Below are 72,089 nucleotides of genomic sequence, written 5' to 3'. Positions count from 1 at the left end.
TAATACCAAACCTGAGACCCTTCCTATCATGAGATGGGATATCCAACTCCTTCCCATTCCAATCCTGAGACCCTTCCGATAGCAGAGATGTGATATCTCAATGCTTATACCAAACCTGAGACCCTTCCTATGGCATGAGATGTCAAATACAACTCCTTCCGATTACAATCCTGAGACCCTTCCTATAGCATGAGATGTGATATCTCAATGCTTCTAATAATAAACCTGAGATCCTTCCTATAACATGAGATGTGATATCCAACTCCTTCCCATTCCAAACCTGAGACCCTTCCGATTGCATGAGATGTGATATCAAACTCCTTCCCATTCCAATCCTGAGACCCTTCCTATACCATGAGATGTGATATCTCAATGCTTCTAATACCAAACCTGACACCCGTCCTAAAACATGAGATGTGATGTCCAAATCCTTCCCCTTCCAAACCTGAGATCTTTCCTTTAGCATGAGATGTGATATCCAACTCCTTCCCATTCCAATCCTGAGACCCTTTCTATACCATGAGATGTGATCTCTCAATGCTTCTAATACCAAACCTGACACCCGTCCTAAAACATGAGATGTGATGTCCAAATCCTTCCCCTTCCAAACCTGAGATCTTTCCTTTAGCATGAGATGTGATATCCAACTCCTTCCCATTCCAATCCTGAGACCCTTCCTATACCATGAGATGTGATATCTCAATGCTTCTAATACCAAACCTGACACCAGTCCTAAAACATGAGATGTGATGTCCAAATCCTTCCCCTTCCAAACCTGAGATCTTTCCTTTAGCATGAGATGTGATATCCAACTCCTTCCCATTCCAATCCTGAGACCCTTCCTATAGCATGATATGTGATATCACAATTTTTCTAATACCAAACCTGAGATCCTTCCTATAACATGAGATGTGTATCCAAATCCTTCCCTTTCCAAACCTGAGACCCTTCCGATAGCATTAGATGTGATATCTCAATGCTTCTAAAACCAAACATGAGAACCATCCTATAACATGAGATGTGAAATCCAAATCCTTCCCTTTCCAAACCTGAGACCCTCCCTATAGCATGAGATGTGATGTCTAAGTCCTTCCCATTCCTATCCTGAGACCCTTCCGATAGCAGAGATGTGATATCTCAATGCTTGGACCAAACCTGAGACCCTTCCTATGGCATGAGATGTGATATCCAACTCCTTCCCATTTCAATCTTGAGACCCTTCCTATAGCATGAGATGTGATATCTCAATGCTTCTATCAAACCTGAGTCCCTTCCTTTAGCATGAGATGTGATATCCAACTCCTTCCCATTCCAATCCTGAGACCCTTCCTATAGCATGAGATGTGATATTTTAAAGCTTCTAATACCAAACCTGCGACCCGTCCTATAACATGAGATATGATATCCAAATCCTTCCCCTTCCAAACCTGAGACCCTTCCTTTAGCATGAGATGTGATATCTCAATGTTTCTAATAAAAAACCTGAGACTCTTCCTATAGCAAGAGATGTGATATCCAAATCCTTCCCATTCCAATCCTGAGACCCTTCCTATAACATGAGATGTGATATCTCAATGCCTCTAATACCAAACCTGAGATTCTTCCTATAACATGAGATGTGATATCTCAATGCTTCTAATACCAAACCTGAGACCCTCCCTTTAGCATGAGATGTGATATCCGACTCCTTCCCATTCCAATCCTGAGACCCTTCTGATAGCATGAGATGTGATATCTCAATGCCTCTAATACCAAACCAGAGATTCTTCCTGTAACATGAGATGTGATATCTCAATGCTTCTAATACCAAACCTGAGACCCTCCCTTTAGCATGAGATGTGATATCCGACTCCTTCCCATTCCAATCCTGAGACCCTTCTGATAGCATGAGATGTGATATCTCAATGCTTCTAATACCAAACCTGAGACCCTTCCTATAACATAAGATGGGATATCCAGCTCCTTCCCATTCCAATCCTGAGACCCTTCCGATAGCAGAGATGTGATATCTCAATGCTTATACCAAACCTGAGACCCTTCCTGTGGCATGAGATGTCATATCCAACTCCTTCCCATTCCAATCCTGAGACCCTTCCTATAGCATGATATGTGATATCACAATTTTTCTAATACCAAACCTGAGATCCTTCCTATAACATGAGATGTGTATCCAACTCCTTCCCATTCCAAAACCTGAGACCCTTCCTATAGCATGAGATGTGATATCTTAATGCTTCTAAAACCAAACCTGAGAACCATCCAATAACATATGTGAAATCCAAATCCTTCCCTTTCCAAACCTGAGACCCTTCCGATAGCATTAGATGTGATATCTCAATGCTTCTAAAACCAAACATGAGAACCATCCTATAACATGAGATGTGAAATCCAAATCCTTCCCTTTCCAAACCTCAGACCCTTCCTATAGCTTGAGATGTGATATCAAACTCCTTCCCATTCCAATCCTGTGATAGCTGGAGATGTGATATCCAACTCCTTCCCATTCCAATCCTGAGACCCTTCCTATACCATGAGATGTGATATTTCAATGCTTCTAATACCAAACCTGAGACCCGTCCTAAAACATGAGATCTGAGATCCAAATCCTTCCCCCTCCAAACCTGAGAACCTTCCTATAGCTTGAGATGTGATATCAAACTCCTTCCCATTCCAATCCTGAGATAGCTTGAGATGTGATATCCAACTCCTTCCCATTCCTATCCTGAGACCCTTCCGATAGCAGAGATGTGATATCTCAATGCTTGTACCAAACCTGAGACCCTTCCTATGGCATGAGATGTGATATCCAACTCCTTCCCATTCCAATCCTGAGACCCTTCCTATAGCATGAGATGTGATATCTCAATGCTTATACCAAACCTGAGACCCTTCCTATAGCATGAGATGTGATATCCAAATCCTTCCCATTCCAATCCTGAGACCCTTCCTATAGCATGAGATGTGATATCTCAATGCCTCTAATACCAAACCTGAGATCCTATTACCAAACCTGAGACCCGTCCTATAACATGAGATGGGATATCCAACTCCTTCCCATTTCAATCCTGAGAAACTTCTGATAGCAGAGATGTGATATCTCAATACTTAGACCAAACCTGAGACCCTTCCTATAACATGAGATGTGATATCCAACTCCTTCCCGTTCTAAACCTGAGACCCTTTCTATAGCAAGAATCTAATATCCAACTCCTTCCAATTCCAATCCTGAGACCATTCCTATAGCATGAGATGTGATATCTCAATGCTTCTAATACCAAACCTGATATCCTTCCTATGACATGAGATGTGATATCCAATTCCTTCCCATTCCAAACCTGAGACCCTTCCTATAGCATGAGATGTGATATCTCAATGCTTCTAATACCAAACCTGAGATCCTTCCTATAACATGAGATGTGATATCCAAATCCTTCCCCTTCCAAACCAGAGACCCTCCCTTTAGCATGAGATGTGATATCCAACTCCTTCCCATTCCAATCCTGAGACATTTCTGATAGCATGAGATGTGATATCTCAATGCCTCTAATACCAAACCTGAGATCCTACCTCTACATGAAATGTGATATCCAACTCCTTCCCCTTGCAAACCTGAGAGCCTTCCTATAGCATGAGATGTGATATCGAAGTATTTCCCATTCCAATCCTGAGACCCTTCCTATAACATGAGATGTGATATCCAACTCCTTCCCATTCCAACCTGAGACCCTTCCTATAGCATGAGATGGGATATCCAACTACTTCCAAATCCAATCCTGATACCCTTCCGATAGCATGAGATGTGATATCTCAATCCCTCTAATACCAAACCTGAGATCCTTCCTATAACATGAGATGTGATATCAAAATCCTTCCCCTTCCAAACCTGAGACCCTCCCTTTAGCATGAGATGTGATATCCAACTCCTTCCCATTCCAATCCTGAGACCCTTCTGATAGCATGAGATGTGATATTCAATGCCTCTAATACCAAACCTGAGATCCTACCTCTAACATGAAATGTGATATCCAACTCCTTCCCTTTCCAAACGTGAGAGCCTCCCTATAGCATGAGATGGGATATTCAAGTCCTTCCTATTCCAATCCTGAGACCCTTCCTATAGCATGAGATGTGATATCTCAATGCTTCTAATACCAAACCTGAGACCCTTCCTATAACATAAGATGGGATATCCAACTCCTTCCCATTCGAATCCTGAGACCCTTCCGATAGCAGAGATGTGATATCTCAATGCTGATACCAAACCTGAGACCCTTCCTATGGCATGAGATGTCATATACAACTCCTTCCCATTCCAATCCTGAGACCCTTCCTATAGCATGAGATGTGATATCTCAATGCTTATACCAAACCTGAGACCCTTCCTATAGCATGAGATGTGATATCCAACTCCTTCCCATTCCAATCCTGAGACCCTTCCTATAACATGAGATGTGATGTCTCAATGCTTCTAATACCAAACCTGAGATCCTTCCTATGGCATGAGATGTCATATAAAACTCCTTCCCATTCCATTCCTGAGACCCTTCCTATAGCATGAGATGTGATATCCAACTCCTTCCCATTCCAATCCTGAGACCCTTCCTATAGCATGAGATGTGATATCTCAATGCTTCTAATACCAAACCTGAGACCCTTCCTATAACATAAGATGGGATATCCAACTCCTTCCCATTCGAATCCTGAGACCCTTCCGATAGCAGAGATGTGATATCTCAATGCTGATACCAAACCTGAGACCCTTCCTATGGCATGAGATGTCATATACAACTCCTTCCCATTCCAATCCTGAGACCCTTCCTATAGCATGAGATGTGATATCTCAATGCTTATACCAAACCTGAGACCCTTCCTATAGCATGAGATGTGATATCCAACTCCTTCCCATTCCAATAATGAGACCCTTCCTATAACATGAGATGTGATGTCTCAATGCTTCTAATACCAAACCTGAGATCCTTCCTATGGCATGAGATGTCATATAAAACTCCTTCCCATTCCATTCCTGAGACCCTTCCTATAGCATGAGATGTGATATCCAACTCCTTCCCATTCCAATCCTGAGACCCTTCCTATAGCATGAGATGTGATATCCAAATCCTTCCCATTCCAATTGTGAGACCCTTCCTATAGCATGAGATGTGATATCCAAAACCTTCCCTTTCCAAAACTGAGAGCCTACCTATAGCATGAAATGTGATATCCAACTCCTTCCCATTCCAATCCTGAGACCCTTCCTATAGCATGAGATGTGATATCTCAATGCTTATACCAAACCTGAGACCCTTCCTATAGCATGGGATGTGATATCCAAATCCTTCCCATTCCAATCCTGAGACCCTTCCTATAGCATGAGATGTGATATCCAAATCCTTCCCCTTCCAAACCTGAGACCCTCCCTTTAGCATGAGATGTGATATCCAACTCCTTCCCATTCCAATCCTGAGACCCTTCTGATAGCATGAGATGTTATATCTCAATGCCTCTAATACCAAACCTGAGATCCTACCTCTAACATGAAATGTGATATCCAACTCCTTCCCCTTCTAAACCTGGGAGCCTTCCTATAACATGAGATGTGATATCGAAGTGCTTCCCATTCCAATCCTGAGACCCTTCCTATAACATGAGATGTGATATCCAACTCCTTCCCATTCCAATCCTGAGACCCTTCCTATAGCATGAGATGTGATGTCTCAATGCTTCTAATACCAAATCTGAGATCCTTCCTATAACATGAGATGTGATATCCAACTCCTTCCCATTGCAATCTTGAGACCGTTTCTATAGCATGAGATGTGATATCTCAATGCTTATACCAAACCTGAGACCCTTCCTATAGCATGAGATGTGATATCCAAATCCTTCCCATTCCAATCGTGAGACCCTTCCTATAGCATGAGATGTGATATCTAAATGCCTCTAATACCAAACCTGAGATCCTACCTCTAAAATGAAATTTGATATGCAACTCCTTCCCCTTCCAAACCTGATAGCCTTCCTATAGCATGAGATGTGATATCCAAGTCCTTCCCATTCCAATCCTGATACCCTTCCTATAACATGAGATGTGATATCCAATTCCTTCCCATTCCAACCTGAGACCCTTCCTATAGCATGAGATGGGATATCCAACTCCTTCCAAATCCAATCCTGATACCCTTCCGATAGCATGAGATATGATATCCCAATGCTTCTACAAAACCTGAGACCCATACCATGGCATGAGATGTGATATCAAACTCCTTCCCATTCCAATCCTGACACCCTTCCTATAGCTTGAGATGTGATATCCAACTCCTTCCCATTCCAATTCTGAGACCCGTCCTATACCATGGGACTTGATATCTCAATGCTTCTAATACCAAACCTGAGACCGGTGCCATAACATGAGATGTGATATCCAAATCCTTCCCCTTCCAAAATCTAGACCCTTCCTTTATCATGAGATGTGATATCCAAGTCGTTCCCATTCCAATCCTGAGACCCTTCCTATAGCATGAGATGTGATATCTCAATGCTTCTAATACCAAACCTGAGACCCTTGCTATAACATGGGATGTGATATTCAAGTCCTTCCCATTCCAATCCTGAGACCCTTCCGATAGCAGAGATGTGATATCTCAATGCTTATACCAAACCTGAGACCCTTCCTATGGCATGAGATGTCACATACAACTCCTTCCGATTCCAATCCTGAGACCCTTCCTATAGCATGAGATGTGATATCTCAATGCTTCTAATAATAAACCTGAGATCCTTCCTATAACATGAGATGTGATATCCAACTCCTTCCCATTCCAAACCTGAGACCCTTCCGATTGCATGAGATGTGATATCAAACTCCTTCCCATTCCAATCCTGAGATAGCTTGAGATGTGATATCCAACTCCTTCCCATTCCAATCCTGAGACCCTTCCTATACCATGAGATGTGATATCTCAATGCTTCTAATACCAAACCTGACACCCGTCCTAAAACATGAGATGTGAGATCCAAATCCTTCCCCTTCCAAACCTGAGATCTTTCCTTTAGCATGAGATGTGATATCCAACTCCTTCCCATTCCAATCCTGAGACCCTTCCTATAGCATGATATGTGATATCACAATTTTTCTAATACCAAACCTGAGATCCTTCCTATAACATGAGATGTGTATCCAACTCCTTCCCATTCCAAACCTGAGACCCTTCCTATAGCCTGAGATGTGATATCTTAATGCTTCTAAAACCAAACCTGAGAACCATCCAATAACATATGTGAAATCCAAATCCTTCCCTTTCCAAACCTGAGACACTTCCGATAGCATTACATGTGATATCTCAATGCTTCTAAAACCAAACATGAGAACCATCCTATAACATGAGATGTGAAATCCAAATCCTTCCCTTTCCAAACCTGAGACCCTCCCTATAGCATGGAATGTGATATCTAAGTCCTTCCCATTCCTATCCTGAGACCCTTCCGATAGCAGAGATGTGATATCTCAATGCTTGGACCAAACCTGAGACCCTTCCTATGACATGAGATGTGATATCCAACTCCTTCCCATTCCAATCCTGAGACCCTTCCTATAGCATGAGATGTGATATCTCAATGCTTCTATCAAACCTGAGTCCCTTCCTTTAGCATGAGATGTGATATCCAACTCCTTCCCATTCCAATCCTGAGACCCTTCCTATAGCATGAGATGTGATATTTCAAAGCTTCTAATACCAAACCTGGGACCCGTCCTATAACATGAGATATGATATCCAAATCCTTCCCCTTCCAAACCTGAGACCCTTCCTTTAGCATAAGATGTGATATCCAAATCCTTCCCATTCCAATCCTGAAACCCTTCCTATAGCATGAGATGTGATATCTCAATGTTTCTAATAAAAAACTTGAGACTCTTCCTATAGCAAGAGATATGATATCCAAATCCTTCCCATTCCAATCCTGAGACCGTTCCTATAACATGAGATGTGATATCTCAATGCCTCTAATACCAAACCTGAGATTCTTCCTATAACATGAGATGTGATATCTCAATGCTTCTAATACCAAACCTGAGACCCTCCCTTTAGCATGAGATGTGATATCCGACTCCTTCCCATTCCAATCCTGAGACCCTTCTTATAGCATGAGATGTGATATCTCAATGCCTCTAATACCAAACCAGAGATTCTTCCTATAACATGAGATGTGATATCTCAATGCTTTTAATACCAAACCTGAGACCCTCCCTTTAGCATGAGATGTGATATCCGACTCCTTCCCATTCCAATCCTGAGACCCTTCTGATAGCATGAGATGTGATATCTCAATGCTTCTAACACCAAACCTGAGACCCTTCCTATAACATAAGATGGGATATCCAACTCCTTCCCATTCCAATCCTGAGACCCTTCCGATAGCAGAGATGTGATATCTCAATGCTTATACCAAACCTGAGACCCTTCCTGTGGCATGAGATGTCATATCCAACTCCTTCCCATTCCAATCCTGAGACCCTTCCTATAGCATGATATGTGATATCACAATTTTTCTAATACCAAACCTGAGATCCTTCCTATAACATGAGATGTGTATCCAACTCCTTCCCATTCCAAAACCTGAGACCCTTCCTATAGCATGAGATGTGATATCTTAATGCTTCTAAAACCAAACCTGAGAACCATCCAATAACATATGTGAAATCCAAATCCTTCCCTTTCCAAACCTGAGACCCTTCCGATAGCATTAGATGTGATATCTCAATGCTTCTAAAACCAAACATGAGAACCATCCTATAACATGAGATGTGAAATCCAAATCCTTCCCTTTCCAAACCTGAGACCCTTCCTATAGCTTGAGATGTGATATCAAACTCCTTCCCGATCCAATCCTGTGATAGCTTGAGATGTGATATCCAACTCCTTCCCATTCCAATCCTGAGACCCTTCGTATACCATGAGATGTGATATCTCAATGCTTCTAATACCAAACCTGAGACCCGTCCTAAAACATGAGATGTGAGATCCAAATCCTTCCCCTTCCAAACCTGAGAACCTTCCTATAGCTTGAGATGTGATATCAAACTCCTTCCCATTCCAATCCTGAGATAGCTTGAGATGTGATATCCAACTCCTTCCCATTCCTATCCTGAGACCCTTCCGATAGCAGAGATGTGATATCTTATTGCTTGTACCAAACCTGAGACCCTTCCTATGGCATGAGATGTGATATCCAACTCCTTCCCATTCCAATCCTGAGACCCTTCCTATAGCATGAGATGTGATATCTCAATGCTTCTATCAAACCTGAGTCCCTTCCTTTAGCATGAGATGTGATATCCAACTCCTTCCCATTCCAATCCTGAGACCCTTCCTATAGCATGAGATGTGATATCTCAAAGCTTCTAATACCAAACCTGGGACCCGTCCTATAACATGAGATATGATATCCAAATCCTTCCCCTTCCAAACCTGAGACCCTTCCTTTAGCATGAGTTGTGATATCCAAATCCTTCCCATTCCAATCCTGAAACCCTTCCTATAGCATGAGATGTGATATCTCAATGTTTCTAATAAAAAACCTGAGACCCTTCCTATAGCAAGAGATGTGATATCCAAATCCTTCCCATTCCAATCCTGAGACCCTTTTTATAACATGAGATGTGATATCCAACTCCTTCCCATTCCAACCTGAGAACCTTCCTATAGCATGAGTTGTGATATCCAAATCCTTCCCATTCCAATCCTGAAACCCTTCCTATAGCATGAGATGTGATATCTCAATGCTTCTATCAAACCTGAGTCCCTTCCTTTAGCATGAGATGTGATATCCAACTCCTTCCCATTCCAATCCTGAGACCCTTCCTATAGCATGAGATGTGATATCTCAAAGCTTCTAATACCAAACCTGCGACCCGTCCTATAACATGAGATATGATATCCAAATCCTTCCCCTTCCAAACCTGAGACCCTTCCTTTAGCATGAGATGTGATATACAAATCCTTCCCATTCCAATCCTGAAACCCTTCCTATAGCATGAGATGTGATATCTCAATGTTTCTAATAAAAAAACTGAGACCCTTCCTATAGCAAGAGATGTGACATCCCAATCCTTCCCATTCCAATCCTGAGATCCTTCCTATTGGATGAGATGTGATATCCAACTCCTTCCCATTCCAATACTGAGACCCTTCCTATACCATGAGATGTGATATCTCAATGCTTCTACCAAAACTGAGACCCTTCCTTTAGCATGAGATGTGATATCCAACTCCTTCCCATTCCAATCCTGAGACCCTTCCTATAGCATGAGATGTGATATCTCAATGCCTCTAATACCAAACCTGAGATTCTTCCTATAACATGAGATGTGATATCTCAATGCTTCTAATACCAAACCTGAGACCCTCCCTTTAGCATGAGATGTGATATCCGACTCCTTCCCATACCAATCCTGAGACCCTTCTGATAGCATGAGATGTGATATCTCAATGCCTCTAATACCAAACCTGAGATTCTTCCTATAACATGAGATGTGATATCTCAAAGCTTCTAATACCAAACCTGCGACCCGTCCTATAACATGAGATATGATATCCAAATCCTTCCCCTTCCAAACCTGAGACCCTTCCTTTAGCATGAGATGTGATATACAAATCCTTCCCATTCCAATCCTGAAACCCTTCCTATAGCATGAGATGTGATATCTCAATGTTTCTAATAAAAAAACTGAGACCCTTCCTATAGCAAGAGATGTGACATCCAAATCCTTCCCATTCCAATCCTGAGATCCTTCCTATTGGATGAGATGTCATATCCAACTCCTTCCCATTCCAATACTGAGACCCTTCCTATACCATGAGATGTGATATCTCAATGCTTCTACCAAAATTGAGACCCTTCCTTTAGCATGAGATGTGATATCCAACTCCTTCCCATTCCAATCCTGAGACCCTTCCTATAGCATGAGATGTGATATCTCAATGCCTCTAATACCAAACCTGAGATTCTTCCTATAACATGAGATGTGATATCTCAATGCTTCTAATACCAAACCTGAGACCCTCCCTTTAGCATGAGATGTGATATCCGACTCCTTCCCATACCAATCCTGAGACCCTTCTGATAGCATGAGATGTGATATCTCAATGCCTCTAATACCAAACCTGAGATTCTTCCTATAACATGAGATGTGATATCTCAATGCTTCTAATACCAAACCTGAGACCCTCCCTTTAGCATGAGATGTGATATCCAACTCCTTCCCATTCCAATCCTGAGACCCTTCCTATACCATGAGATGTGATATCTCAATGCTTCTAATACCAAACCTGACACCCGTCCTAAAACATGAGATGTGAGATCCAAATCCTTCCCCTTCCAAACCTGAGATCTTTCCTTTAGCATGAGATGTGATATCCAACTCCTTCCCATTCCAATCCTGAGACCCTTCCTATAGCATGATATGTGATATCACAATTTTTCTAATACCAAACCTGAGATCCTTCCTATAACATGAGATGTGTATCCAACTCCTTCCCATTCCAAACCTGAGACCCTTCCTATAGCCTGAGATGTGATATCTTAATGCTTCTAAAACCAAACCTGAGAACCATCCAATAACATATGTGAAATCCAAATCCTTCCCTTTCCAAACCTGAGACACTTCCGTTAGCATTACATGTGATATCTCAATGCTTCTAAAACCAAACATGAGAACCATCCTATAACATGAGATGTGAAATCCAAATCCTTCCCTTTCCAAACCTGAGACCCTCCCTATAGCATGGAATGTGATATCTAAGTCCTTCCCATTCCTATCCTGAGACCCTTCCGATAGCAGAGATGTGATATCTCAATGCTTGGACCAAACCTGAGACCCTTCCTATGACATGAGATATGATATCCAACTCCTTCCCATTCCAATCCTGAGACCCTTCCTATAGCATGAGATGTGATATCTCAATGCTTCTATCAAACCTGAGTCCCTTCCTTTAGCATGAGATGTGATATCCAACTCCTTCCCATTCCAATCCTGAGACCCTTCCTATAGCATGAGATGTGATATTTCAAAGCTTCTAATACCAAACCTGGGACCCGTCCTATAACATGAGATATGATATCCAAATCCTTCCCCTTCCAAACCTGAGACCCTTCCTTTAGCATGAGATGTGATATCCAAATCCTTCCCATTCCAATCCTGAAACCCTTCCTATAGCATGAGATGTGATATCTCAATGTTTCTAATAAAAAACTTGAGACTCTTCCTATAGCAAGAGATGTGATATCCAAATCCTTCCCATTCCAATCCTGAGACCCTTCCTATAACATGAGATGTGATATCTCAATGCCTCTAATACCAAACCTGAGATTCTTCCTATAACATGAGATGTGATATCTCAATGCTTCTAATACCAAACCTGAGACCCTCCCTTTAGCATGAGATGTGATATCCGACTCCTTCCCATTCCAATCCTGAGACCCTTCTGATAGCATGCGATGTGATATCTCAATGCCTCTAATACCAAACCAGAGATTCTTCCTATAACATGAGATGTGATATCTCAATGCTTCTAATACCAAACCTGAGACCCTCCCTTTAGCATGAGATGTGATATCCGACTCCTTCCCATTCCAATCCTGAGACCCTTCTGATAGCATGAGATGTGATATCTCAATGCTTCTAACACCAAACCTGAGACCCTTCCTATAACATAAGATGGGATATCCAACTCCTTCCCATTCCAATCCTGAGACCCTTCCGATAGCAGAGATGTGATATCTCAATGCTTATACCAAACCTGAGACCCTTCCTGTGGCATGAGATGTCATATCCAACTCCTTCCCATTCCAATCCTGAGACCCTTCCTATAGCATGATATGTGATATCACAATTTTTCTAATACCAAACCTGAGATCCTTCCTATAACATGAGATGTGTATCCAACTCCTTCCCATTCCAAAACCTGAGACCCTTCCTATAGCATGAGATGTGATATCTTAATGCTTCTAAAACCAAACCTGAGAACCATCCAATAACATATGTGAAATCCAAATCCTTCCCTTTCCAAACCTGAGACCCTTCCGATAGCATTAGATGTGATATCTCAATGCTTCTAAAACCAAACATGAGATCCATCCTATAACATGAGATGTGAAATCCAAATCCTTCCCTTTCCAAACCTGAGACCCTTCCTATAGCTTGAGATGTGATATCAAACTCCTTCCCATTCCAATCCTGTGATAGCTTGAGATGTGATATCCAACTCCTTCCCATTCCAATCCTGAGACCCTTCCTATACCATGAGATGTGATATCTCAATGCTTCTAATACCAAACCTGAGACCCGTCCTAAAACATGAGATGTGAGATTCAAATCCTTCCCCTTCCAAACCTGAGAACCTTCCTATAGCTTGAGATGTGATATCAAACTCCTTCCCATTCCAATCCTGAGATAGCTTGAGATGTGATATCCAACTCCTTCCCATTCCTATCCTGAGACCCTTCCGATAGCAGAGATGTGATATCTCAATGCTTGTACCAAACCTGAGACCCTTCCTATGGCATGAGATGTGATATCCAACTCCTTCCCATTCCAATCCTGAGACCCTTCCTATAGCATGAGATGTGATATCTCAATGCTTCTATCAAACCTGAGTCCCTTCCTTTAGCATGAGATGTGATATCCAACTCCTTCCCATTCCAATCCTGAGACCCTTCCTATAGCATGAGATGTGATATCTCAAAGCTTCTAATACCAAACCTGGGACCCGTCCTATAACATGAGATATGATATCCAAATCCTTCCCCTTCCAAACCTGAGACCCTTCCTTTAGCATGAGTTGTGATATCCAAATCCTTCCCATTCCAATCCTGAAACCCTTCCTATAGCATGAGATGTGATATCTCAATGTTTCTAATAAAAAACCTGAGACCCTTCCTATAGCAAGAGATGTGATATCCAAATCCTTCCCATTCCAATCCTGAGACCCTTCCTATAACATGAGATGTGATATCCAACTCCTTCCCATTCCAACCTGAGAACCTTCCTATAGCATGAGAAGGGATATCCAACTCCTTCCCATTCCAATCCTGAGACCTTCCTATAGCATGAGATGTGATATCTCAAAGCTTCTAATACCAAACCTGCGACCCGTCCTATAACATGAGATATGATATCCAAATCCTTCCCCTTCCAAACCTGAGACCCTTCCTTTAGCATGAGATGTGATATACAAATCCTTCCCATTCCAATCCTGAAACCCTTCCTATAGCATGAGATGTGATATCTCAATGTTTCTAATAAAAAAACTGAGACCCTTCCTATAGCAAGAGATGTGACATCCAAATCCTTCCCATTCCAATCCTGAGATCCTTCCTATTGGATGAGATGTGATATCCAACTCCTTCCCATTCCAATACTGAGACCCTTCCTATACCATGAGATGTGATATCTCAATGCTTCTACCAAAACTGAGACCCTTCCTTTAGCATGAGATGTGATATCCAACTCCTTCCCATTCCAATCCTGAGACCCTTCCTATAGCATGAGATGTGATATCTCAATGCCTCTAATACCAAACCTGAGATTCTTCCTATAACATGAGATGTGATATCTCAATGCTTCTAATACCAAACCTGAGACCCTCCCTTTAGCATGAGATGTGATATCCGACTCCTTCCCATACCAATCCTGAGACCCTTCTGATAGCATGAGATGTGATATCTCAATGCCTCTAATACCAAACCTGAGATTCTTCCTATAACATGAGATGTGATATCTCAATGCTTCTAATACCAAACCTGAGACCCTCCCTTTAGCATGAGATGTGATATCCAACTCTTTCCCATTCCAATCCTGAGACCCTTCCTATACCATGAGATGTGATATCTCAATGCTTCCAATACCAAACCTGACACCCGTCCTAAAACATGAGATGTGAGATCCAAATCCTTCCCCTTCCAAACCTGAGATCTTTCCTTTAGCATGAGATGTGATATCCAACTCCTTCCCATTCCAATCCTGAGACCCTTCCTATAGCATGATATGTGATATCACAATTTTTCTAATACCAAACCTGAGATCCTTCCTATAACATGAGATGTGTATCCAACTCCTTCCCATTCCAAACCTGAGACCCTTCCTATAGTCTGAGATGTGATATCTTAATGCTTCTAAAACCAAACCTGAGAACCATCCAATAACATATGTGAAATCCAAATCCTTCCCTTTCCAAACCTGAGACACTTCCGATAGCATTACATGTGATATCTCAATGCTTCTAAAACCAAACATGAGAACCATCCTATAACATGAGATGTGAAATCCAAATCCTTCCCTTTCCAAACCTGAGACCCTCCCTATAGCATGGAATGTGATATCTAAGTCCTTCCCATTCCTATCCTGAGACCCTTCCGATAGCAGAGATGTGATATCTCAATGCTTGGACCAAACCTGAGACCCTTCCTATGACATGAGATATGATATCCAACTCCTTCCCATTCCAATCCTGAGACCCTTCCTATAGCATGAGATGTGATATCTCAATGCTTCTATCAAACCTGAGTCCCTTCCTTTAGCATGAGATGTGATATCCAACTCCTTCCCATTCCAATCCTGAGACCCTTCCTATAGCATGAGATGTGATATTTCAAAGCTTCTAATACCAAACCTGGGACCCGTCCTATAACATGAGATATGATATCCAAATCCTTCCCCTTCCAAACCTGAGACCCTTCCTTTAGCATGAGATGTGATATCCAAATCCTTCCCATTCCAATCCTGAAACCCTTCCTATAGCATGAGATGTGATATCTCAATGTTTCTAATAAAAAACTTGAGACTCTTCCTATAGCAAGAGATGTGATATCCAAATCCTTCCCATTCCAATCCTGAGACCCTTCCTATAACATGAGATGTGATATCTCAATGCCTCTAATACCAAACCTGAGATTCTTCCTATAACATGAGATGTGATATCTCAATGCTTCTAATACCAAACCTGAGACCCTCCCTTTAGCATGAGATGTGATATCCGACTCCTTCCCATTCCAATCCTGAGACACTTCTGATAGCATGAGATGTGATATCTCAATGCCTCTAATACCAAACCAGAGATTCTTCCTATAACATGAGATGTGATATCTCAATGCTTCTAATACCAAACCTGAGACCCTCCCTTTAGCATGAGATGTGATATCCGACTCCTTCCCATTCCAATCCTGAGACCCTTCTGATAGCATGAGATGTGATATCTCAATGCTTCTAACACCAAACCTGAGACCCTTCCTATAACATAAGATGGGATATCCAACTCCTTCCCATTCCAATCCTGAGACCCTTCCGATAGCAGAGATGTGATATCTCAATGCTTATACCAAACCTGAGACCCTTCCTGTGGCATGAGATGTCATATCCAACTCCTTCCCATTCCAATCCTGAGACCCTTCCTATAGCATGATATGTGATATCACAATTTTTCTAATACCAAACCTGAGATCCTTCCTATAACATGAGATGTGTATCCAACTCCTTCCCATTCCAAAACCTGAGACCCTTCCTATAGCATGAGATGTGATATCTTAATGCTTCTAAAACCAAACCTGAGAACCATCCAATAACATATGTGAAATCCAAATCCTTCCCTTTCCAAACCTGAGACCCTTCCGATAGCATTAGATGTGATATCTCAATGCTTCTAAAACCAAACATGAGATCCATCCTATAACATGAGATGTGCAATCCAAATCCTTCTCTTTCCAAACCTGAGACCCTTCCTATAGCTTGAGATGTGATATCAAACTCCTTCCCATTCCAATCCTGTGATAGCTTGAGATGTGATATCCAACTCCTTCCCATTCCAATCCTGAGACCCTTCCTATACCATGAGATGTGATATCTCAATGCTTCTAATACCAAACCTGAGACCCGTCCTAAAACATGAGATGTGAGATTCAAATCCTTCCCCTTCCAAACCTGAGAACCTTCCTATAGCTTGAGATGTGATATCAAACTCCTTCCCATTCCAATCCTGAGATAGCTTGAGATGTGATATCCAACTCCTTCCCATTCCTATCCTGAGACCCTTCCGATAGCAGAGATGTGATATCTCAATGCTTGTACCAAACCTGAGACCCTTCCTATGGCATGAGATGTGATATCCAACTCCTTCCCATTCCAATCCTGAGACCCTTCCTATAGCATGAGATGTGATATCTCAATGCTTCTATCAAACCTGAGTCCCTTCCTTTAGCATGAGATGTGATATCCAACTCCTTCCCATTCCAATCCTGAGACCCTTCCTATAGCATGAGATGTGATATCTCAAAGCTTCTAATACCAAACCTGGGACCCGTCCTATAACATGAGATATGATATCCAAATCCTTCCCCTTCCAAACCTGAGACCCTTCCTTTAGCATGAGTTGTGATATCCAAATCCTTCCCATTCCAATCCTGAAACCCTTCCTATAGCATGAGATGTGATATCTCAATGTTTCTAATAAAAAACCTGAGACCCTTCCTATAGCAATAGATGTGATATCCAAATCCTTCCCATTCCAATCCTGAGACCCTTCCTATAACATGAGATGTGATATCCAACTCCTTCCCATTCCAACCTGAGAACCTTCCTATAGCATGAGAAGGGATATCCAACTCCTTCCCATTCCAATCCTGAGACCTTCCTATAGCATGAGATGTGATATCTCAAAGCTTCTAATACCAAACCTGCGACCCGTCCTATAACATGAGATATGATATCCAAATCCTTCCCCTTCCAAACCTGAGACCCTTCCTTTAGCATGAGATGTGATATACAAATCCTTCCCATTCCAATCCTGAAACCCTTCCTATAGCATGAGATGTGATATCTCAATGTTTCTAATAAAAAAACTGAGACCCTTCCTATAGCAAGAGATGTGACATCCAAATCCTTCCCATTCCAATCCTGAGATCCTTCCTATTGGATGAGATGTGATATCCAACTCCTTCCCATTCCAATACTGAGACCCTTCATATACCATGAGATGTGATATCTCAATGCTTCTACCAAAACTGAGACCCTTCCTTTAGCATGAGATGTGATATCCAACTCCTTCCCATTCCAATCCTGAGACCCTTCCTATAGCATGAGATGTGATATCTCAATGCCTCTAATACCAAACCTGAGATTCTTCTATAACATGAGATGTGATATCTCAATGCTTCTAATACCAAACCTGAGACCCTCCCTTTAGCATGAGATGTGATATCCGACTCCTTCCCATACCAATCCTGAGACCCTTCTGATAGCATGAGATGTGATATCTCAATGCCTCTAATACCAAACCTGAGATTCTTCCTATAACATGAGATGTGATATCTCAATGCTTCTAATACCAAACCTGAGACCCTCCCTTTAGCATGAGATGTGATATCCGACTCCTTCCCATTCCAATCCTGAGACCCTTCTGATAGCATGAGATGTGATATCTCAATGCTTCTAATACCAAACCTGAGACCCTTCCTATAACATAAGATGGGATATCCAACTCCTTCCCATTCCAATCCTGAGACCCTTCCGATAGCAGAGATGTGATATCTCAATGCTTATACCAAACCTGAGACCCTTCCTGTGGCATGAGATGTCATATACAACTCCTTCCCATTCCAATCCTGAGACCCTTCCTATAGCATGAGATGTAATATCCAACTCCTTCCCATTCCAATCCTGAGACCCTTCCTGTAGCATGAGATTTGATATCTCAATGCTTCTAACACCAAACCTGAGATCCTTCCGATAGCATGAGATGTGATATCTCAATGCTTCTAATAGCAAACCTGAGATCATTCCTATAACACGAGATGTAATATCCAAATCCTTCCCCTTCCAAACCTGAGACCCTCCCTTTAGCATGAGATGTGATATCCAACTCCTTCCCATTCCAATCCTGAGATCCTTCTGATAGCATGAGATGTGATATCTCAATGCCTCTAATACCAAGCCTGAGATCCTACCTCTAACATAAAATGTGATATCCAACTCCTTCCCCTTCCAAACCTGAGAGCCTTCCTATAGCATGAGGTGTGATATCCAAGTCCTTCCCATTCCAATCCTGAGACCCTTCCTATAGCATGAGATGTGATATCTCAATGCTTCTAATACCAAACCTGGGACCCTTCCTATAACATGAGATGGGATATCCAAGTCCTTCCCATTCCAATCCTGAGACCCTTCCTATAGCATGAGATGTGATATCTCAATGCTTCTAATACCAAACCTGAGACCCTTCCTATAACAAGAGATGTGATATCCATGTCCTTCCCATTCCAATCCTGAGACCCGTCCTATACAATGAGATGTGATATCTCAATGCTTCTAATACCAAACCTGGGACCCTTCCTATAACATGAGATGGGATATCCAACTCCTTCCCATTCCAATCCTGAGACCCTTCCAATAGCAGAGATGTGATATCTCAATGCTTATACCAAACCTGAGACCCTTCCTATGGCATGAAATGTCATATACAACTCCTTCCGATTCCAGACCTGAGACCCTTCCTATAGCATGAGATGTGATATCCAACTCCTTCTCATTCCAATCCTGAGACCCTTCCTATAGCTTGAGATGTGATATCCAACTCCTTCCCATTCCAATCCTGAGACCCTTCCTATAGAATGAGATGTGATATCTCAATGCTTCTAATACCAAACCTGAGATTCTTCCTATAACATGAGATGTGATATCTCAATGCTTCTAATACCAAACCTGAGACCCTCCCTTTAGCATGAGATGTGATATCCGACTCATTCCCATACCAATCCTGAGACCCTTCTGATAGCATGAGATGTGATATCTCAATGCTTCTACCAAAACCGAGACCCTTCCTTTAGCATGAGATGTGATATCCAACTCCTTCCCATTCCAATCCTGAGACCCTTCCTATAGCATGAGATGTGATATCTCAATGCCTCTAATACCAAACCTGAGATTCTTCCTATAACATGAGATGTGATATCTCAATGCTTCTAATACCAAACCTGAGACCCTCCCTTTAGCATGAGATGTGATATCCGACTCCTTCCCATACCAATCCTGAGACCCTTCTGATAGCATGAGATGTGATATCTCAATGCCTCTAATACCAAACCTGAGATTCTTCCTATACCATGAGATGTGATATCTCAATGCTTCTAATACCAAACCTGAGACCCTCCCTTTAGCATGAGATGTGATATCAGACTCCTTCCCATTCCAATCCTGAGACCCTTCTGATAGCATGAGATGTGATATCTCAAAGCTTCTAATACCAAACCTGAGACCATTCCTATAACATAAGATGGGATATCCAACTCCTTCCCATTCCAATCCTGAGACCCTTCCGATAGCAGAGATGTGATATCTCAATGCTTATACCAAACCTGAGACCCTTCCTGTGGCATGAGATGTCATATACAACTCCTTCCCATTCCAATCCTGAGACCCTTCCTATAGCATGAGATGTGATATCCAACTCCTTCCCATTACAATCCTGAGACCCTTCCTATAGCATGAGATTTGATATCTCAATGCTTCTAACACCAAACCTGAGATCCTTCCGATAGCATGAGATGTGATATCTCAATGCTTCTAATACCAAACCTGAGATCATTCCTATAACACGAGATGTAATATCCAAATCCTTCCCCTTCAAAACCTGAGACCCTCCCTTTAGCATGAGATGTGATATCCAACTCCTTCCCATTCCAATCCTGAGATCCTTCTGATAGCATGAGATGTGATATCTCAATGCCTCTAATACCAAACCTGAGATCCTACCTCTAACATGAAATGTGATATCCAACTCCTTCCCCTTCCAAACCTGAGAGCCTTCCTATAGCATGAGATGTGATATCCAAGTCCTTCCCATTCCAATCCTGAGACCCTTCCTATAGCTTGAGATGTGATATCCAACTCCTCCCCATTCCAATTCTGAGACCCTTCCTATAGCATGAGATGTGATATCTCAATGCTTCTAATACCAAATCTGGGACCCTTCGTCCTATAACATGAGATGGGATATCCAAGTCCTTCCCATTCCAATCCTGAGACCCTTCCTATAGCATGAGATGTGATATCGCAATGCTTCTAATACCAAACCTGAGACCCTTCCTATAACAAGAGATGTGATATCCATGTCCTTCCCATTCCAATCCTGAGACCCGTCCTATACCATGAGATGTGATATCTCAATGCTTCTAATACCAAACCTGAGACCCTTCCTATAATGAGATGGGATATCCAACTCCTTCCCATTCCAATCCTGAGACCCTTCCAATAGCAGAGATGTGATATCTCAATGCTTATACCAAACCTGAGACCCTTCCTATGGTATGAAATGTCATATACAACTCCTTCCGATTCCAGACCTGAGACCCTTCCTATAGCATGAGATGTGATATCCAACTCCTTCTCATTCCAATCCTGAGACCCTTCCTATAGCTTGAGATGTGATATCCAACTCCTTCCCATTCCAATCCTGAGACCCTTCTGATAGCATGAGATGTGATATCTCAATGCCTATAATACCAAACCTGAGATCCTTCCGATAGCATGAGATATGATATCTCAATGCTTCTAATACCAAACCTGAGATCCTTCCTATAACATGAAATGTGATATCCAAATCCTTCCAAATCCAATCCTGATACCCTTCCGATAGCATGAGATGTGATATCCCAATGCTTCTACAAAACCTGAGACCCATACATGGCATGAGATGTGATATCAAACTCCTTCCCATTCCAATCCTGAGACACTTCCTATAGCATGAGATGTGATATCTCAATGCTTCTAATACCAAACCTGAGACTCTTCCTATAACATGAGATGGGATATCCAACTCCTTCCCATTCCAATCCTGAGACCCTTCCGATAGCAGAGATGTGATATCTCAATGCTTATACCAAACCTGAGACCCTTCCTATGGCATGAGATGTCATATACAACTCCTTCCCATTCCAATCCTGAGACCCTTCCTATAGCATGAGATGTGATATCCAACTCCTTCCCATTCCAATCCTGAGACCCTTCCTATAGCATGAGATTTGATATCTCAATGCTTCTAACACCAAACCTGAGATCCTTCCGATAGCATGAGATGTGATATCTCAATGCTTCTAATACCAAACCTGAGATCATTCCTATAACACGAGATGTAATATCCAAATCCTTCCCCTTCCAAACCTGAGACCCTCCCTTTAGCATGAGATGTGATATCCAACTCCTTCCCATTCCAATCCTGAGATCCTTCTGATAGCATGAGATGTGATATCTCAATGCCTCTAATACCAAACCTGAGATCCTACCTCTAACATGAAATGTGATATCCAACTCCTTCCCCTTCCAAACCTGAGAGCCTTCCTATAGCATGAGATGTGATATCCAACTCCTTCTCATTCCAATCCTGAGACCCTTCCTATAGCTTGAAATGTGATATCCAACTCCTTCCCATTCCAATCCTGAGACCCTTCTGATAGCATGAGATGTGATATCTCAATGCCTATAATACCAAACCTGAGATCCTTCCGATAGCATGAGATGTGATATCTCAATGCTTCTAATACCAAACCTGAGATCCTTCCTATAACATGAAATGTGATATCCAAATCCTTCCAAATCCAATCCTGATACCCTTCCGATAGCATGAGATGTGATATCCCAATGCTTCTACAAAACCTGAGACCCATACATGGCATGAGATGTGATATCAAACTCCTTCCCATTCCAATCCTGAGACCCTTCTGATAGCATGAGATGTGATATCTCAAAGCTTCTAATACCAAACCTGAGACCATTCCTATAACATAAGATGGGATATCCAACTCCTTCCCATTCCAATCCTGAGACCCTTCCGATAGCAGAGATGTGATATCTCAATGCTTATACCAAACCTGAGACCCTTCCTGTGGCATGAGATGTCATATACAACTCCTTCCCATTCCAATCCTGAGACCCTTCCTATAGCATGAGATGTGATATCCAACTCCTTCCCATTCCAATCCTGAGACCCTTCCTATAGCATGAGATTTGATATCTCAATGCTTCTAACACCAAACCTGAGATCCTCCGATAGCATGAGATGTGATATCTCAATGCTTCTAATACCAAACCTGAGATCATTCCTATAACACGAGATGTAATATCCAAATCCTTCCCCTTCCAAACCTGAGACCCTCCCTTTAGCATGAGATGTGATATCCAACTCCTTCCCATTCCAATCCTGAGATCCTTCTGATAGCATGAGATGTGATATCTCAATGCCTCTAATATCAAACCTGAGATCCTACCTCTAACATGAAATGTGATATCCAACTCCTTCCCCTTCCAAACCTGAGAGCCTTCCTATAGCATGAGATGTGATATCCAAGTCCTTCCCATTCCAATCCTGAGACCCTTCCTATAGCTTGAGATGTGATATCCAACTCCTCCCCATTCCAATTCTGAGACCCTTCCTATAGCATGAGATGTGATATCTCAATGCTTCTAATACCAAACCTGGGACCCTTCGTCCTATAACATGAGATGGGATATCCAAGTCCTTCCCATTCCAATCCTGAGACCCTTCCTATAGCATGAGATGTGATATCGCAATGCTTCTAATACCAAACCTGAGACCCTTCCTATAACAAGAGATGTGATATCCATGTCCTTCCCATTCCAATCCTGAGACCCGTCCTATACCATGAGATGTGATATCTCAATGCTTCTAATACCAAACCTGAGACCCTTCCTATAATGAGATGGGATATCCAACTCCTTCCCATTCCAATCCTGAGACCCTTCCAATAGCAGAGATGTGATATCTCAATGCTTATACCAAACCTGAGACCCTTCCTATGGTATGAAATGTCATATACAACTCCTTCCGATTCCAGACCTGAGACCCTTCCTATAGCATGAGATGTGATATCCAACTCCTTCTCATTCCAATCCTGAGACCCTTCCTATAGCTTGAGATGTGATATCCAACTCCTTCCCATTCCAATCCTGAGACCCTTCTGATAGCATGAGATGTGATATCTCAATGCCTATAATACCAAACCTGAGATCCTTCCGATAGCATGAGATGTGATATCTCAATGCTTCTAATACCAAACCTGAGATCCTTCCTATAACATGAAATGTGATATCCAAATCCTTCCAAATCCAATCCTGATACCCTTCCGATAGCATGAGATGTGATATCCCAATGCTTCTACAAAACCTGAGACCCATACATGGCATGAGATGTGATATCAAACTCCTTCCCATTCCAATCCTGAGACACTTCCTATAGCATGAGATGTGATATCTCAATGCTTCTAATACCAAACCTGAGACTCTTCCTATAACATGAGATGGGATATCCAACTCCTTCCCATTCCAATCCTGAGACCCTTCCGATAGCAGAGATGTGATATCTCAATGCTTATACCAAACCTGAGACCCTTCCTATGGCATGAGATGTCATATACAACTCCTTCCCATTCCAATCCTGAGACCCTTCCTATAGCATGAGATGTGATATCTCAATGCTTATACCAAACCTGAGACCCATACATGGCATGAGATGTGATATCAAACTCCTTCCCATTCCAATCCTGAGACCATTCCTATAGCATGAGATGTGATATCTCAATGCTTCTAATACCAAACCTGAGACTCTTCCTATTACATGAGATGGGATATCCAACTCCTTCCCATTCCAATCCTGAGACCCTTCCGATAGCAGAGATGTGATATCTCAATGCTTATACCAAACCTGAGACCCTTCCTATGGCATGAGATGTCATATACAACTCCTTCCCATTCCAATCCTGAGACCCTTCCTATAGCATGAGATGTGATATCTCAATGCTTATACCAAACCTAAGACCCTTCCTATAGCATGAGATGTGATATCCAACTCCTTCTCATTTCAATCCTGAGATCGTTCCTATAGCATGAGATGTGATGTCTCAATGCTTCTAATACCAAACCTGAGATCCTTCCTATAACATCAGATGTGATATCCAACTCCTTCCCATTCCAATCCTGAGACCCTTCCTATAGCATGAGATGTGATATCTCAATGTTTATACCAAACCTGAGACCCTTCCTATAGCATGAGATGTGATATCCAACTCCTTCCCATTCCAATCCTGAGACCCTTCCTATAGCATGAGATGTGATATCTCAATGCCTCTAATACCAAATCTGAGATCCTTCCTCTAACATGAAATGTGATATCCAACTCCTTCCCTTTCCAAACCTGAGAGCCTACCTATAGCATGAGATGTGATATCCAAGACCTTCCCATTCCAATCCTTAGACCCTTCCTACAGCATACAATATGATATCTCAATGATTCTAATAACAAACCTGAGACCCGTCCTATAACATGAGATGTGATATCCAACTCCTTCCCATTCCAATCCTGAGACACTTCCGATAGCAGAGATGTGATATCTCAATGCTTATTCCAAACCTGAGACCCTTCCTTTAGCATGAGATGTGATATCCAACTCCTTCCCGTTCCAAACCTGAGACCCTTCCTATAGCATATGTGATATCCAACTCCTTCCCATTCCAAACATGAGACCCTTCCTATAGCATGAGATGTGATATCCAACTCCTTCCCATTCCAATCCTGAGACCCTTCCTATAGCATGAGATGTGATATCTCAATGCCTCTAATACCAAACCTGAGATCCTTCCTCTAACATGAAATGTGATATCCAACTCCTTCCCTTTCCAAACCTGAGAGCCTACCGATAGCATGAGATGTGATATCCAAGACCTTCCCATTCCAATCCTTAGACCCTTCCTACAGCATACAATATGATATCTCAATGATTCTAATAACAAACCTGAGACCCTTCCTTTAGCATGAGATGTGATATCCAACTCCTTCCCGTTCCAAACCTGAGACCCTTCCTATAGCATATGTGATATCCAACTCCTTCCCATTCCAAACATTACACCCTTCCTATAGCATGAGATGTGATATCCAACTCCTTCCCATTCCAATCCTGAGACCCTTCCTATAGCATGAGATGTGATATCTCAATGCCTCTAATACCAAACCTGAGATCCTTCCTCTAACATGAAATGTGATATCCAACTCCTTCCCTTTCCAAACCTGAGAGCCTACCGATAGCATGAGATGTGATATCCAAGACCTTCCCATTCCAATCCTTAGACCCTTCCTACAGCATACAATATGATATCTCAATGATTCTAATAACAAACCTGAGACCCGTCCTATAACATGAGATGTGATATCCAACTCCTTCCCATTCCAATCCTGAGACACTTCCGATAGCAGAGATGTGATATCTCAATGCTTATTCCAAACCTGAGACCCTTCGTATAGCATGAGATGTGATATCCAACTCCTTTCCGTTCCAAACCTGAGACCCTTCCTATAGCATATGTGATATCCAACTCCTTCCCATTCCAAACATGAGACCCTTCCTATAGCAAGAATGTAATATCCAACTCCTTCCCATCCCAATCCTGAGACACTTCCGATTGCAGAGATGTGATATCCCAATGCTTCTACCAAACCTGAGACCCATACTATGGCATGAGATGTGATATCAAACTCCTTCCCCTTCCAAACCATAGACCCTTCGTTTATCATGAGATGTGATATCCAACTCCTTCCCATTCCATCCCTGAGACCCTTCCGATATCATGAGATGTGATATCTCAATGCTTCTAATATCAAACTTGAGACCCTCCCTATAGCATGAGATGTGATATCCAACTCCTTCCCATTCCAACCTGAGACCCTTCCTATAGCATGAGATGGGATATCTCAATGCTTCTAATACCAAACCTGAGACTCTTCCTATAACATGAGATGGGATATCCAACTCCTTCCCATTCCAATCCTGAGACCCTTCCGATAGCAGAGATGTGATATCTCAATGCTTATACCAAACCTGAGACCCTTCCTATGGCCTGAGATGTGATATCCAACTGCTTCCCATTCCAATCCTGAGACCCTTCCTATAGCATGAGATGTGATATCTCAATGCTTATACCAAATCTGAGACCCTTCCTATAGCATGAGATGTGATATCCAACTCCTTCCCATTCCAATCCTGAGACCCTTCCTATAGCATGAGATGTGATGTCTCAATGCTTCTAATACCAAACCTGAGATCCTTCCTATAACATGAGATGTGATATCCAACTCCTTCCGATTCCAATCCTGAGACCCTTATGATAGCATGAGATGTGATATCTCAATGCTTCTAATACCAAACCTGAGATCCTTCCTATAACATGAGATGTGATTTCCAAATCCTTCCCCTTCCAAACCTGAGACCCTCCCTTTAGCATGAGATGTGATATCCAACTCCTTCCCATTCCAATCCTGAGACCCTTCTGATAGCATGAGATGTGATATCTCAATGCCTCTAATACCAAACCTGAGATCCTACCTCTAACATGAAATGTGATATCCATCTCCTTCCATTTCCAACCCTGAGACCCTGTCTATAGCATGAGATGTCATATACAATTCCTTCCCATTCCAATCCTGAGACCCTTCCTATAGCATGAGATGTGATATCCAACTCCTTCCCATTCCAATCCTGAGACCCTTCCTATAGCATGAGATGTGATATCCAACTCCTTCCCATTCCAATCCTGAGACCCTTCCTATAGAGTGAGATGTGATATCTCAATGCCTCTAATACCAAACCTGAGATCCTTCCTCTAACATGAAATGTGATATCCAACTCCTTCCCTTTCCAAACCTGAGAGCCTATCTATAGCATGAGATGTGATATCCAAGTCCTTCCCATTCCAATCCTGAGACACTTCCGATAGCAGAGATGTGATATCTCAATGCTTATACCAAACCTGAGACCCTTCCTATAACATGAGATGTGATATCCAACTCCTTCCCGTTCCAAACGTGAGACCCTTCCTTTAGCATGAGATGTGATATCCAGCTCCTTCCCATTCCAATCCTGAGACACTTCCGATAGCATGAGATGTGATATCTCAATGCTTCTAATATCAAAACTGAGACCCTCCCTATAGCATGATATGTGATATCTAAGTCCTTCCCATTCCAATCCTGAGACCCTTTCCATAGCATGAGATGTGATATCTCAATGCTTCTACCAAACCTGAGACCCTTCCTTTAGCATGAGATGTGATAACCAACTCCTTCCCATTCCAATCCTGAGACCCTTCCTATAGCATGAGATGTGATATCTCAATACTTCTAATACCAAACCTGAGATCCTTCCGATAACATGAGATGTGATATCCAAATCCTTCCCCTTCCAAACCTGAGACCCTCCCTTTAGCATGAGATGTGATATCCAACTCCTTCCCATTCCAATCCTGAGACCCTTCTGATAGCATGAGATGTGATATCTCAATGCTTCTATACCAAACCTGAGATCCTTCCGATAGCATGAGATGTGATATCTCAATGCTTCTAATACCAAACCTGAGATCCTTCCTATAACATGAGATGTTATATCCAAATCCTTCCCCTTCCAAACCTGAGAGCCTTCCTATAGCATGAGATGTGATATCCAAGTCCTTCCCATTCCAATCCTGAGACCCTTCCTATAACATGAGATGTGATATCCAACTCCTTCCCATTCCAACCTGAGACCCTTCTGATAGCATGAGATGTGATATCTCAATGCCTCTAATACCAAACCTGAGATCCTACCTCTAACATGAAATGTGATATCCAACTCTTTCCCCTTCCAAACCTGAGAGCCTTCCTATAGCATGAGATGTGATATCCAAGTCCTTCCCATTCCAATCCTGAGACCCTTCCTATAACATGAGATGTGATATCCAACTCCTTCCCATTCCAATCCTGAGACACTTCCGATAGCAGAGATGTGATATCTCAATGCTTATTCCAAACCTGAGACCCTTCCTTTAGCATGAGATGTGATATCCAACTCCTTCCCGTTCCAAACCTGAGACCCTTCCTATAGCATATGTGATATCCAACTCCTTCCCATTCCAAACATGAGACCCTTCCTATAGCATGAGATGTGATATCCAACTCCTTCCCATTCCAATCCTGAGACCCTTCCTATAGCATGAGATGTGATATCTCAATGCCTCTAATACCAAACCTGAGATCCTTCCTCTAACATGAAATGTGATATCCAACTCCTTCCCTTTCCAAACCTGAGAGCCTACCGATAGCATGAGATGTGATATCCAAGACCTTCCCATTCCAATCCTTAGACCCTTCCTACAGCATACAATATGATATCTCAATGATTCTAATAACAAACCTGAGACCCTTCCTTTAGCATGAGATGTGATATCCAACTCCTTCCCGTTCCAAACCTGAGACCCTTCCTATAGCATATGTGATATCCAACTCCTTCCCATTCCAAACATGAGACCCTTCCTATAGCATGAGATGTGATATCCAACTCCTTCCCATTCCAATCCTGAGACCCTTCCTATAGCATGAGATGTGATATCTCAATGCCTCTAATACCAAACCTGAGATCCTTCCTCTAACATGAAATGTGATATCCAACTCCTTCCCTTTCCAAACCTGAGAGCCTACCGATAGCATGAGATGTGATATCCAAGACCTTCCCATTCCAATCCTTAGACCCTTCCTACAGCATACAATATGATATCTCAATGATTCTAATAACAAACCTGAGACCCGTCCTATAACATGAGATGTGATATCCAACTCCTTCCCATTCCAATCCTGAGACACTTCCGATAGCAGAGATGTGATATCTCAATGCTTATTCCAAACCTGAGACCCTTCGTATAGCATGAGATGTGATATCCAACTCCTTTCCGTTCCAAACCTGAGACCCTTCCTATAGCATATGTGATATCCAACTCCTTCCCATTCCAAACATGAGACCCTTCCTATAGCAAGAATGTAATATCCAACTCCTTCCCATCCCAATCCTGAGACACTTCCGATTGCAGAGATGTGATATCCCAATGCTTCTACCAAACCTGAGACCCATACTATGGCATGAGATGTGATATCAAACTCCTTCCCCTTCCAAACCATAGACCCTTCGTTTATCATGAGATGTGATATCCAACTCCTTCCCATTCCATCCCTGAGACCCTTCCGATATCATGAGATGTGATATCTCAATGCTTCTAATATCAAACTTGAGACCCTCCCTATAGCATGAGATGTGATATCCAACTCCTTCCCATTCCAACCTGAGACCCTTCCTATAGCATGAGATGGGATATCTCAATGCTTCTAATACCAAACCTGAGACTCTTCCTATAACATGAGATGGGATATCCAACTACTTCCCATTCCAATCCTGAGACCCTTCCGATAGCAGAGATGTGATATCTCAATGCTTATACCAAACCTGAGACCCTTCCTATGGCCTGAGATGTGATATCCAACTGCTTCCCATTCCAATCCTGAGACCCTTCCTATAGCATGAGATGTGATATCTCAATGCTTATACCAAATCTGAGACCCTTCCTATAGCATGAGATGTGATATCCAACTCCTTCCCATTCCAATCCTGAGACCCTTCCTATAGCATGAGATGTGATGTCTCAATGCTTCTAATACCAAACCTGAGATCCTTCCTATAACATGAGATGTGATATCCAACTCCTTCCGATTCCAATCCTGAGACCCTTATGATAGCATGAGATGTGATATCTCAATGCTTCTAATACCAAACCTGAGATCCTTCCTATAACATGAGATGTGATTTCCAAATCCTTCACCTTCCAAACCTGAGACCCTCCCTTTAGCATGAGATGTGATATCCAACTCCTTCCCATTCCAATCCTGAGACCCTTCTGATAGCATGAGATGTGATATCTCAATGCCTCTAATACCTGTTAGGAAAGATTTCGTTATTGTAGGGAACTTTCCTTCCATGTGGCAACCCCTAAACTTTTTGCTATTGTTTTCAACCTGTTTTCTTGACTTTGCCAGAGAAGTGCAGCCTTCTGCCGTACTCCTCTGGGCTTTCGCTCCTTTCTTACGGGGAAACTGACATGCCCTTAAGACAGTCAGTACCGGGGAACGCTGTTTCCCGTAGTTTCTTTTATCGTGTCGCCATTTAAGTGCAACACGACACAAGAGGGCACTGTAAGCTAAGTTACAGCTCTCTTGGGTCTCTAGCCTTCTACAGACCCTAGACACTCTTGTAGGATGGTTTTTGGATCGGTGCAAGTCATTCAGGGACTGGGCTGGTGGCAGCGATCATTTGGTTTATTTTGAGCTCCTTTTGCCGTTCTGAGCACCTTTTTGCCGCGAACACAAAAGGGTGGCCCGGCTACCCAAAATGGCCGGACCACGAGGCTCCTTTGTCTCGTCCACTGTCCGTCTTGCTCCCTTTACCTTCCCCCGGGTCAGGCGACCCGGGGCCTTCCTTATTTGGGCATGTAGTTTCCCGCGAAACACGGTTGCTTTTGCGGGCTTCTACATGTCGTTTGAGTGCCCCCAGGATGTGGGCTGGGCTGTCTGGTCCCAATACACATCCTGGGTGCCAGAGAGTCTAGGGTGGTGTGAATGCCTGGGACCACTGTGGTCCGTGATTGGTCCACGTATGGTATGTGTGTTGATGAGCGGATCTCCCATTGGCTCCCCTCCGTTTTGGCGCGAAGGGAACCGTGGATAAGAGGGAGCTGGAAACACCACTGCCATGTCGATCTCCTGAGTTCTTACGAACCCAGGGATACAGGAGCCAAGTATCCTGCGAACACGAGGCTGGACCGAGGAATCGCTGGTGACCCCCTGAAGAACTTCTGCTCCTCATTGCTGTCGTCCGGTGAAGCCCTTTCCACCTAAGATCGAACAAGAAGGCCTGTACTGGCGCTTCGACCTATTGGAATAGCAGGACCAGCTATTCCCGGCACCTTCATCAACTCCTGCCGTAAGCCTTCGGAAGTGTCTCTGGGCCATCCAGTTGACTGACCAGCTTACTAAGGAGTCCTGCTCTGTAATCGCCGACAGGTTGGGTGGTATTCTGAGTCCGGGGCACGCTCACACGCTTCGTTTGCTTAGCAACCCTAAGCTAGAGGTGAACGGTGCTCGTTTGGCTTGAATACACCCGGCCGTTCCGTTGCCCTGCCGTGGCGACAAAACTGTGCAGGATTCTTCGATCGGGACGTCTTTTTACTCTGCACGACGACGAGACGTTCCCTGCTCTTCCGAACCTGCCAGAAGCTGCATCTATCGAGGAGAAGCTCGGGCCTGCTTGCTTCGGGGACCGGTGAGTAGATTAGCTAGGATCTGGTCGCCCTCCTGCAGTGCCCCTTGCTTTTCCCCGCTGTAAATACAGCACCCCTTGTCCGTACTCGCGCCCTACTTCTGCCTCACAGTGGAGGCTGCGCTAGAGTCGCGGACCGTGTTCTCCTTCATTAGGGCACCCTACAGAGCTGTCCAACGTCCTCCGAAGAGCTTCACCTTCTGCCCATTGGCACCGGCGTGTGCAGGTACTTTTGAGCGCTAGGCTCCACTCTTCGTAGGGATTGGACTACCATCTAGTTAGGGGCCTCAGAAGGCGGACATATCACCCGCATTGGTTCGCACTGCCTGTTTTCCTTCCCCTGCAGGTGGATAACATATTTCGTGCTGCTAATGCTGGGAAACTTTGTATTCTGTATATATATTGGGTGGATAGTGTATGTGTTGGTTTAATATCGTTGTATATTTCTGCTTTTACTGTGGTTATTAGTTTCAAGGCCTTATAATAAATGTGTATCTATTTTTGATATAAACAACTGTTTGGAGTAGTTTGTAAGCGCTCTTGCTTGGTGTGCTCATTGCGGGCTTTCAGTCACCCTCACCCCTCTTGAGACCTAGTCTTGACCGCCGCGATCGCTACCTTGATTGGTCTGGCTTGTCCAGAGGTTACCCTGTTCCAAGTAATTAGGTTGGCCTTCTGAACTTCTGCGCCACCAGGACAGAGTTCAGAAATCCGTCTTAACAATACCAAACCTGAGATCCTACCTCTAACATGAAATGTGATATCCATCTCCTTCCATTTCCAACCCTGAGACCCTGTCTATAGCATGAGATGTCATATACAATTCCTTCCCATTCCAATCCTGAGACCCTTCCTATAGCATGAGATGTGATATCCAACTCCTTCCCATTCCAATCCTGAGACCCTTCCTATAGCATGAGATGTGATATCCAACTCCTTCCCATTCCAATCCTGAGACCCTTCCTATAGAGTGAGATGTGATATCTCAATGCCTCTAATACCAAACCTGAGATCCTTCCTCTAACATGAAATGTGATATCCAACTCCTTCCCTTTCCAAACCTGAGAGCCTATCTATAGCATGAGATGTGATATCCAAGTCCTTCCCATTCCAATCCTGAGACACTTCCGATAGCAGAGATGTGATATCTCAATGCTTATACCAAACCTGAGACCCTTCCTATAACATGAGATGTGATATCCAACTCCTTCCCGTTCCAAACGTGAGACCCTTCCTTTAGCATGAGATGTGATATCCAGCTCCTTCCCATTCCAATCCTGAGACACTTCCGATAGCATGAGATGTGATATCTCAATGCTTCTAATATCAAAACTGAGACCCTCCCTATAGCATGATATGTGATATCTAAGTCCTTCCCATTCCAATCCTGAGACCCTTTCCATAGCATGAGATGTGATATCTCAATGCTTCTACCAAACCTGAGACCCTTCCTTTAGCATGAGATGTGATAACCAACTCCTTCCCATTCCAATCCTGAGACCCTTCCTATAGCATGAGATGTGATATCTCAATACTTCTAATACCAAACCTGAGATCCTTCCGATAACATGAGATGTGATATCCAAATCCTTCCCCTTCCAAACCTGAGACCCTCCCTTTAGCATGAGATGTGATATCCAACTCCTTCCCATTCCAATCCTGAGACCCTTCTGATAGCATGAGATGTGATATCTCAATGCTTCTATACCAAACCTGAGATCCTTCCGATAGCATGAGATGTGATATCTCAATGCTTCTAATACCAAACCTGAGATCCTTCCTATAACATGAGATGTGATATCCAATTCCTTCCCCTTCCAAACCTGAGAGCCTTCCTATAGCATGAGATGTGATATCCAAGTCCTTCCCATTCCAATCCTGAGACCCTTCCTATAACATGAGATGTGATATCCAACTCCTTCCCATTCCAACCTGAGACCCTTCTGATAGCATGAGATGTGATATCTCAATGCCTCTAATACCAAACCTGAGATCCTACCTCTAACATGAAATGTGATATCCAACTCTTTCCCCTTCCAAACCTGAGAGCCTTCCTATAGCATGAGATGTGATATCCAAGTCCTTCCCATTCCAATCCTGAGACCCTTCCTATAACATGAGATGTGATATCCAACTCCTTCCCATTCCAACCTGAGACCCTTCCTATAGCATGAGATGGGATATCCAACTCCTTCCAAATCCAATCCTGATACCCTTCCGATAGCATGAGATGTGATATCCCAATGCTTCTACCAAACCTGAGACCCATACTATGGCATGAGATGTGATATCAAACTCCTTCCCCTTCCAAACCTTAGACCCTTCCTTTATCATGAGATGTGATATCCAACTCCTTCCCATTCCAATCCTGAGACACTTCCGATAGCATGAGATGTGATATCTCAATGCTTCTAATATCAAAACTGAGACCCTCCCTATAGCATGATATGTGATATCTAAGTCCTTCCCATTCCAATCCTGAGACCCTTCCTATAGCATGAGATGTGATATCTCAATGCTTCTACCAAACCTGAGACCCTTCCTTTAGCATGAGATGTGATAACCAACTCCTTCCCATTCCAATCCTGAGACCCTTCCTATAGCATGAGATGTGATATCTCAATACTTCTAATACCAAACCTGAGATCCTTCCGATAACATGAGATGTGATATCCAAATCCTTCCCCTTCCAAACCTGAGACCCTCCCTTTAGCATGAGATGTGATATCCAACTCCTTCCCATTCCAATCCTGAGACCCTTCTGATAGCATGAGATGTGACATCTCAATGCTTCTATACCAAACCTGAGATCCTTCCGATAGCATGAGATGTGATATCTCAATGCTTCTAATACCAAACCTGAGATCCTTCCTATAACATGAGATGTGATATCCAAATCCTTCCCCTTCCAAACCTGAGACCCTCCCCTTTAGCATGAGATGTGATATCCAACTCCTTCCCATTCCAATCCTGAGACTCTTCTGATAGCATGAGATGTGATATCTCAATGCCTCTAATACCAAACCTGAGATCCTACCTCTAACATGAAATGTTATATCCAACTCTTTCCCCTTCCAAACCTGAGAGCCTTCCCATAGCATGAGATGTGATATCCAAGTCCTTCCCATTCCAATCCTGAGACTCTTCCTATAACATGAGATGTGATATCCAACTCCTTCCCATTCCAACCTGAGACCCTTCCTATAGCATGAGATGGGATATCCAACTCCTTCCAAATCCAATCCTGATACCCTTCCGATAGCATGAGATGTGATATCCCAATGCTTCTACCAAACCTGAGACCCATACTATGGCATGAGATGTGATATCAAACTCCTTCCCCTTCCAAACCTTAGACCCTTCCTTTATCATGAGATGTGATATCCAACTCCTTCCCATTCCATCCCTGAGACCCTTCCGATATCATGAGATGTGATATCTCAATGCTTCTAATATCAAACTTGAGACCCTCCCTATAGCATGAGATGTGATATCCAAGTCCTTCCCATTCCAATCCTGAGACCCTTCCTATAGCATGAGATGTGATATCTCAATGCTTCTAATACCAAACCTGAGACCCTTCCTATAACATGAGATGGGAATATCCAACTCCTTCCCATTCCAATCCTGAGACCCTTCCGATAGCAGAGATGTGATATCTCAATGCTTATACCAAACCTGAGATTCTTCCTATAACATGAGATGTGATATCCAACTCCTTCCCATTCCAATCCTGAGACACTTCCTATACCATGAGATGTGATATCTCACTGCTTATACCAAACCTGAGACCCTTCCTATAGCATGAGATGTGATATCCAACTCCTTCCCATTCCAATCCTGAGACCCTTCCTATAGCATGAGATGTGATATCTCAATGCTTCTAATATCAAACTTGAGACCCTCCCTATAGCATGAGATGTGATATCCAAGTCTTTCCGATTCCAATCCTGAGACACTCCCTATAGCATGAGATGTGATATCCAAGTCCTTCCGATTCCAATCCTGAGACCCGTCCTATAACATGAGATGTGATATCCAAATCTTTCCCCTTCCAAACCTTAGACCCTTCCTTTATCATGAGATGGGATATCCAACTCCTTCCCATTCCAATCCTGAGACCCTTCCGATAGCAGAGATGTGATATCTCAATGCTTATACCAATCCTGAGACCCTTCCTATGGCCTGAGATGTCATATACAACTCCTTCCCAATCCAATCCTGAGACCCTTCCTATATCATGAGATGTGATATCTCAATGCTTATACCAAATATGAGACCCTTCCTATAGCATGAGATGTGATATCCAACTCCTTCCCATTCCAATCCTGAGACCCTTCCTATAGCATGAGATGTGATGTCTCAATGCTTCTAATACCAAACCTGAGATCCTTCCTATAACATGAGATGTGATATCCAACTCCTTCCCATTCCAATCCTGAGACCCTTCCTATAGCATGAGATGTGATGTCTCAATGCTTCTAATACCAAACCTGAGAACCTTCCTACAGCATGCGATGTGATATCTCAATGCTTCTAATACCAAACCTGAGACCAGTCCTATGACATGAGATTGGATATCCAACTCCTTCCCCTTCCAAACCTGAGACCCGTCCTATAGCATGAGATGTGATATCCAACTTCTTCCCATTCCAATCCTGAGACCCTTCCTATAACATGAGATGTGATGTCTCAATGCTTCTAATACCAAACCTGAGATCTTTCCTATAACATGAGATGTAATATCCAACTCCTTCCCATTCCAATCCTGAGACCCTTCCTATAGCATGAGATGTGCTATCGCAATGCTTATACCAAACCTGAGACCCTTCCTAAAGCTTGAGATGTGATATCCAACTCCTTCCCATTCCAATCCTGAGACCGTTCCTATAGCATGATATGTGATATCTCAATGCCTCTAATACCAAACCTGAGATCCTTCCTCTAACATGAAATGTGATATCGAACTCCTTCCCTTTCCAAACCTGAGAGCCTACCTATAGCATGAGATGTGATATCCAAGTCCTTCCCATTCCAATCCTTAGACCCTTCCTACAGCATGCAATATGATATCTCAATGATTCTAATAACAAACCTGAGACCCGTCCTATAACATGAGATGGGATATCCAACACCTTCCCATTCCAATCCTGAGACACTTCTGATAGCAGAGATGTGATATCTCAATGCTTATAACAAACCTGAGACCCTTCCTATAACATGAGATGTGATATCCAACTCCTTCCCGTTTCAAACCTGAGACCCTTCCTATAGCATATGTGATATCCAACTCCTTCCCATTCCAAACATGAGACCCTTCCTATAGCAAGAATGTAATATCCAACTCCTTCCCATTCCAATCCTGAGACCATTCCTATAGCATGAGATGTGATATCTCAATGCTTCTAATACCAAACCTGAGATCCTTTCTATGACATGAGATGTGATATCCAATTCCTCCCCATTCCAAACCTGAGAACCTTCCTACAGCATGCGATGTGATGTGATATCTCAATGCTTCTAATACCAAACCTGAGACCAGATCTATAACATGAGATTGGATATCCAACTCCTTCCCCTTCCAAACCTGAGACCCTTCCTATAGCATGAGATGTGATATCCAACTTCTTCCCATTCCAATCCTGAGACCCTTCCTATAACATGAGATGTGATGTCTCAATGCTTCTAATACCAAACCTGAGATCCTTCCTATAACATGAGATGTGATATCCAAATCCTTCCCCTTCCAAACCTGAGACCCTCCCCTTTAGCATGAGATGTGATATCCAACTCCTTCCCATTCCAATCCTGAGACTCTTCTGATAGCATGAGATGTGATATCTCAATGCCTCTAATACCAAACCTGAGATCCTACCTCTAACATGAAATGTTATATCCAACTCTTTCCCCTTCCAAACCTGAGAGCCTTCCCATAGCATGAGATGTGATATCCAAGTCCTTCCCATTCCAATCCTGAGACTCTTCCTATAACATGAGATGTGATATCCAACTCCTTCCCATTCCAACCTGAGACCCTTCCTATAGCATGAGATGGGATATCCAACTCCTTCCAAATCCAATCCTGATACCCTTCCGATAGCATGAGATGTGATATCCCAATGCTTCTACCAAACCTGAGACCCATACTATGGCATGAGATGTGATATCAAACTCCTTCCCCTTCCAAACCTTAGACCCTTCCTTTATCATGAGATGTGATATCCAACTCCTTCCCATTCCATCCCTGAGACCCTTCCGATATCATGAGATGTGATATCTCAATGCTTCTAATATCAAACTTGAGACCCTCCCTATAGCATGAGATGTGATATCCAAGTCCTTCCCATTCCAATCCTGAGACCCTTCCTATAGCATGAGATGTGATATCTCAATGCTTCTAATACCAAACCTGAGACCCTTCCTATAACATGAGATGGGAATATCCAACTCCTTCCCATTCCAATCCTGAGACCCTTCCGATAGCAGAGATGTGATATCTCAATGCTTATACCAAACCTGAGATCCTTCCTATAACATGAGATGTGATATCCAACTCCTTCCCATTCCAATCCTGAGACACTTCCTATACCATGAGATGTGATATCTCACTGCTTATACCAAACCTGAGACCCTTCCTATAGCATGAGATGTGATATCCAACTCCTTCCCATTCCAATCCTGAGACCCTTCCTATAGCATGAGATGTGATATCTCAATGCTTCTAATATCAAACTTGAGACCCTCCCTATAGCATGAGATGTGATATCCAAGTCTTTCCGATTCCAATCCTGAGACACTCCCTATAGCATGAGATGTGATATCCAAGTCCTTCCGATTCCAATCCTGAGACCCGTCCTATAACATGAGATGTGATATCCAAATCTTTCCCCTTCCAAACCTTAGACCCTTCCTTTATCATGAGATGGGATATCCAACTCCTTCCCATTCCAATCCTGAGACCCTTCCGATAGCAGAGATGTGATATCTCAATGCTTATACCAATCCTGAGACCCTTCCTATGGCCTGAGATGTCATATACAACTCCTTCCCAATCCAATCCTGAGACCCTTCCTATATCATGAGATGTGATATCTCAATGCTTATACCAAATATGAGACCCTTCCTATAGCATGAGATGTGATATCCAACTCCTTCCCATTCCAATCCTGAGACCCTTCCTATAGCATGAGATGTGATGTCTCAATGGTTCTAATACCAAACCTGAGATCCTTCCTATAACATGAGATGTGATATCCAACTCCTTCCCATTCCAATCCTGAGACCCTTCCTATAGCATGAGATGTGATGTCTCAATGCTTCTAATACCAAACCTGAGAACCTTCCTACAGCATGCGATGTGATATCTCAATGCTTCTAATACCAAACCTGAGACCAGTCCTATGACATGAGATTGGATATCCAACTCCTTCCCCTTCCAAACCTGAGACCCGTCCTATAGCATGAGATGTGATATCCAACTTCTTCCCATTCCAATCCTGAGACCCTTCCTATAACATGAGATGTGATGTCTCAATGCTTCTAATACCAAACCTGAGATCTTTCCTATAACATGAGATGTAATATCCAACTCCTTCCCATTCCAATCCTGAGACCCTTCCTATAGCATGAGATGTGCTATCGCAATGCTTATACCAAACCTGAGACCCTTCCTAAAGCTTGAGATGTGATATCCAACTCCTTCCCATTCCAATCCTGAGACCGTTCCTATAGCATGATATGTGATATCTCAATGCCTCTAATACCAAACCTGAGATCCTTCCTCTAACATGAAATGTGATATCGAACTCCTTCCCTTTCCAAACCTGAGAGCCTACCTATAGCATGAGATGTGATATCCAAGTCCTTCCCATTCCAATCCTTAGACCCTTCCTACAGCATGCAATATGATATCTCAATGATTCTAATAACAAACCTGAGACCCGTCCTATAACATGAGATGGGATATCCAACACCTTCCCATTCCAATCCTGAGACACTTCTGATAGCAGAGATGTGATATCTCAATGCTTATAACAAACCTGAGACCCTTCCTATAACATGAGATGTGATATCCAACTCCTTCCCGTTTCAAACCTGAGACCCTTCCTATAGCATATGTGATAAACAACTCCTTCCCATTCCAATCCTGAGACCGTTCCTATAGCATGATATGTGATATCTCAATGCCTCTAATACCAAACCTGAGATCCTTCCTCTAACATGAAATGTGATATCGAACTCCTTCCCTTTCCAAACCTGAGAGCCTACCTATAGCATGAGATGTGATATCCAAGTCCTTCCCATTCCAATCCTTAGACCCTTCCTACAGCATGCAATATGATATCTCAATGATTCTAATAACAAACCTGAGACCCGTCCTATAACATGAGATGGGATATCCAACACCTTCCCATTCCAATCCTGAGACACTTCTGATAGCAGAGATGTGATATCTCAATGCTTATAACAAACCTGAGACCCTTCCTATAACATGATATGTGATATCCAACTCCTTCCCGTTTCAAACCTGAGACCCTTCCTATAGCATATGTGATATCCAACTCCTTCCCATTCCAAACATGAGACCCTTCCTATAGCAAGAATGTAATATCCAACTCCTTCCCATTCCAATCCTGAGACCATTCCTATAGCATGAGATGTGATATCTCAATGCTTCTAATACCAAACCTGAGATCCTTTCTATGACATGAGATGTGATATCCAATTCCTCCCCATTCCAAACCTGAGAACCTTCCTACAGCATGCGATGTGATGTGATATCTCAATGCTTCTAATACCAAACCTGAGACCAGATCTATAACATGAGATTGGATATCCAACTCCTTCCCCTTCCAAACCTGAGACCCTTCCTATAGCATGAGATGTGATATCCAACTTCTTCCCATTCCAATCCTGAGACCCTTCCTATAACATGAGATGTGATGTCTCAATGCTTCTAATACCAAACCTGAGATCCTTCCTATAACATGAGATGTGATATCCAAATCCTTCCCCTTCCAAACCTGAGACCCTCCCCTTTAGCATGAGATGTGATATCCAACTCCTTCCCATTCCAATCCTGAGACTCTTCTGATAGCATGAGATGTGATATCTCAATGCCTCTAATACCAAACCTGAGATCCTACCTCTAACATGAAATGTTATATCCAACTCTTTCCCCTTCCAAACCTGAGAGCCTTCCCATAGCATGAGATGTGATATCCAAGTCCTTCCCATTCCAATCCTGAGACTCTTCCTATAACATGAGATGTGATATCCAACTCCTTCCCATTCCAACCTGAGACCCTTCCTATCGCATGAGATGGGATATCCAACTCCTTCCAAATCCAATCCTGATACCCTTCCGATAGCATGAGATGTGATATCCCAATGCTTCTACCAAACCTGAGACCCATACTATGGCATGAGATGTGATATCAAACTCCTTCCCCTTCCAAACCTTAGACCCTTCCTTTATCATGAGATGTGATATCCAACTCCTTCCCATTCCATCCCTGAGACCCTTCCGATATCATGAGATGTGATATCTCAATGCTTCTAATATCAAACTTGAGACCCTCCCTATAGCATGAGATGTGATATCCAAGTCCTTCCCATTCCAATCCTGAGACCCTTCCTATAGCATGAGATGTGATATCTCAATGCTTCTAATACCAAACCTGAGACCCTTCCTATAACATGAGATGGGAATATCCAACTCCTTCCCATTCCAATCCTGAGACCCTTCCGATAGCAGAGATGTGATATCTCAATGCTTATACCAAACCTGAGATCCTTCCTATAACATGAGATGTGATATCCAACTCCTTCCCATTCCAATCCTGAGACACTTCCTATACCATGAGATGTGATATCTCACTGCTTATACCAAACCTGAGACCCTTCCTATAGCATGAGATGTGATATCCAACTCCTTCCCATTCCAATCCTGAGACCCTTCCTATAGCATGAGATGTGATATCTCAATGCTTCTAATATCAAACTTGAGACCCTCCCTATAGCATGAGATGTGATATCCAAGTCTTTCCGATTCCAATCCTGAGACACTCCCTATAGCATGAGATGTGATATCCAAGTCCTTCCGATTCCAATCCTGAGACCCGTCCTATAACATGAGATGTGATATCCAAATCTTTCCCCTTCCAAACCTTAGACCCTTCCTTTATCATGAGATGGGATATCCAACTCCTTCCCATTCCAATCCTGAGACCCTTCCGATAGCAGAGATGTGATATCTCAATGCTTATACCAATCCTGAGACCCTTCCTATGGCCTGAGATGTCATATACAACTCCTTCCCAATCCAATCCTGAGACCCTTCCTATATCATGAGATGTGATATCTCAATGCTTATACCAAATATGAGACCCTTCCTATAGCATGAGATGTGATATCCAACTCCTTCCCATTCCAATCCTGAGACCCTTCCTATAGCATGAGATGTGATGTCTCAATGGTTCTAATACCAAACCTGAGATCCTTCCTATAACATGAGATGTGATATCCAACTCCTTCCCATTCCAATCCTGAGACCCTTCCTATAGCATGAGATGTGATGTCTCAATGCTTCTAATACCAAACCTGAGAACCTTCCTACAGCATGCGATGTGATATCTCAATGCTTCTAATACCAAACCTGAGACCAGTCCTATGACATGAGATTGGATATCCAACTCCTTCCCCTTCCAAACCTGAGACCCGTCCTATAGCATGAGATGTGATATCCAACTTCTTCCCATTCCAATCCTGAGACCCTTCCTATAACATGAGATGTGATGTCTCAATGCTTCTAATACCAAACCTGAGATCTTTCCTATAACATGAGATGTAATATCCAACTCCTTCCCATTCCAATCCTGAGACCCTTCCTATAGCATGAGATGTGCTATCGCAATGCTTATACCAAACCTGAGACCCTTCCTAAAGCTTGAGATGTGATATCCAACTCCTTCCCATTCCAATCCTGAGACCGTTCCTATAGCATGATATGTGATATCTCAATGCCTCTAATACCAAACCTGAGATCCTTCCTCTAACATGAAATGTGATATCGAACTCCTTCCCTTTCCAAACCTGAGAGCCTACCTATAGCATGAGATGTGATATCCAAGTCCTTCCCATTCCAATCCTTAGACCCTTCCTACAGCATGCAATATGATATCTCAATGATTCTAATAACAAACCTGAGACCCGTCCTATAACATGAGATGGGATATCCAACACCTTCCCATTCCAATCCTGAGACACTTCTGATAGCAGAGATGTGATATCTCAATGCTTATAACAAACCTGAGACCCTTCCTATAACATGAGATGTGATATCCAACTCCTTCCCGTTTCAAACCTGAGACCCTTCCTATAGCATATGTGATATCCAACTCCTTCCCATTCCAAACATGAGACCCTTCCTATAGCAAGAATGTAATATCCAACTCCTTCCCATTCCAATCCTGAGACCATTCCTATAGCATGAGATGTGATATCTCAATGCTTCTAATACCAAACCTGATATCCTTTCTATGACATGAGATGTGATATCCAATTCCTCCCCATTCCAAACCTGAGAACCTTCCTACAGCATGCGATGTGATGTGATATCTCAATGCTTCTAATACCAAACCTGAGACCAGATCTATAACATGAGATTGGATATCCAACTCCTTCCCCTTCCAAACCTGAGACCCTTCCTATAGCATGAGATGTGATATCCAACGTCTTCCCATTCCAATCCTGAGACCCTTCCTATAACATGAGATGTGATGTCTCAATGCTTCTAATACCAAACCTGAGATCTTTCCTATAACATGAGATGTGATATCCAACTCCTTCCCATTCCAATCCTGAGACCCTTCCTATAACATGAAATGTGATATCCAACTCCTTCCCATTCCAACCTGAGACCCTTCCTATAGCATGAGATGGGATATCCAACTCCTTCCAAATCCAATACTGATACCCTTCCAATAGCATGAGATGTGATATCCCAATGCTTCTACCAAACCTGAGAACCATACTATGGCATGAGATGTGATATCAAACTCCTTCCCATTCCAATCCTGAGACTCTTCCTATAGCTTGAGATGTGATATCCGAAATCCTTCCCATTCCAATTCTGAGACCCTTCCTATACCATGAGACTTGATATCTCAATGCTTCTAATACCAAACCTGAGACCCGTCCTATATCATGAGATGTGATATCCAAATCTTTCCCCTTCCAAACCTTAGACCCTTCCTTTATCATGAGATGTGATATCCAACTCCTTCCCATTCCAATCCTGAGACCCTTCCGATATCATGAGATTTGTTATCTCAATGCTTCTAATATCAAAATTGAGACCCGTCCTATAACATGAGATGTGATATCCAAATCTTTCCCCTTCCAAACCTTAGACCCTTCCTTTATCATGAGATGGGATATCCAACTCCTTCCCATTCCAATCCTGAGACCCTTCCGATAGCAGAGATGTGATATCTCAATGCTTATACCAATCCTGAGACCCTTCCTATGGCCTGAGATGTCATATACAACTCCTTCCCAATCCAATCCTGAGACCCTTCCTATGGCATGAGATGTGATATCTCAATGCTTATACCAAATCTGAGACCCTTCCTATAGCATGAGATGTGATATCCAACTCCTTCCCATTCCAATGTTAATGTTAATGTTAATGTTAATGTTAAAGGTCATTTGTACCGCGCACTATCACCACCGAAGCGGTCCCCTGGCGCTCTGGCGGCTCTGGAAAAGGGGAGGAGAGGGGGTGGGTTAGTAGGAATAAGCTGGAAAAGTGCAAGAGAGCAGTGATGTGCTGTTGGCAGCCTCAGCCCGGTGGTTCCGTCGGCTGGGCTTGGGGTGTTTTATGGTCCGTAGTCGTCGTGTGCTGTTGTACAAGTCTATGTGTGGTTTGTTTTGTTGTTGCATTGTTGTGAAGTTTGTGCGGATTGCTGCGTTTAAGGCTTGTGGTTGTGTTTGGTTATAGTTTGAGAGGTGTATGCAGATGGATGGAATTGTTAGCTGGTTGGTTAGTTGGCATTGCTGTCCTTGCAATTGTGGGATTCCATCTAGGTCCGGTACATGCTAACAGTCACATTTCTATCTAGATGCCGCGCAGGCCAGGTTTATAATTCTAAGTGAGGTGCATGCTAAGAATCACATATGCTAACAATCACATTTCTGAAATTCCATCTAGGTGTGGTATTTGCTAACAATCATATTTCTATCTAGATGCAACGCGGGCTAAGTTTGAGAATTCCGTCTAAGTGTGGCACATGCCAACAATCATATTACTGCCTAGATTTTGCGCAAACCTAGCTTGAGAATTCCATCTAGGTGTGGCAAATGCTAACAGTCACATTTCTGAAAATTCCATCTAGGTGTGGCACATGCTAAACAGTCACATTTCTATCTAGATGCCGCGCAAGCCAGGTTTATAATTCTAAGTGAGGTGCATGCTAAGAGTCACATATGCTAACAATCACATTTCTGAAATTCCATCTAGGTGTGGTATTTGCTAGCAATCATATTTTCCATCTAGATGCAACGCGGGCTAAGTTTGAGAATTCCGTCTAAGTGTGGCACATGCCAACAATCATATTACTGCCTAGATTTTGCGCAAACCTAGCTTGAGAATTCCATCTAGGTGTGGCAAATGCTAACAGTCACATTTCTGAAATTCCATCTAAGTGTGGCACATGCTAACAGTCACATTTCTGAAATTCCATCTAAGTGTGGCACATGCTAACAGTCACATTTCTGAAATTCCATCTAAGTGTGGCACATGCTAACAGTCACATTTCTGAAATTCCATCTAAGTGTGGTATATGCTAACAATCACATTTCTGTCTAGATTTGGCGCTTCTGTCTGAGAGTGGACATGCTAACATTCACAGTTCTATAAAGAGTGGACATGCAAGTATTATGGCACTCTATGTTATTGATAGGTAAGATAGAGTGGCAGGGGTTTTCTGGAGTAGAGTGATTGCTCTATTCCCCACCCATGCCACACTCACGGTTTTTGTTGGTGTCTGTTGGCTGCTGGCTTCCTTGGCTTCTCCTGCTGACACCTGCAGACACTTCCTGGAGTCGCCTCTGTTGGAGTCGCCCTTGGCCTCGGGGCCCTTAGCCGCTGGGGGCTGCCGGGCAGAGGGCTGCCCTGGGGGGACCGGTGATGAAGAGTGGATGCACCAATGGGAGGGAGGGAGGGCGGGCTGGGGAACCAGGAACGGGTGCGGGGAGGGAGGGATGCAAAGGCCTGCTACTGGGCACGGGCCCACCAGTCATAGGGCTGGGGGGAAAAAAACACCAGGAGGGTGCTGCTGGGGGCACACTCACCGCGCTCCGAGGGTTTAGAAAGGAGCCGGTGGGGGCCTCGCGAGTCGGTAGACTCGACACGAAACTCGGATGCACCAATGGGAGGGAGGGAGGGCGGGTCGGGAGGCGGGCTGGGGAACCAGGAACGGGTGCGGGGAGGGAGGGATGCAAAGGCCTGCTACTGGGCACGGGCCCACCAGTCATAGGGCTGGGGGGAAAAAAACACCAGGAGGGTGCTGCTGGGGGCACACTCACCGCGCTCCGAGGGTTTAGAAAGGAGCCGGTGGGGGCCTCGCGAGTCGGTAGACTCGACACGAAACTCGGATGCACCAATGGGAGGGAGGGAGGGAGGGTGGGTCGGGAGGCGGGCTGGGGAACCAGGAACGGGTGCGGGGAGGGAGGGATGCAAAGGCCTGCTACTGGGCACGGGCCCACCAGTCATAGGGCTGGGGGGAAAAAAACACCAGGAGGGTGCTGCTGGGGGCACACTCACCGCGCTCCGAGGGTTTAGAAAGGAGCCGGTGGGGGCCTCGCGAGTCGGTAGACTCGACACGAAACTCGGATGCACCAATGGGAGGGAGGGAGGGCGGGTCGGGAGGCGGGCTGGGGAACCAGGAACGGGTGCGGGGAGGGAGGGATGCAAAGGCCTGCTACTGGGCACGGGCCCACCAGTCATAGGGCTGGGGGGAAAAAAAACACCAGGAGGGTGCAGCTGGGGGCACACTCACCGCGCTCCGAGGGTTTAGAAAGGAGCCGGTGGGGGCCTCGCGAGTCGGTAGACTCGACACGAAACTCGGATGCACCAATGGGAGGGAGGGAGGGCGGGTCGGGAGGCGGGCTGGGGAACCAGGAACGGGTGCGGGGAGGGAGGGATGCCAAGGCCTGCTACTGGGCACGGGCCCACCAGTCATAGGGCTGGGGGGAAAAAAACACCAGGAGGGTGCTGCTGGGGGCACACTCACCGCGCTCCGAGGGTTTAGAAAGGAGCCGGTGGGGGCCTCGCGAGTCGGTAGACTCGACACGAAACTCAGATGCACCAATGGGAGGGAGGGAGGGCGGGTCGGGAGGCGGGCTGGGGAACCAGGAACGGGTGCGGGGAGGGAGGGATGCAAAGGCCTGCTACTGGGCACGGGCCCACCAGTCATAGGGCTGGGGGGAAAAAAACACCAGGAGGGTGCTGCTGGGGGCACACTCACCGCGCTCCGAGGGTTTAGAAAGGAGCCGGTGGGGGCCTCGCGAGTCGGTAGACTCGACACGAAACTCGGATGCACCAATGGGAGGGAGGGAGGGTGGGTCGGGAGGCGGGCTGGGGAACCAGGAACGGGTGCGGGGAGGGAGGGATGCAAAGGCCTGCTACTGGGCAAGGGCCCACCAGTCATAGGGCTGGGGGGAAAAAAACACCAGGAGGGTGCTGCTGGGGGCACATCTCATGCTATAGGAAGGGTCTCAGGATTGGAATGGGAAGGAGTTGGATATCACATCTCAAGCTTTAGGAAGGGTCTCAGGTTTGGTATAAGCATTGAGACAGCACATCTCATGCTATAGGAAGGGTCTCAGGATTGGAATGGGAAGGAGTTGGATATCACATCTCATGTTATAGGAAAGATCTCCGGTTTGGTATTAGAAGCATTGAGACATCACATCTCATGTTATAGGAAGGGTCTCAGGATTGGAATGGGAAGAAGTTGGATATCACATCTCATGCCATAGGAAGGGTCTCAGGTTTGGAAGGGGAAGGAGTTGGATATCCAATCTCATGTTATAGGACTGGTCTCAGGTTTGGTATTAGAAGCATTGAGACATCACATCTCATGCTATAGGAAGGGTCTCAGGATTGGAATGGGAAGGAGTTGAATATCACATCTCATGTTATAGGAAGGATCTCAGGTTTGGTATTAGAAGCATTGAGACATCACATCTCATGCTATAGGAAGGGTCTTAGGATTGGAATGGGAAGGAGTTGGATATCACATCTCATGCTATAGGAAGGGTCTCAGATTTGGTATAAGCATTGAGATATCACATCTCATGCTATAGGAAGGGTCTCAGGATTGGATTGGGAAGGAGTTGTATATGACATCTCAGGCCATAGGAAGGGTCCCAGGATTGGTATAAGCATTGAGATATCACATCTCTGCTATCGGAAGGGTCTCAGGGTTGGAATGGGAAGGAGTTGGATATCCCATCTCATGTTATAGGAAGGGTCTCAGGTTTGGTATTAGAAGCATTGAGATATCACATCTCATGCTATAGGAAGGGTCTCAGGATTGGAATGGGGAGGACTTGGATGTCACATCTCATGCTATAGGGAGGGTCTCAAGTTTGATATTAGAAGCATTGAGATAACAAATCTCATGATATCGGAAGGGTCTCAGGATTGGAATGGGAAGGAGTTGGATATCACATCTCATGATAAAGGAAGGGTCTAAGGTTTGGAAGGGGAAAGATTTGGATATCACATCTCATGTTATAGGACGGGTCTCAGGTTTGGTATTAGAAGCATTGAGATATCAAGTCTCATGGCATAGGAAGGGTCTCAGAATTGGAATGGGAAGGAGTTGGATATCACATCTCAAGCTATAGGAAGAGTCTCAAGATTGGAATGGGAAGGAGTTTGATATCACATCTCATGCCATAGTATGGGTCTCAGGTTTGGTAGAAGCATTGGGATATCACATCTCATGCTATTGGAAGGGTATCAGTATTGGATTTGGAAGGAGTTGGATATCCCATCTCATGCTATAGGAAGGGTCTCAGGTTGGAATGGGAAGGAGTTGGATATCACATTTCATGTTATAGGAAGGGTCTCAGGATTGGAATGGGAAGGACTTGGATATCATATCTCATGCTATAGGAAGGCTCTCAGGTTTGGAAGGGGAAGGAGTTGGATATCACATTTCATGTTAGAGGAAGGATCTCAGGTTTGGTATTAGAGGCCTTGAGATATCACATATCATGCTATAGGAAGCGTCTCAGGATTGGAATGGGAAGGAGTTGGATATCACATCTCAAGCTTTAGGAAGGGTCTCAGGTTTGGTATAAGCATTGAGATAGCACATCTCATGCTATAGGAAGGGTCTCAGGATTGGAATGGGAAGGAGTTGGATATTACATCTCATGTTATAGGAAAGATCTCAGGTTTGGTATTAGAAGCATTGAGACATCACATCTCATGTTATAGGAAGGGTCTCAGGATTGGAATGGGAAGAAGTTGGATATCACATCTCATGCTATAGGAAGGGTCTCAGGTTTGGAAGGGGAAGGAGTTGGATATCCAATCTCATGTTATAGGACTGGTCTCAGGTTTGGTATTAGAAGCATTGAGATATCACATCGCATGCTGTAGGAAGGTTCTCAGGTTTGGTATTCGAAGCATTGAGACATCACATCTCATGCTATAGGAAGGGTCTCAGGATTGGAATGGGAAGGAGTTGGATATCACATCTCATGTTATAGGAAGGATCTCAGGTTTGGTATTAGAAGCATTGAGACATCACATCTCATGCTATAGGAAGGGTCTCAGGATTTCTAAACCCTCGGAGCGCGGTGAGTGTGCCCCCAGCAGCACCCTCCTGGTGTTTTTTTCCCCCCAGCCCTATGACTGGTGGGCCCGTGCCCAGTAGCAGGCCTTTGCATCCCTCCCTCCCCGCACCCGTTCCTGGTTCCCCAGCCCGCCTCCCAACCCGCCCTCCCTCCCTCCCATTGGTGCATCCGAGTTTCGTGTCGAGTCTACCGACTCGCGAGGCCCCCACCGGCTCCTTTCTAAACCCTCGGAGCGCGGTGAGTGTGCCCCCAGCAGCACCCTCCTGGTGTTTTTTTCCCCCCAGCCCTATGACTGGTGGGCCCGTGCCCAGTAGCAGGCCTTTGCATCCCTCCCTCCCCGCACCCGTTCCTGGTTCCCCAGCCCGCCTCCCGACCCGCCCTCCCTCCCTCCCATTGGTGCATCCGAGTTTCGTGTCGAGTCTACCGACTCGCGAGGCCCCCACCGGCTCCTTTCTAAACCCTCGGAGCGCGGTGAGTGTGCCCCCAGCAGCACCCTCCTGGTGTTTTTTTCCCCCCAGCCCTATGACCGGTGGGCCCGTGCCCAGTAGCAGGCCTTGGCATCCCTCCCTCCCCGCACCCGTTCCTGGTTCCCCAGCCCGCCTCCCGACCCGCCCTCCCTCCCTCCCATTGGTGCATCCGAGTTTCGTGTCGAGTCTACCGACTCGCGAGGCCCCCACCGGCTCCTTTCTAAACCCTCGGAGCGCGGTGAGTGTGCCCCCAGCAGCACCCTCCTGGTGTTTTTTTTCCCCCCAGCCCTATGACTGGTGGGCCCGTGCCCAGTAGCAGGCCTTTGCATCCCTCCCTCCCCGCACCCGTTCCTGGTTCCCCAGCCCGCCTCCCGACCCGCCCTCCCTCCCTCCCATTTGTGCATCCGAGTTTCGTGTCGAGTCTACCGACTCGCGAGGCCCCCACCGGCTCCTTTCTAAACCCTCGGAGCGCGGTGAGTGTGCCCCCAGCAGCACCCTCCTGGTGTTTTTTTCCCCCCAGCCCTATGACTGGTGGGCCCGTGCCCAGTAGCAGGCCTTTGCATCCCTCCCTCCCCGCACCCGTTCCTGGTTCCCCAGCCCGCCTCCCGACCCACCCTCCCTCCCTCCCTCCCATTGGTGCATCCGAGTTTCGTGTCGAGTCTACCGACTCGCGAGGCCCCCACCGGCTCCTTTCTAAACCCTCGGAGCGCGGTGAGTGTGCCCCCAGCAGCACCCTCCTGGTGTTTTTTTCCCCCCAGCCCTATGACTGGTGGGCCCGTGCCCAGTAGCAGGCCTTTGCATCCCTCCCTCCCCGCACCCGTTCCCGGTTCCCCAGCCCGCCTCCCGACCCGCCCTCCCTCCCTCCCATTGGTGCATCCGAGTTTCGTGTCGAGTCTACCGACTCGCGAGGCCCCCACCGGCTCCTTTCTAAACCCTTGGAGCGCGGTGAGTGTGCCCCCAGCAGCACCCTCCTGGTGTTTTTTTCCCCCCAGCCCTATGACTGGTGGGCCCGTGCCCAGTAGCAGGCCTTTGCATCCCTCCCTCCCCGCACCCGTTCCTGGTTCCCCAGCCCGCCCTCGCTCCCTCCCATTGGTGCATCCACTCTTCATCACCGGTCCCCCCAGGGCAGCCCTCTGCCCGGCAGCCCCCAGCGGCTAAGGGCCCCGAGGCCAAGGGCGACTCCAACAGAGGCGACTCCAGGAAGTGTCTGCAGGTGTCAGCAGGAGAAGCCAAGGAAGCCAGCAGCCAACAGACACCAACAAAAACCGTGAGTGTGGCATGGGTGGGGAATAGAGCAATCACTCTACTCCAGAAAACCCCTGCCACTCTATCTTACCTATCAATAACATAGAGTGCCATAATACTTGCATGTCCACTCTTTATAGAACTGTGAATGTTAGCATGTCCACTCTCAGACAGAAGCGCCAAATCTAGACAGAAATGTGATTGTTAGCATATACCACACTTAGATGGAATTTCAGAAATGTGACTGTTAGCATGTGCCACACTTAGATGGAATTTCAGAAATGTGACTGTTAGCATGTGCCACACTTAGATGGAATTTCAGAAATGTGACTGTTAGCATGTGCCACACTTAGATGGAATTTCAGAAATGTGACTGTTAGCATGTGCCACACTTAGATGGAATTTCAGAAATGTGACTGTTAGCATTTGCCACACCTAGATGGAATTCTCAAGCTAGGTTTGCGCAAAATCTAGGCAGTAATATGATTGTTGGCATGTGCCACACTTAGACGGAATTCTCAAACTTAGCCCGCGTTGCATCTAGATAGAAAATATGATTGCTAGCAAATACCACACCTAGATGGAATTTCAGAAATGTGATTGTTAGCATATGTGACTCTTAGCATGCACCTCACTTAGAATTATAAACCTGGCTTGCGCGGCATCTAGATAGAAATGTGACTGTTTAGCATGTGCCACACCTAGATGGAATTTTCAGAAATGTGACTGTTAGCATTTGCCACACCTAGATGGAATTCTCAAGCTAGGTTTGCGCAAAATCTAGGCAGTAATATGATTGTTGGCATGTGCCACACTTAGACGGAATTCTCAAACTTAGCCCGCGTTGCATCTAGATAGAAATATGATTGTTAGCAAATACCACACCTAGATGGAATTTCAGAAATGTGATTGTTAGCATATGTGACTCTTAGCATGCACCTCACTTAGAATTATAAACCTGGCCTGCGCGGCATCTAGATAGAAATGTGACTGTTAGCATGTACCGGACCTAGATGGAATCCCACAATTGCAAGGACAGCAATGCCAACTAACCAACCAGCTAACAATTCCATCCATCTGCATACACCTCTCAAACTATAACCAAACACAACCACAAGCCTTAAACGCAGCAATCCGCACAAACTTCACAACAATGCAACAACAAAACAAACCACACATAGACTTGCACAACAGCACACGACGACTACGGACCATAAAACACCCCAAGCCCAGCCGACGGAACCACCGGGCTGAGGCTGCCAACAGCACATCACTGCTCTCTTGCACTTTTCCAGCTTATTCCTACTAACCCACCCCCTCTCCTCCCCTTTTTCAGAGCTGCCAGAGCGCCAGGGGACCGCTTCGGTGGTGATAGTGCGCGGTACAAATGACCTTTAACATTAACATTAACATTAACATTGGAATGGGAAGGAGTTGGATATCACATCTCATGCTATAGGAAGGGTCTCAGATTTGGTATAAGCATTGAGATATCACATCTCATGCCATAGGAAGGGTCTCAGGATTGGATTGGGAAGAAGTTGTATATGACATCTCAGGCCATAGGAAGGGTCTCAGGATTGGTATAAGCATTGAGATATCACATCTCTGCTATCGGAAGGGTCTCAGGATTGGAATGGGAAGGAGTTGGATATCCCATCTCATGATAAAGGAAGGGTCTAAGGTTTGGAAGGGGAAAGATTTGGATATCACATCTCATGTTATAGGACGGGTCTCAATTTTGATATTAGAAGCATTGAGATAACAAATCTCATGATATCGGAAGGGTCTCAGGATTGGAATGGGAAGGAGTTGGATATCACATCTCATGATAAAGGAAGGGTCTAAGGTTTGGAAGGGGAAAGATTTGGATATCACATCTCATGATATAGGACGGGTCTCAGGTTTGGTATTAGAAGCATTGAGATATCAAGTCTCATGGTATAGGAAGGGTCTCAGAATTGGAATGGGAAGGATTTCGGATATCACATCTCAAGCTATAGGAAGAGTCTCAGGATTGGAATGGGAAGGAGTTTGATATCACATCTCATGCCATAGTATGGTTCTCAGGTTTGGTAGAAGCATTGGGATATCACATCTCATGCTATTGGAAGGGTATCAGTATTGGATTTGGAAGGAGTTGGATATCCCATCTCATGCTATAGGAAGGGTCTCAGGTTGGAATGGGAAGGAGTTGGATATCACATTTCATGTTATAGGAAGGGTCTCAGGATTGGAATGGGAATGAGTTGGATATCACATCTCATGTTATAGGAAAGATCTCAGGTTTGGTATTAGAAGCATTGAGACATCACATCTCATGTTATAGGAAGGGTCTCAGGATTGGAATGGGAAGAAGTTGGAGATCACATCTCATGCTATAGGAAGGGTCTCAGGTTTGGAAGGGGAAGGAGTTGGATAACCAATCTCATGTTATAGATCTGGTCTCAGGTTTGGTATTAGAAGCATTGAGATATCACATCACATCGCATGCTGTAGGAAGGTTCTCAGGTTTGGAATGGGGAGGAATTGGATATCACATCTCATGTCATAGAAAGGATCTCAGGTTTGGTATTAGAAGCATTGAGATATCACATCTCATGCTATAGGAATGGTCTCAGGATTGGAATGGGAAGGAGTTGGATATTACATTCTTGCTATAGGAAGGGTCTCATGTTTGGAATGGGAAGGAGTTGGATATCACATATGCTATAGGAAGGGTCTCAGGTTTGAAACGGGAAGGAGTTGGATATCACATCTCATGTTATAGGAAGGGTCCCAGGTTTGTTATAAGCATTGAGATATCACATCTCTGCTATCAGAAGTGTCTCAGGATTGGAATGGGAAGGTGTTGGATATCCCATCTCATGTTATAGGACGGGTCTCAGGTTTGTTATTAGAATCATTGAGATATCATATTGCATGCTGTAGGAAGGGTCTAAGGATTGGAATGGGAAGGACTTGGATATCACATCTCATGCTATAGGTAGGCTCTCAGGTTTGGAAAGGGAAGGAGTTCGATATCACATTTCATGTTAGAGGAAGGATCTCAGGTTTGGTATTAGAGGCATTGAGATATCACATATCATGCTATAGGAACGGTCTCAGGATTGGAATGGGAAGGAGTTGGATATCACATCTCAAGCTTTAGGAAGGGTCTCAGGTTTGGTATAAGCATTGCGATAGCACATCTCATGCTATAGGAAGGGTCTCAGGATTGGAATGGGAAGGAGTTGGATATTACATCTCATGTTATAGGAAAGATCTCAGGTTTGGTATTAGAAGCATTGAGACATCACATCTCATGTTATAGGAAGGGTCTCAGGATTGGAATGGGAAGAAGTTGGATATCACATCTCATGCTATAGGAAGGGTCTCAGGTTTGGAAGGGGAAGGAGTTGGATATCCAATCTCATGTCATAGGACTGGTCTCAGGTTTGGTATTAGAAGCATTGAGATATCACATCACATCGCATGCTGTAGGAAGGTTCTCAGGTTTGGAATGGGGAGGAATTGGATATCACATCTCATGTCATAGAAAGGATCTCAGGTTTGGTATTAGAAGCATTGAGATATCACATCTCATGCTATAGGAATGGTCTCAGGATTGGAATGGGAAGGAGTTGGATATTACATTCTTGCTATAGGAAGGGTCTCATGTTTGGAATGGGAAGGAGTTGGATATCACATATGCTATAGGAAGGGTCTCAGGTTTGAAACGGGAAGGAGTTGGATATCACATCTCATGTTATAGGAAGGGTCTCAGGTTTGTTATAAGCATTGAGATATCACATCTCTGCTATCAGAAGTGTCTCAGGATTGGAATGGGAAGGTGTTGGATATCCCATCTCATGTTATAGGACGGGTCTCAGGTTTGTTATTAGAATCATTGAGATATCATATTGCATGCTGTAGGAAGGGTCTAAGGATTGGAATGGGAAGGACTTGGATATCACATCTCATGCTATAGGTAGGCTCTCAGGTTTGGAAAGGGAAGGAGTTCGATATCACATTTCATGTTAGAGGAAGGATCTCAGGTTTGGTATTAGAGGCATTGAGATATCACATATCATGCTATAGGAACGGTCTCAGGATTGGAATGGGAAGGAGTTGGATATCACATCTCAAGCTTTAGGAAGGGTCTCAGGTTTGGTATAAGCATTGCGATAGCACATCTCATGCTATAGGAAGGGTCTCAGGATTGGAATGGGAAGGAGTTGGATATTACATCTCATGTTATAGGAAAGATCTCAGGTTTGGTATTAGAAGCATTGAGACATCACATCTCATGTTATAGGAAGGGTCTCAGGATTGGAATGGGAAGAAGTTGGATATCACATCTCATGCTATAGGACGGGTCTCAGGTTTGGAAGGGGAAGGAGTTGGATATCCAATCTCATGTCATAGGACTGGTCTCAGGTTTGGTATTAGAAGCATTGAGATATCACATCGCATGCTGTAGGAAGGTTCTCAGGTTTGGTATTAGAAGCATTGAGACATCACATCTCATGCTATAGGAAGGGTCTCAGGATTGGAATGGGAAGGAGTTGGATATCACATCTCATGTTATAGGAAGGATCTCAGGTTTGGTATTAGAAGCATTGAGACATCACATCTCATGCTATAGGAAGGGTCTCAGGATTGGAATGGGAAGGAGTTGGATATCACATCTCATGCTATAGGAAGGGTCTCATATTTGGTATAAGCATTGAGATATCACATCTCATGATATAGGAAGGGTCTCAGGATTGGATTGGGAAGGAGTTGTATATGACATCTCAGGCCATAGGAAGGGTCTCAGGATTGGTATAAGCATTGAGATATCACATCTCTGCTATCGGAAGGGTCTCAGGATTGGAATGGGAAGGAGTTGGATATCCCATCTCATGATAAAGGAAGGGTCTAAGGTTTGGAAGGGGAAAGATTTGGATATCACATCTCATGTTATAGGACGGGTCTCAGGATTGGAATCGGAAGGACTTGGATATCACATCTCATGCTATAGGGAGTGTCTCAGGATTGGAATCGGAAAGACTTGGATATCACATCTCATGCTATAGGGAGGGTCTCAAGTTTGATATTAGAAGCATTGAGATATCACATCTCATGCTATAGGAAGGGTCTCAGGATTGGAATGGGAAGGAGTTGGATATCACATCTCATGCTATAGGAAGGGTCTCAGGTTTGGTATAAGCAGTGAGATATCACATCTCATGGTATAGGAAGTGTCTCAGGATTGGAATGGGAAGGAGTTGGATATCATATCTCATGTTATAGGAAGGATCTCAGGTTTGGTATAAGCATTGAGATATCACATCTCTGCTATCGGAAGGGTCTCAGGATTGGAATGGGAAGGAGTTGGATATTCCCATCTCATGTTATAGGAAGGGTCTCAGGTTTGGTATTAGAAGCATTGAGATATCACATCTCATGCTATAGGAAGGGTCTCAGGATTGGAATGGGAAGGACTTGGATATCACATCTCATGCTATAGGGAGGGTCTCAAGTTTGATATTAGAAGCATTGAGATATCACATCTCATGATATCGGAAGGGTCTCAGGGATGGAATGGGAAGGAGTTGGATATCACATCTCATGATAAAGGAAGGGTCTAAGGTTTGGAAGGGGAAGGAGCTTGATATCACATCTCATGCCATAGTATGGTTCTCAGGTTTGGTAGAAGCATTGGGATATCACATCTCATGCTATTGGAAGGGTATCAGTATTGGATTTGGAAGGAGTTGGATATCCCATCTCATGCTATAGGAAGGGTCTCAGGTTGGAATGGGAAGGAGTTGGATATCACATTTCATGTTATAGGAAGGGTCTCAGGATTGGAATGGGAATGAGTTGGATATCACATCTCATGTTATAGGAAAGATCTCAGGTTTGGTATTAGAAGCATTGAGACATCACATCTCATGTTATAGGAAGGGTCTCAGGATTGGAATGGGAAGAAGTTGGATATCACATCTCATGCTATAGGAAGGGTCTCAGGTTTGGAAGGGGAAGGAGTTGGATAACCAATCTCATGTTATAGATCTGGTCTCAGGTTTGGTATTAGAAGCATTGAGATATCACATCACATCGCATGCTGTAGGAAGGTTCTCAGGTTTGGAATGGGGAGGAATTGGATATCACATCTCATGTCATAGAAAGGATCTCAGGTTTGGTATTAGAAGCATTGAGATATCACATCTCATGCTATAGGAATGGTCTCAGGATTGGAATGGGAAGGAGTTGGATATTACATTCTTGCTATAGGAAGGGTCTCATGTTTGGAATGGGAAGGAGTTGGATATCACATATGCTATAGGAAGGGTCTCAGGTTTGAAACGGGAAGGAGTTGGATATCACATCTCATGTTATAGGAAGGGTCCCAGGTTTGTTATAAGCATTGAGATATCACATCTCTGCTATCAGAAGTGTCTCAGGATTGGAATGGGAAGGTGTTGGATATCCCATCTCATGTTATAGGACGGGTCTCAGGTTTGTTATTAGAATCATTGAGATATCATATTGCATGCTGTAGGAAGGGTCTAAGGATTGGAATGGGAAGGACTTGGATATCACATCTCATGCTATAGGTAGGCTCTCAGGTTTGGAAAGGGAAGGAGTTCGATATCACATTTCATGTTAGAGGAAGGATCTCAGGTTTGGTATTAGAGGCATTGAGATATCACATATCATGCTATAGGAACGGTCTCAGGATTGGAATGGGAAGGAGTTGGATATCACATCTCAAGCTTTAGGAAGGGTCTCAGGTTTGGTATAAGCATTGCGATAGCACATCTCATGCTATAGGAAGGGTCTCAGGATTGGAATGGGAAGGAGTTGGATATTACATCTCATGTTATAGGAAAGATCTCAGGTTTGGTATTAGAAGCATTGAGACATCACATCTCATGTTATAGGAAGGGTCTCAGGATTGGAATGGGAAGAAGTTGGATATCACATCTCATGCTATAGGAAGGGTCTCAGGTTTGGAAGGGGAAGGAGTTGGATATCCAATCTCATGTCATAGGACTGGTCTCAGGTTTGGTATTAGAAGCATTGAGATATCACATCACATCGCATGCTGTAGGAAGGTTCTCAGGTTTGGAATGGGGAGGAATTGGATATCACATCTCATGTCATAGAAAGGATCTCAGGTTTGGTATTAGAAGCATTGAGATATCACATCTCATGCTATAGGAATGGTCTCAGGATTGGAATGGGAAGGAGTTGGATATTACATTCTTGCTATAGGAAGGGTCTCATGTTTGGAATGGGAAGGAGTTGGATATCACATATGCTATAGGAAGGGTCTCAGGTTTGAAACGGGAAGGAGTTGGATATCACATCTCATGTTATAGGAAGGGTCTCAGGTTTGTTATAAGCATTGAGATATCACATCTCTGCTATCAGAAGTGTCTCAGGATTGGAATGGGAAGGTGTTGGATATCCCATCTCATGTTATAGGACGGGTCTCAGGTTTGTTATTAGAATCATTGAGATATCATATTGCATGCTGTAGGAAGGGTCTAAGGATTGGAATGGGAAGGACTTGGATATCACATCTCATGCTATAGGTAGGCTCTCAGGTTTGGAAAGGGAAGGAGTTCGATATCACATTTCATGTTAGAGGAAGGATCTCAGGTTTGGTATTAGAGGCATTGAGATATCACATATCATGCTATAGGAACGGTCTCAGGATTGGAATGGGAAGGAGTTGGATATCACATCTCAAGCTTTAGGAAGGGTCTCAGGTTTGGTATAAGCATTGCGATAGCACATCTCATGCTATAGGAAGGGTCTCAGGATTGGAATGGGAAGGAGTTGGATATTACATCTCATGTTATAGGAAAGATCTCAGGTTTGGTATTAGAAGCATTGAGACATCACATCTCATGTTATAGGAAGGGTCTCAGGATTGGAATGGGAAGAAGTTGGATATCACATCTCATGCTATAGGACGGGTCTCAGGTTTGGAAGGGGAAGGAGTTGGATATCCAATCTCATGTCATAGGACTGGTCTCAGGTTTGGTATTAGAAGCATTGAGATATCACATCGCATGCTGTAGGAAGGTTCTCAGGTTTGGTATTAGAAGCATTGAGACATCACATCTCATGCTATAGGAAGGGTCTCAGGATTGGAATGGGAAGGAGTTGGATATCACATCTCATGTTATAGGAAGGATCTCAGGTTTGGTATTAGAAGCATTGAGACATCACATCTCATGCTATAGGAAGGGTCTCAGGATTGGAATGGGAAGGAGTTGGATATCACATCTCATGCTATAGGAAGGGTCTCATATTTGGTATAAGCATTGAGATATCACATCTCATGATATAGGAAGGGTCTCAGGATTGGATTGGGACGGAGTTGTATATGACATCTCAGGCCATAGGAAGGGTCTCAGGATTGGTATAAGCATTGAGATATCACATCTCTGCTATCGGAAGGGTCTCAGGATTGGAATGGGAAGGAGTTGGATATCCCATCTCATGATAAAGGAAGGGTCTAAGGTTTGGAAGGGGAAAGATTTGGATATCACATCTCATGTTATAGGACGGGTCTCAGGATTGGAATCGGAAGGACTTGGATATCACATCTCATGCTATAGGGAGTGTCTCAGGATTGGAATCGGAAAGACTTGGATATCACATCTCATGCTATAGGGAGGGTCTCAAGTTTGATATTAGAAGCATTGAGATATCACATCTCATGCTATAGGAAGGGTCTCAGGATTGGAATGGGAAGGAGTTGGATATCACATCTCATGCTATAGGAAGGGTCTCAGGTTTGGTATAAGCAGTGAGATATCACATCTCATGGTATAGGAAGTGTCTCAGGATTGGAATGGGAAGGAGTTGGATATCATATCTCATGTTATAGGAAGGATCTCAGGTTTGGTATAAGCATTGAGATATCACATCTCTGCTATCGGAAGGGTCTCAGGATTGGAATGGGAAGGAGTTGGATATTCCCATCTCATGTTATAGGAAGGGTCTCAGGTTTGGTATTAGAAGCATTGAGATATCACATCTCATGCTATAGGAAGGGTCTCAGGATTGGAATGGGAAGGACTTGGATATCACATCTCATGCTATAGGGAGGGTCTCAAGTTTGATATTAGAAGCTTTGAGATATCACATCTCATGATATCGGAAGGGTCTCAGGGATGGAATGGGAAGGAGTTGGATATCACATCTCATGATAAAGGAAGGGTCTAAGGTTTGGAAGGGGAAGGAGCTTGATATCACATCTCATGCCATAGTATGGGTCTCAGGTTTGGTAGAAGCATTGGGATATCACATCTCATGCTATCGGAAGGGTATCAGGATTGGATTTGGAAGGAGTTGGATATCCCATCTCATGCTATAGGAAGGGTCTCAGGTTGGAATGGGAAGGAGTTGGATATCACATCTCATGTTATAGGAAGAGTCTCAGGATTGGAATGGGAAGGACTTGGATATCACATCTCATGCTATGGGAAGGCTCTCAGGTTTGGAAGGGGAAAGAGTTGGATATAACATTTCATGTTAGAGGTAGGATCTCAGGTTTGGTATTAGAGGCATTGAGATATCACATCTCATGCTATCAGAAGAGTCTCAGGATTGGAATGGGAAGGAGTTGGATATCACATCTCATGCTAAAGGGGAGGGTCTCAGGTTTGGAAGGGGAAGGATTTGGATATCACATCTCATGTTATAGGAAGGATCTCAGGTTTGGTATTAGAAGCATTGAGATATCACATCTCATGCTATCGGAAGGATCTCAGGTTTGGTATAGAAGCATTGAGATATCACATCTCATGCTATCAGAAGGGTCTCAGGATTGGAATGGGAAGGAGTTGGATATCACATCTCATGCTAAAGGGAGGGTCTCAGGTTTGGAAGGGGAAGGATTTGGATATCACATCTCATGTTATCGGAAGGATCTCAGGTTTGGTATTAGAAGTATTGAGATATCACATCTCATGCTATAGGAAGGGTCTCAGGATTGGAATGGGAAGGAGTTGGTTATCACATCTCATGCTAAAGGAAGGGTCTCAGGTTTGGTAGAAGCATTGAGATATCACATCTCATGCTATAGGAAGGGTCTCAGGATTGGAATGGGAAGGACTTAGATATCACATATCATGCTATAGGGAGGGTCTCAGTTTTGATATTAGAAGCATTGAGATATCGCATCTCATGCTATCGGAAGTGTCTCAGGATTGGAATGGGAAGGAGTTGGATATCACATCTCATGATAAAGGAAGGGTCTAAGGTTTGGAAGGGGATCTCATGCCATAGTATGGGTCTCAGGTTTGGTAGAAGCATTGGGATATCACATCTCATGCTATCGGAAGGGTATCAGGATTGGATTTGGAAGGAGTTGGATATCCCATCTCATGCTATAGGAAGGGTCTCAGGTTGGAATGGGAAGGAGTTGGATATCACATCTCATGTTATAGGAAGGGTCTCAGGATTGGAATGGGAAGGACTTGGATATCACATCTCATGCTATAGGAAGGCTCTCAGGTTTGGAAGGGGAAAGAGTTAGATATCACATTTCATGTTAGAGGTAGGATCTCAGGTTTGGTATTAGAGGCATTGAGATATCACATCTCATGCTATCAGAAGAGTCTCAGGATTGGAATGGGAAGGACTTGGATATCACATCTCATGCTATAGGGAGGGTCTCAAGTTTGATATTAGAAGCATTGAGATATCACATCTCATGATATCGGAAGGGTCTCAGGGATGGAATGGGAAGGAGTTGGATATCACATCTCATGATAAACGAAGGGTCTATGGTTTGGAAGGGGAAGGAGTTTGATATCACATCTCATGCCATAGTATGGGTCTCAGGTTTGGTAGAAGCATTGGGATATCACAACTCCTTCCCATTCCAATCCTGAGACCCTCCCTATAGCATGAGATGTGATATCTCAATGCTTCTACCAAACCTGAGACCCTTCCTTTAGCATGAGATGTGATAACCAACTCCTTCCCATTCCAATCCTGAGACCCTTCCTATAGCATGAGATGTGATATCTCAATACTTCTAATACCAAACCTGAGATCCTTCCGATAACATGAGATGTGATATCCAAATCCTTCCCCTTCCAAACCTGAGACCCTCCCTTTAGCATGAGATGTGATATCCAACTCCTTCCCATTCCAATCCTGAGACCCTTCTGATAGCATGAGATGTGATATCTCAATGCTTCTATACCAAACCTGAGATCCTTCTGATAGCATGAGATGTGATATCTCAATACTTCTAATACCAAACCTGAGATCCTTCCTATAACATGAGATGTGATATCCAAATCCTTCCCCTTCCAAACCTGAGACCCTCCCCTTTAGCATGAGATGTGATATCCAACTCCTTCCCATTCCAATCCTGAGACTCTTCTGATAGCATGAGATGTGATATCTCAATGCCTCTAATACCAAACCTGAGATCCTACCTCTAACATGAAATGTTATATCCAACTCTTTCCCCTTCCAAACCTGAGAGCCTTCCCATAGCATGAGATGTGATATCCAAGTCCTTCCCATTCCAATCCTGAGACTCTTCCTATAACATGAGATGTGATATCCAACTCCTTCCCATTCCAACCTGAGACCCTTCCTATAGCATGAGATGGGATATCCAACTCCTTCCAAATCCAATCCTGATACCCTTCCGATAGCATGAAATGTGATATCCCAGTGCTTCTACCAAACCTGAGACCCATACTATGGCATGAGATGTGATATCAAACTCCTTCCCCTTCCAAACCTTAGACCCTTCCTTTATCATGAGATGTGATATCCAACTCCTTCCCATTCCATCCCTGAGACCCTTCCGATATCATGAGATGTGATATCTCAATGCTTCTAATATCAAACTTGAGACCCTCCCTATAGCATGAGATGTGATATCCAAGTCCTTCCCATTCCAATCCTGAGACCCTTCCTATAGCATGAGATGGGATATCTCAATGCTTCTAATACCAAACCTGAGACCCTTCCTATAACATGAGATGGGAATATCCAACTCCTTCCCATTCCAATCCTGAGACCCTTCCGATAGCAGAGATGTGATATCTCAATGCTTATACCAAACCTGAGATCCTTCCTATAACATGAGATGTGATATCCAACTCCTTCCCATTCCAATCCTGAGACACTTCCTATACCATGAGATGTGATATCTCACTGCTTATACCAAACCTGAGACCCTTCCTATAGCATGAGATGTGATATCCAACTCCTTCCCATTCCAATCCTGAGACCCTTCCTATAGCATGAGATGTGATATCTCAATGCTTCTAATATCAAACTTGAGACCCTCCCTATAGCATGAGATGTGATATCCAAGTCTTTCCGATTCCAATCCTGAGACACTCCCTATAGCATGAGATGTGATATCAAAGTCCTTCCGATTCCAATCCTGAGACCCGTCCTATAACATGAGATGTGATATCCAAATCTTTCCCCTTCCAAACCTTAGACCCTTCCTTTATCATGAGATGGGATATCCAACTCCTTCCCATTCCAATCCTGAGACCCTTCCGATAGCAGAGATGTGATATCTCAATGCTTATACCAATCCTGAGACCCTTCCTATGGCCTGAGATGTCATATACAACTCCTTCCCAATCCAATCCTGAGACCCTTCCTATATCATGAGATGTGATATCTCAATGCTTATACCAAATATGAGACCCTTCCTATAGCATGAGATGTGATATCCAACTCCTTCCCATTCCAATCCTGAGACCCTTCCTATAGCATGAGATGTGATGTCTCAATGCTTCTAATACCAAACCTGAGATCCTTCCTATAACATGAGATGTGATATCCAACTCCTTCCCATTCCAATCCTGAGACCCTTCCTATAGCATGAGATGTGATGTCTCAATGCTTCTAATATCAAACCTGAGAACCTTCCTACAGCATGCGATGTGATATCTCAATGCTTCTAATACCAAACCTGAGACCAGTCCTATGACATGAGATTGGATATCCAACTCCTTCCCCTTCCAAACCTGAGACCCGTCCTATAGCATGAGATGTGATATCCAACTTCTTCCCATTCCAATCCTGAGACCCTTCCTATAACATGAGATGTGATGTCTCAATGCTTCTAATACCAAACCTGAGATCTTTCCTATAACATGAGATGTAATATCCAACTCCTTCCCATTCCAATACTGAGACCCTTCCTATAGCATGAGATGTGCTATCGCAATGCTTATACCAAACCTGAGACCCTTCCTAAAGTTTGAGATGTGATATCCAACTCCTTCCCATTCCAATCCTGAGACCGTTCCTATAGCATGATATGTGATATCTCAATGCCTCTAATACCAAACCTGAGATCCTTCCTCTAACATGAAATGTGATATCGAACTCCTTCCCTTTCCAAACCTGAGAGCCTACCTATAGCATGAGATGTGATATCCAAGTCCTTCCCATTCCAATCCTTAGACCCTTCCTACAGCATGCAATATGATATCTCAATGATTCTAATAACAAACCTGAGACCCGTCCTATAACATGAGATGGGATATCCAACACCTTCCCATTCCAATCCTGAGACACTTCTGATAGCAGAGATGTGATATCTCAATGCTTATAACAAACCTGAGACCCTTCCTATAACATGAGATGTGATATCCAACTCCTTCCCATTTCAAACCTGAGACCCTTCCTATAGCATATGTGATATCCAACTCCTTCCCATTCCAAACATGAGACCCTTCCTATAGCAAGAATGTAATATCCAACTCCTTCCCATTCCAATCCTGAGACCATTCCTATAGCATGAGATGTGATATCTCAATGCTTCTAATACCAAACCTGAGATCCTTTCTATGACATGAGATGTGATATCCAATTCCTCCCCATTCCAAACCTGAGAACCTTCCTACAGCATGCGATGTGATGTGATATCTCAATGCTTCTAATACCAAACCTGAGACCAGATCTATAACATGAGATTGGATATCCAACTCCTTCCCCTTCCAAACCTGAGACCCTTCCTATAGCATGAGATGTGATATCCAACTTCTTCCCATTCCAATCCTGAGACCCTTCCTATAACATGAGATGTGATGTCTCAATGCTTCTAATACCAAACCTGAGATCTTTCCTATAACATGAGATGTGATATCCAACTCCTTCCCATTCCAATCCTGAGGCCCTTCCTATAACATGAAATGTGATATCCAACTCCTTCCCATTCCAACCTGAGACCCTTCCTATAGCATGAGGTGGGATATCCAACTCCTTCCAAATCCAATACTGATACCCTTCCAATAGCATGAGATGTGATATCCCAATGCTTCTACCAAACCTGAGAACCATACTATGGCATGAGATGTGATATCAAACTCCTTCCCATTCCAATCCTGAGACTCTTCCTATAGCTTGAGATGTGATATCCGAAATCCTTCCCATTCCAATTCTGAGACCCTTCCTATACCATGAGACTTGATATCTCAATGCTTCTAATACCAAACCTGAGACCCGTCCTATATCATGAGATGTGATATCCAAATCTTTCCCCTTCCAAACCTTAGACCCTTCCTTTATCATGAGATGTGATATCCAACTCCTTCCCATTCCAATCCTGAGACCCTTCCGATATCATGAGATTTGTTATCTCAATGCTTCTAATATCAAAATTGAGACCCGTCCTATAACATGAGATTTGATATCCAAATCTTTCCCCTTCCAAACCTTAGACCCTTCCTTTATCATGAGATGGGATATCCAACTCCTTCCCATTCCAATCCTGAGACCCTTCCGATAGCAGAGATGTGATATCTCAATGCTTATACCAATCCTGAGACCCTTCCTATGGCCTGAGATGTCATATACAACTCCTTCCCAATCCAATCCTGAGACCCTTCCTATGGCATGAGATGTGATATCTCAATGCTTATACCAAATCTGAGACCCTTCCTATAGCATGAGATGTGATATCCAACTCCTTCCCATTCCAATGTTAATGTTAATGTTAATGTTAATGTTAAAGGTCATTTGTACCGCGCACTATCACCACCGAAGCGGTCACCTGGCGCTCTGGCGGCTCTGAAAAAGGGGAGGAGAGGGGGTGGGTTAGTAGGAATAAGCTGGAAAAGTGTAAGAGAGCAGTGATGTGCTGTTGGCAGCCTCAGCCCGGTGGTTCCGTCGGCTGGGCTTGGGGTGTTTTATGGTCCGTAGTCATCGTGTGCTGTTGTGCAAGTCTATGTGTGGTTTGTTTTGTTGTTGCATTGTTGTGAAGTTTGTGCGGATTGCTGCGTTTAAGGCTTGTGGTTGTGTTTGGTTATAGTTTGAGAGGTGTATGCAGATGGATGGAATTGTTAGCTGGTTGGTTAGTTGGCATTGCTGTCCTTGCAATTGTGGGATTCCATCTAGGTCCGGTACATGCTAACAGTCACATTTCTATCTAGATGCCGCGCAGGCCAGGTTTATAATTCTAAGTGAGGTGCATGCTAAGAGTCACATATGCTAACAATCACATTTCTGAAATTCCATCTAGGTGTGGTATTTGCTAACAATCATATTTCTATCTAGATGCAACGCGGGCTAAGTTTGAGAATTCCGTCTAAGTGTGGCACATGCCAACAATCATATTACTGCCTAGATTTTGCGCAAACCTAGCTTGAGAATTCCATCTAGGTATGGCAAATGCTAACAGTCACATTTCTGAAAATTCCATCTAGGTGTGGCACATGCTAAACAGTCACATTTCTATCTAGATGCCGCGCAAGCCAGGTTTATAATTCTAAGTGAGGTGCATGCTAAGAGTCACATATGCTAACAATCACATTTCTGAAATTCCATCTAGGTGTGGTATTTGCTAGCAATCATATTTTCTATCTAGATGCAACGCGGGCTAAGTTTGAGAATTCCGTCTAAGTGTGGCACATGCCAACAATCATATTACTGCCTAGATTTTGCGCAAACCTAGCTTGAGAATTCCATCTAGGTGTGGCAAATGCTAACAGTCACATTTCTGAAATTCCATCTAAGTGTGGCACATGCTAACAGTCACATTTCTGAAATTCCATCTAAGTGTGGCACATGCTAACAGTCACATTTCTGAAATTCCATCTAAGTGTGGCACATGCTAACAGTCACATTTCTGAAATTCCAAGTGTGGCACATGCCAACAGTCACATTTCTGAAATTCCATCTAAGTGTGGTATATGCTAACAATCACATTTCTGTCTAGATTTGGCGCTTCTGTCTGAGAGTGGACATGCTAACATTCACAGTTCTATAAAGAGTGGACATGCAAGTATTATGGCACTCTATGTTATTGATAGGTAAGATAGAGTGGCAGGGGTTTTCTGGAGTAGAGTGATTGCTCTATTCCCCACCCATGCCACACTCACGGTTTTTGTTGGTGTCTGTTGGCTGCTGGCTTCCTTGGCTTCTCCTGCTGACACCTGCAGACACTTCCTGGAGTCGCCTCTGTTGGAGTCGCCCTTGGCCTCGGGGCCCTTAGCCGCTGGGGGCTGCCGGGCAGAGGGCTGCCCTGGGGGGACCGGTGATGAAGAGTGGATGCACCAATGGGAGGGAGCGAGGGCGGGCTGGGGAACCAGGAACGGGTGCGGGGAGGGAGGGATGCAAAGGCCTGCTAGTGGGGACGGGCCCACCAGTCATAGGGCTGGGGGGAAAAAAACACCAGGAGGGTGCTGCTGGGGGCACACTCACCGCGCTCCAAGGGTTTAGAAAGGAGCCGGTGGGGGCCTCGCGAGTCGGTAGACTCGACACGAAACTCGGATGCACCAATGGGAGGGAGGGAGGGCGGGTCGGGAGGCGGGCTGGGGAACCAGGAACGGGTGCGGGGAGGGAGGGATGCAAAGGCCTGCTACTGGGCACGGGCCCACCAGTCATAGGGCTGGGGGGAAAAAAACACCAGGAGGGTGCTGCTGGGGGCACACTCACCGCGCTCCGAGGGTTTAGAAAGGAGCCGGTGGGGGCCTCGCGAGTCGGTAGACTCGACACGAAACTCGGATGCACCAATGGGAGGGAGGGAGGGAGGGTGGGTCGGGAGGCGGGCTGGGGAACCAGGAACGGGTGCGGGGAGGGAGGGATGCAAAGGCCTGCTACTGGGCACGGGCCCACCAGTCATAGGGCTGGGGGGAAAAAAACACCAGGAGGGTGCTGCTGGGGGCACACTCACCGCGCTCCGAGGGTTTAGAAAGGAGCCGGTGGGGGCCTCGCGAGTCGGTAGACTCGACACGAAACTCGGATGCACCAATGGGAGGGAGGGAGGGCGGGTCGGGAGGCGGGCTGGGGAACCAGGAACGGGTGCGGGGAGGGAGGGATGCAAAGGCCTGCTACTGGGCACGGGCCCACCAGTCATAGGGCTGGGGGGAAAAAAAACACCAGGAGGGTGCTGCTGGGGGCACACTCACCGCGCTCCGAAGGTTTAGAAAGGAGCCGGTGGGGGCCTCGCGAGTCGGTAGACTCGACACGAAACTCGGATGCACCAATGGGAGGGAGGGAGGGCGGGTCGGGAGGCGGGCTGGGGAACCAGGAACGGGTGCGGGGAGGGAGGGATGCCAAGGCCTGCTACTGGGCACGGGCCCACCAGTCATAGGGCTGGGGGGAAAAAAACACCAGGAGGGTGCTGCTGGGGGCACACTCACCGCGCTCCGAGGGTTTAGAAAGGAGCCGGTGGGGGCCTCGCGAGTCGGTAGACTCGACACGAAACTCGGATGCACCAATGGGAGGGAGGGAGGGCGGGTCAGGAGGCGGGCTGGGGAACCAGGAACGGGTGCGGGGAGGGAGGGATGCAAAGGCCTGCTACTGGGCACGGGCCCACCAGTCATAGGGCTGGGGGGAAAAAAACACCAGGAGGGTGCTGCTGGGGGCACACTCACCGCGCTCCGAGGGTTTAGAAAGGAGCCGGTGGGGGCCTCGCGAGTCGGTAGACTCGACACGAAACTCGGATGCACCAATGGGAGGGAGGGAGGGCGGGTCGGGAGGCGGGCTGGGGAACCAGGAACGGGTGCGGGGAGGGAGGGATGCAAAGGCCTGCTACTGGGCACGGGCCCACCAGTCATAGGGCTGGGGGGAAAAAAACACCAGGAGGGTGCTGCTGGGGGCACACTCACCGCGCTCCGAGGGTTTAGAAATCCTGAGACCCTTCCTATAGCATGAGATGTGATGTCTCAATGCTTCTAATACCAAACCTGAGATCCTTCCTATAACATGAGATGTGATATCCAACTCCTTCCCATTCCAATCCTGAGACCCTTCCTATAGCATGAGATGTGATGTCTCAATGCTTCGAATACCAAACCTGAGAACCTTCCTACAGCATGCGATGTGATATCTCAATGCTTCTAATACCAAACCTGAGACCAGTCCTATAACATGAGATTGGATATCCAACTCCTTCCCCTTCCAAACCTGAGACCCTTCCTATAGCATGAGATGTGATATCCAACTTCTTCCCATTCCAATCCTGAGACCCTTCCTATAACATGAGATGTGATGTCTCAATGCTTCTAATACCAAACCTGAGATCTTTCCTATAACATGAGATGTAATATCCAACTCCTTCCCATTCCAATCCTGAGACCCTTCCTATAGCATGAGATGTGCTATCTCAATGCTTATACCAAACCTGAGACCCTTCCTAAAGCTTGAGATGTGATATCCAACTCCTTCCCATTCCAATCCTGAGACGCTTCCTATAGCATGATATGTGATATCTCAAGGCCTCTAATACCAAACCTGAGATCCTTCCTCTAACATGAAATGTGATATCCAACTCCTTCCCCTTCCAAACCTGAGAGCCTTCCTATAGCATGAGATATGATATCCAAGTCCTTCCCATTCCAATCCTGAGACCCTTCCTATAACATGAAATGTGATATCCAACTCCTTCCCATTCCAACCTGAGACCCTTCCTATAGCATGAGATGGGATATCCAACTCCTTCCAAATCCAATACTGATACCCTTCCAATAGCATGAGATGTGATATCCCAATGCTTCTACCAAACCTGAGACCCATACTATGGCATGAGATGTGATATCAAACTCCTTCCCATTCCAATCTTGAGACTCTTCCTATAGCTTGAGATGTGATATCCAACTCCTTCCCATTCCAATTCTGAGACCCTTCCTATGCCATGAGACTTGATATCTCAATGCTTCTAATACCAAACCTGAGACCCGTCCTATAACATGAGATGTGATATCCAAATCTTTCCCCTTCCAAACCTTAGACCCTTCCTTTATCATGAGATGTGATATCCAACTCCTTCCCATTCCAATCCTGAGACCCTTCCGATATCATGAGATTTGTTATCTCAATGCTTCTAATATCAAACTTGAGACCCTCCCTATAGCATGAGATGTGACATCCAAGTCCTCCCCATTCCAATCCTGAGACCCTTCCTATAGCATGAGATGTGATATCTCAATGCTTCTAATACCAAACCTGAGACCCTTCCTATAACATGAGATGGGATATCCAACTCCTTCCCATTCCAACCCTGAGACCCTTCCGATAGCAGAGATGTGATATCTCAATGCTTATACCAATCCTGGGACCCTTCCTATGGCCTGAGATGTCATATACAACTCCTTCCCAATCCAATCCTGAGACCCTTCCTATAGCATGAGATGTGATATCTCAATGCTTATACCAAATCTGAGACCCTTCCTATAGCATGAGATGTGATATCCAACTCCTTCCCATTCCAATCCTAAGACCCTTCCTATAGCATGAGATGTGATGTCTCAATGCTTCTAATACCAAACCTGAGATCCTTCCTATAACATGAGATGTGATATTCAACTCCTTCCCATTCCAATCCTGAGACCCTTCCTATAGCATGAGATGTGATGTCTCAATGCTTCTAATACCAAACCTGAGACCAGTCCTATAACATGAGATTGGATATCCAACTCCTTCCCCTTCCAAACCTGAGACCCTTCCTATAGCATGAGATGTGATATCCAACTTCTTCCCATTCCAATCCTGAGACCCTTCCTATAACATGAGATGTGATGTCTCAATGCTTCTAATACCAAACCTGAGATCTTTCCTATAACATGAGATGTGATATCCAACTCCTTCCCATTCCAATCCTGAGACCCTTCCTATAGCATGAGATGTGCTATCTCAATGCTTATACCAAACCTGAGACCCTTCCTAAAGCTTGAGATGTGATATCCAACTCTTTCCCATTCCAATCCTGAGACCCTTCCTATAGCATGAGATGTGATATCTCAAGGCCTCTAATACCAAACCTGAGATCCTTCCTCTAACATGAAATGT

Source organism: Ambystoma mexicanum, chromosome 12 (genome assembly GCF_040938575.1).
Source record: "Ambystoma mexicanum isolate Mex_15411 chromosome 12, UKY_AmexF1_1, whole genome shotgun sequence".
Lineage (NCBI taxonomy): Eukaryota > Metazoa > Chordata > Amphibia > Caudata > Ambystomatidae > Ambystoma > Ambystoma mexicanum.
Note: the sequence above shows the minus strand (reverse complement) of the source record.